The 72,089-nt window shown below is 39.7% G+C and overlaps 2 long non-coding RNA genes and 2 pseudogenes across 2 annotated transcripts; 1 reads left to right on the top strand and 3 right to left on the bottom strand.

The window, feature by feature from the left end:
• Window positions 1–22,266: 22,266 nt before the first annotated feature.
• LOC140504798 (uncharacterized) lies at window positions 22,267–46,941 on the bottom strand. Its single transcript, XR_011967248.1, has 4 exons — window positions 46,840–46,941; window positions 42,395–42,492; window positions 34,652–34,846; window positions 22,267–23,721 (listed from the first exon to the last, which is right to left on the bottom strand). It is a non-coding gene; the product is annotated as an uncharacterized lncRNA (long non-coding RNA).
• LOC140529021 (cyclin-dependent kinase 11B pseudogene) lies at window positions 28,288–29,585 on the bottom strand (annotated as a pseudogene).
• Window positions 29,579–30,472, bottom strand: LOC140504785 (uncharacterized; annotated as a pseudogene).
• Window positions 35,338–45,704, top strand: LOC140504795 (uncharacterized). The gene is made up of 2 exons (XR_011967246.1): window positions 35,338–35,451; window positions 44,254–45,704. It is a non-coding gene; the product is annotated as an uncharacterized lncRNA (long non-coding RNA).
• Window positions 46,942–72,089: the final 25,148 nt, after the last annotated feature.

The raw sequence follows: 72,089 nt of genomic DNA on the forward strand, positions 1-72,089 counted from the left end.
GTCCAGAAGGAATGCTAGATGGAACGGAATACTGCTCTGTCCAGTGCCATTTCATGCTGAATGAGAGTAAGTGAAATTGGAATCTTTATCCAAACCAAGATCCCAAGTCAGTCCAAATGATAGGAAGTTTTCTCCTTCCCCAGGCAAACCCCACAACATGAACTCTGCATCGCATCCTCTCTCTTTTCCAGCAGGTTGCACTGACCCCGCCATAATCCTCACTTTCTCGCTAATCTTTAATCTCTCCCTGTCCGCTGCCTACAAACACACTTACACTTCTTCTTTCCTTTTGGAAACAAAACTACAAACAAAACAAAACGCTCTTCATTTGGTCTGACTGTCCCTGCAAGTTACTGCCTTATATCTCTCCTCACCCTGTTGGTGAAAATATTTGAGAGTGCCTCCACCTTCTGATCTCTTCCACTGAAACTGGCCTCTCAGAACTTACCTCTAATTATCTCTAGGGCCAATTCTCATCCATGATCTCTTTCCAGTATTTGATGCTGTCAATAGCTCTCTTCTTCTGTCTATTCTCTCCAGGATTTTTTTTTACACTGATCTCTCTTGGTTCCAGTGTCTGCCTGACTGCTCCCTTCCTCCTCCATCTCATCCAGGATAATTCCACTGACCTAGGGTATCCCCAAGGGCCTGTCCTGAGTCCTCTTTCTGTTATCCTCAATACTATCTGACTTAGTGATCTCATCAGCTTCAATGGGTTCAATTATCTTTCTGCAGGTGATTCCCAGGTCTATATATACAGCCCTTTTCTCTCCCAAGTTACAGTTTTTGAATCATCAAGTTGCCTTTTGGACATATCAAATAATGTCACATAGGTATCTTAAATTTAACATGTCCAAAACAGAACCCCTTTATCTTTCCTCTCAAACTTTTCCTTTTCCCAGTTCTCCCCTTACAGTTAAGGGTGCCACCATTATCCCAGTGAGCCAAGCTTGCAACCTCAACTTTAGCCATATAGCTGAATTCCACGAATCGTTCAGTTGTTCAATCCCATCTGACTCTTCATGATCTCATTATTGAGTTTTCTCGGCAAAGATACTGGAGTGGTTTGCCATTTTCTTTTCCAGTGGAAGACTCTGGTCTTCCTGACTGGAGGTGTTCTATTCACTGAGCCACGTTAGCTGCCTCCCATTTCCTAATTCCCAAGTATCTTTTAATTATGTACCTTCCTCTCTATTCATATGTAAAATGCCACCCTGGCTTAGTCCTTTTCACTACTACCTGGATTATTGCCACAGTCAGCTTGTTGGTTTCCCTCCTTCAAGTTTCTCTTGCTACAATCTAGCTTTCATTCACCTACAAAAGTGACTCTCTTAAAGCAAAGGGTCCAAGTCACTCCCCAACAAACTCTAGCGGTTCCCTATGACCTCCAAGATCAAATATAAAATCCTTTGTTGGGCCCTTCACAACCTGACACCTTTTTCACCTTTAATGTTCTTCTATCACTTCTATGAAGGCAGCAGCTGGGTGGTAAAGTGGATAGAGCACCAGTGATAGAGTCAGAAGGACCTGAGTTCAAATCTTATTTTAGACACTAACTAGCTGTGCAACCTTGGGCAAGTCACTTAACTTCTATTTGTCTCCAATTCCTCATCTGTAAAATGAACTGGAAAAGGAAATGGCAAACCATTTTGATATCTCTGCCAAGAAAACCCAAATCCCAAATGGGGTCATGGAGAGTCAGTCACAACTGAAACCATTGAGGAACAGCAGTGATGATCCAGTTACTACAAACTACTTGTCTCTCCCACAAGAAGACCCTGTCTTGTGTTTTTGCTTCAGCTGTCTCCTGTGTGGGGAATGCTCTCCTTCCCAAATAAGTCTGACTCCAGGCTTCCTTCAAGTTTAGTTTAGGTTTCTACAAGACCTTTCCCAATCGCTGTTAGTGTCACATATAACTTTTTTTTCCTTTTCTTTGGAAGGGGGAAGGCAAGGCAATTTGGATTAAGTGACTTGACCAAGGTCATACAGCTAATAAGTGTGGCAAGCATCTGAGGCTGGATTTGAGCTTGGGTCCTCCTGACTCTAGGGTCAGTACTCTGTGTCATCATGTTATTTTACATGTTTTCTCTCTCTCATTAGAATGTTCGGGCCCTTGAGGGCAAGGATTATATTTTTCCCTTCTTTGTTTTGTTACCCTTACTCGAAGGTAAGGGTAATAATAACTGTTTGTTGGTTGATTCCATTTAATCTTGACACAGAATTTCTTTAACTATTTCCTCTTACCTCCTACCTCAGGACAAAACTGCTCTCCTCCTTCACAAGACAAGAAATTGCCACAGTTGGAAGACTTGGGTGCTCCAGGGATCCCCTTGCCCCAGAGAGAGCCACAAGATAATTATTGGACTGAATACAAAACTGCCATTTTCCTATTCGCAATGCTAATTGCTACATTTCTTCGATACATTAAAGTACTCATCTGCTTTCACAATAGGCAAAGCCCATTATTGCCTCCGCTTGATTGTATTTCAAAGGGCATTGTGGTTATTGGACTCCTATTTTTATCTTGTAAGTGAATTCCAGCTACACAACACAGATGGCGGACTTGGAGGAATGCAGTCTTTACAATTAGCCCTTACTGTTGCCAATGGGTCCCATTACCCACATGTAAACTTGTTTGTTGATTATTTTAATTTTCTTCAGTATGAATTTTAAACTTTAAAACCGTCAGTTTTAATAAACATGTATTTCTTTAACAGTGTTTTGGACATCTGTTGGTTTTCTCTTTGGGCTTGTTGGGGGGAGGTCAAGGCACAGTAAGAAAGCTTCAGAAATTTAAGCCCTTTTACAATCATAGGATCTTACATCTAGAGCTAAAAGAAACCCAAGGAGCCATCTAATTCAATCCCCTGCATCTTACAAATGGGCAAATTGAGGGCCAGGAAGTTCACTCATCTAATCCTGACCTTGTCCCAGACAAATGATGAGACAGGCTTTGTAAAAGTATACGTTTCCTTGTTTTGTTTTTTTGTTGTTTTTGTTTTTTAGTTATAGCTAGCATTTACTTAGGGCTTTATGGTTTATGAAGTGCATTAAGACATCTCATTTGATTCTCAGGTTACATTTGTCCTTGGTTTTCGAAAAAGACTATGACATCAGGATGATGGCATGACTTGCAGTTGACTGATTTGATTGAGTGAGGGCTGTGCAAGGTCACTAACCTCACTTTCTTTTCCTGAGCCATCTGGGTCCAGTGGCCTGATAGTCATCAGGATGACTGGAGATGGCTCAGGATGCAATGGGAGACCCTGGCCCTTTCAGGCTAAGGTCTTATCACATTCTCACTTTGAGTGAGATACACCCATTCAATGAAGAGGCTTCTTTAAGTTACTCAAAGGATGGCCCCTTTAATTAAAAAAAAAAAAAATCAAACTGGGAGGGGAAGACCCTCAGGGTTCCTGGGTAAAAGAGAAACAATTACTATTTAGTTATTACATTCACTCTGTGTTGGGAGAGTGGGGACTTGTCCAGTCTATGAGCTCCAGAGTGAATTGCGTTTAAGGCTCAATCTTTGAGCTAGAAATGTAGCCAGTAAACCCAAAGGAAATAAAAAGCAGTTTTTGGTCATGGAGTGTATCTTCCCCTACGTGAGGGGAGGGGAAAAGAGAGGAGAGGATCTGCTACTCACTCACAGGTTGTGTTTGTCCTTCGTTCTGGAAGAGGGCCATGACATCAAGATGATGACATGACTTGCAGTTGACTTTGATTTGAGTGAGGGAGGGCTGTGAGGTCACTAACAAACTGGGAGGGGAAGACCTTCAGGGTTCCTGGGTAAAAGAGAAACAATTACTATTATTTGCTCCTCATCCACCTTGTGAAGGAGATATTGTCATCCCCATTTTACAGAAGGGAAAACAGAGGCTGAGAGAGGTCAAGTGACTTCCCTGAGGCCACATGCCTAGTGATTAGATGGCTCAGGTTTCCAAGTGTGGCACTCTAGGCACCCACCTGCATTTTAAGAGTCACTTCCAATGGAACCCACTGGTCTCTCAAAACCTGTTTGCCTTTTGTTACTTGATTACATGTATAACCCAGGTAAATAGAACATGAATTTTTCTCACAAAGCTGTCAACTCTAGTAACAAATGACCAAAGAGTCACAGAGGTTTTGCAACTGCTGTGCACTCCAAAAGTACCAAAGAGCTCACACAGGTTATAAGCAAAAAGCTTTCTTTATTCCATTGGGGGAGGAAAATTAGATACATGTTTTGGGGCCTCCCCTAGTAGGAGACCCAAGGCGGTGGGGCTAAAACTTTGATTCATATATTTGTGGCTAGACAAGGAATCAAACAGTGTGATGTAGGAGAAGTGACGAGGTGTAGCAGCAACAGGGAGGTAAGATAGCCAAGTGACCAAAAGTCTATTCATAGCAGGGTTTCATGTCTGGGCCTGCTGGTGCACCTGAAGCTCAGGGACCATCAGTTCTGTGATTTAGTTGTAGCAGAGTTTATCGAGGGGGTGAACACAAAAGATGGTTGCTACGCCAAAGTCAGGACAATATGTGCTTGCTGAGCCTTAGCTCAGCCTCGGGTGTCTCCTAATTGTAAAAAGAGAGGGGTGATCTGGGTTCCTAACAAAGCTACCTGTTTTATCTATTTTTTTTCCAGGATGTGATATTAAACTGCCATTACCTCAATATCAATGCATTTCCCATTTTCTCTGCATAGCCTCATTTCTCAGAACTTGTACTTGTCCAAGTAACACTTTCCTCACAGTCTTTTTTAAAAAAATAAAGATAATACTACTTACACCCAGTAAGCGGATCTTCTTAGCAGAAATGGACTCCTGGACCAATTTCAAGTTTTCTTTCTGAATGACAGTCTTTAACGTTTGTGATTCAGCCAAAAGTGAACTATTTCTTATTTCACCTTGAACTAACTGCAGCTTCAATGCAAACTGTGACATTCCTAGAAGGCAGAAACTTTTGTAGTCTCCAGTTTGTCCCCAGTACCTCACACAATTCCCAGCCTATTAGCAGGTGCTTCTATCCTAGAGGAGATCGTCTCCAGGAGCTGTGTAAGAATTACACTAGTTATTAAATGGTAAAGAGCGTATTTCTGAAACAATGGCCAGTCTATTGAGATGACTTCATGAAGAGTACTTCTTACGTTCTCCTCCGTATAAAATACCCCTCCATACTACTTCCTAGAAATAATACTAGATGAGATGAACTGCTGGTGTCAGATGGGTGGTAACAATATTGAAATAAATAAGATTCTAATTCATGTTCAAGACAGGAGCCTGGCAATTCAAATAAGGAAAAGTTCATGGTTCTGGAGATAGAAGGGACCTCAGAGGTGCTCTAGTCCAAACCCTTCATTTTTCTTTTCTTTTAAGATTAGTTTGTTGAATTTTATTTGCCATGCAGTTGGGTTTATGCATAGAAAAGTTGGCAACAACATTTAAGAGCCATCTAGTTTCAGTGCAAAGGTGAGAGAGCCCCTGTTGCCTCAGACCCCCTCATTTTATAGATGAGGAAATTGAAGTTCAAGAAAGCTGAGAGCTTGACTGAGGTCACACAGGTGGTGAGCGGCAGAGGTGGGCATTTAACCTTGGGCCTCTGACCACAGAGAGTATTTTCTCCACTGTACCAGCCCTATCTCCGAACCGTATTTACCTTTGTCCCCAGATATCTTTAATATTTTCTTTTGTTCTTCACCCCGGGCAAAAATTCCTCCAAGCTTTAGTAACTCAAAGTACTAACATTGAGGTGGAAGATGCTGCTGATGGCAGGGAGTCACTTTTCCAAGGATTCGCTCTTCTAACAGACATCTCTCTGGGCTATGTGATTCTTTGTTGGACCTGCTTGGTTTTTCTCAGGCCTCTTTATTAAAGTTTTTAGATACCTATTGCTCGCCATTCCAAACATGAACTCCAACTGTAGGAGGCATATCACACACTTTGAGAAATGTATGCCAAGATCTTTAAATTTGGGCTTGTTGGTGCCAAAACTCCATTGAAAAATTCATATTTCAAATTTAACTTTCCAAACAGATCATTGTCAGCATAAGATCAAAGATACAGAGCTAAAAGAGACCTTAGAGAAACTGGGGCACAGGCTGAAAGAAATGTGATTTCCTTCAAGTCCCAGCTAAAATTCCAGCTTCTACAGAAAGCCTCTCCTGATCCCTCTCAATTTGAGTGTCCTTGTTCTGTTGATTATTTCTTATTCTGTATATGGTGTGTTAGTGCATAGTTACTTGCATGTTGTCTCATTCATGAGACTATGAGCTCCCTGAGACCAGGGACTGCCTTTTACTCTTCTTTACTCTTCTTCTTTTACCCAGCATTTTGTATAGTGCCTGGGTCACAGTAGGCACTGTATAAATAATTACTGACTGACTATCAGAATTGTTTCAAAACATGAATAAGATTGGATCTGTATGTATTTCATTTAAAGAGGCAACGTGCTACATCGTGGAAAAAGGACAGGACTTTAATTCAAGAGAGATCAGAGTTGGAAAGCTCCTTTTATGTCATCCACAAGTTCACCTCGCCTTTCTGGGACTTAGTTTCTTCATCTTTAAAATGTGGATAATAGTATAGCCCTCCAAAGTTTTTACCTTGCAGGTTTGTAGTTATTGTGAGGATCTAATGAAGTGTATTGTATGAATAACAGTCTGATAGCCCCACCAAAGTTGAGACCTACCTAACAGACTTGGAAATGTAAAGGGCAAGCCCTTTCAGATATAGAAGAAAAGTTCTACATGAGAAAGAGTTTGAAGCCTGAACATCTCAATGCATATAGAGAGGTCATGAATACTATGAACTTGGCTCTAGGGCACAGATTACATTCATTCCTTTGTCCCAAGTCACACATCAATGTTGAGGAGATCCCAGGAGGGTAACTGGCTGAATTGGGATTGATCACCATAACCAAAAAGGTAGAGAGAGGATCTTACTGAGGAAACTTGATTAGATCCAGGGAGGACTGTCAAACAGGAGTTGTTAGATCTCTTATGCTTCTTGTCTAGAGGTTAGAAACTGAGTACCTAAGGGAGTGAAAAAAAGAGAGAACAGAAGACACCTATCAGACTGACTAATATGACAAAAAAGGAAAAGGATAAATGTTGGAGAGAATGTGGGAAAATTGGTACACTAATGTACTGTTGGTGGAGTTGTGAACTGATCCAACCACTCTGGAGAGCCCAAAGGGCAACCAAACTGTGCATTCCCTTTGATCCAGCAATACCACTATTGGGTTTGTATCCCAAAGAGATAATTAAAAAAAGGGAAAAGGATCGTCTACATGTACAAAAAATATTTATAGTATCCCTTTTCATGGTGACAAAATATTGGAAATTGAGGGGATGTCCATCAATCAGGGAATGGCTGAACAAGTTGTGGTATATGAATGTAATGGAATACTATTGTACAATTAGCAATACTAAGAAAGGATGAGCAGGCAGATTTCAGAAAAACCTGCAAAGACTTGTATGAACTGATGCAAAGTGAAATGATCAGAACCAGGAAAGCATTATACACAGTTATCAGCAACACTGTGTGATGATCACCTGTGATGGGAAATGCTATCCATATCCAGATAAAGAACTGATGGACTCTGAATGCAGAAAAAAAGTATAGTTTTTTCACTTACTTTATCTTTTTGAGTTTTTTTCTTTTGATCTGTTTCTTCTTTCACAACTGTGACTAATATGGAAATATGTTTTGCATAATTGCATGTATATATAACCTATATCATATTGCCTACCATTTTAGGAAGAAGAAAGGGGAGGGAGAAAAATTTGGAACTCAAATTTCATAGAAATGAATGCTAAAAATTGTCTTTATATATAATTTCCCCCAAATACTATCAAAAGTAAAATTAAAAAATAAAATGAATAGAAGAGAACAGAAGGAAGTTCAGAAAGAAACATAGATAAGCACGATAACTTTGAAAGTTTTATAGGCTCCATGTATAGACTAAAAAAAAAACAAAATAAAATACATAGGATTACAATGGAAACCAAATACTGAAATACATTTATCAAGATATATTTTTACAAAACCAAGTTCATGAACTCCAGGTTAATAACCTTGTCCTAGACACTTTCAAATTTTATGAACTATGATCCAAGGTCTATATATTAGGATATAAATTAACCAAAAGACTAATAGGAAATGGGGCAGTCAGCAAAACCAGTACTAGCCCTTTCAAGTAAACCAGCAGCCTTCCCAACAAGAGAATATGGGTCAGACAAATGCAGTCAGCAATGGAAGCAAGAACAGATGCCTCTACTAAAAAAAAAGTCTCAGGAAGGTCAAGGAACCCCCACAGTGAGGAGGACCTTGAAAACCCAAGAGAGCTATTATATAAATTTCTTTTTTTCCCTTTAGTCTTCCCTCCACTCATCATAGAGATGGCTACTATTAGACACAATTATGCATATATATATATACATATGTGTGTATGTATATATGTACATATATACATATGCAACATGTATGTGTATATGTACACACATGTATATAAAAATATTCTATATATACTTCTATTTATCTATTCTTTCTCTGGAGTCAGATAGCATCTTCCTTCATAGGTCCTTTGTAGTTAATCTGGGTATTTATAACAGTCAAAATGACTTATTCACTCAAAGTTATTCTTAAAACAATATTGCTGTCCCTGCATACAATGTTCTCCTGCTTCTGCTCATTTCACCCTTGATTATTTTGTGTCTTTCCATGTTTTTCTAAGTTCATTGAGCTCAACATTTCTTATAGCACAGTAATATTCCATCACAATCAAATACCACAGCTTGTTCAGCCATTTCCCAATTGATGGGCATCCCCACAATTTCTGGTTCTTTGGTATCACAAAAAGAACTGCTATAAATATTTTAGAACATATAGGCTCTTTTCCTTTTCCCCTAATCCCCTAATCTTTGGAAATAGGCCTAGCAGTGGTATTGCTGGGTCACAGGGCATAGGCACTTGACATAATTCTAGACTACTCTCCAAAATTAATTCACAATTCCACCAACAACGAATGTGTCCCAGTTTTTCCACATCCCCTCTAAACATTTGTCATTTTCCCGTTCAGTCATTTTAGCCAGTCTGATAGATGTAAAATGATATCTCATGGTTGTTTTGATTTGCATTTCTCTAGAGCTGCATGGACTCGGAAGGTCCAGAGCTCAGGTCATTTCAACCCAGTTGTCCAGGGGTGATGAGTGCTCTAACACTCTGTCCTGAGAAGCCACAGAGGGCCCTAAAGATCTATGATCTCAAAGATACAAGGAGGGGACTAACCCTGGGAGGTGGAGGTCAACACAAGAATCCAGATAATCCAGGCTCAGACCAGGCAGGCAGGGCCGATCACACCACCTAGAAGTGCAGCAAGGAGTGGGGCCTGGGAGCTGTACAACACCCCTATTCATGAACTACAACTGGATAGATGATGAGTAAGTCAAAGAAAATATTCTCCAGTACCAAAAACTATTCCAAATTTAACTCTATAACAATTGCAAACAGAGACTTAAAGAAAAAAAAAGGAATTTTCCAAAAGGATTATATGAATAACTAGCTTAGAAGAATGAAACAAGTGGGAAAGAAAGGAAAAAAGAAAGGGAAGTAAAGAGAGAAAAAGATAGAAAAATTCTTGAGGAAAGAAATAGGAGAATAAGTAGCTTAGAATTGAAAGTGGTAAATCTTGCCTAGGAAATGAAATACCTAAAAACTAGCTTAGAACTCGGGGATAAAGGCCTTATTTCTAGAATATATAGAGAACTGATCCAAATGTATAATCATACAAGTCATTCCCCAATTGATAAATGGTCAAAGGATATGAACAGGCAATTTTCAGAGGAAGAAATTAAAGCTATCTATAATCATATGAAAAAATGCTCTAAATCACTATTGGTTAGAGAGATGCAAATCAAAACAACTCTGAGGTACCACATCACACCTATAAGATTGGCAAACATGACAGAACAAGAAAATGATAAATGCTGAAGAGGATGTGGGAAAGTTGGAACACTAATTCATTGTTGGTGGAGCTGCGAGCGCATCCAACCATTCTGGAGAGCAATTTGGAACTATGCCCAAAGGGCTACAAAAATGTGCATACCCTTTGACCCAGCAATATCGCTACTAGGACTATATCCCCAAGAGATCATACTCATACTCATAAAAATGGGATCATACTCATACTCATAAAAGTGGGAAAGGGTCCCACATGTACAAAAATATTTATAGCAGCACTCTATGTAGTTGCCAAAAACTGGAAGTCAAGGGGATGTCCATCAATTGGGGAATGGCTGAATAAATTATGGTATATGAATGTAATGGAGTACTATTGTGCCATAAGAAATGATGAACAAGAAGACTTCAGAGAGGCCTGGAAGGACTTATATGACCTGATGCTGAGTGAAAGGAGCAGAACCAGGAGAACTTTATGCACAGCAACAACCACAGTGTGTGAGAGTTTTTTCTGGTAGACTTAGATTTTTGTAATAACACAAGAACTTCTTACCAAAAAAAAAAAAAAAAATCGCAATGGAGGATCTCAAGGCAAAATGCCTGCCACACTCAGAGAGAGAAATATGGAAGTCACTCACACATTGTAGCAGATCATGTTTGTGTATGTGTATGTGTTTGTGTATCATGTTCTGATTTGTTATACGATTTCTTTCATTTATCTTAGTCTGACTACATAGCATGACTATAGTGAAAATATACTCAATAGGAAAGTAAAAAAAAAAAAAAAAACTAGCTTAGAATAGGAATCAGTAACTCCATGAGATAGCAAGATATAAGATATCTGATAACATAAAGAGCTGAATTGGAAAGTAGGTCAAAGAGAGCTATTTAAGGATTATTGGACTTTCTGAAAATGACTTTTTCTTTTTTCTTTTCTTTTCTTTTTTATTAATCTGTTTGTTTTCAGTTCTCAACTGTCAGTTCAACAAGCTTTAAATTTTCTGTCTCTCCCCAGGACGGCATGCAATCTTATATAGATTCTATACATGCATTCTTATTAAACTCATGAAAATGATTTTTAAAAAAGCCTGGAAAAAACAGTTCAAGAAATCACAAACGATCCCAGATTTGCTAGAACTGGAGAGGAGGGCAAAGTGAAGATAGAAATGTATGGGTGTGAGGATCCTGATTATACACACAGTTAGGATCACACAAGACCTGGCAGCTTCTGCTGAAAACGAGGAGAGATATTAGGATACAATATTCCAAAAGGCAAAAGCTATAGGCTCATGTCCAAGAATAACTTACTCTGCAAAGCCAAGCATTATCCAACAGGGGAAAAAAAGTCCTAATGACTTGACTATGAGTATAAGACACAAGAATTAAAGTGACAGTACTTTACCCTCCAATGGTCTTGAGTCCTCAAGTGTGGCAGCAAAATCAAGAAATAATAAAAATAATAGCTAGCATTTATAAAGCTCCTTAAAAACCTGCCAAGTGCTTCCTATGTGTTACTTCATTTGATCTTCACAACTGTGAGGTCAGTGTAATTATCAAGCTCATTTCACAGACAAAAGAAACCTAGGCGGAGCAGGGTGGCTTGCCCAGGGTCACAGAGCTAGTGCTAGAAGACAGCATTCCGAAGCAGGTCTTCTGTCTCTAAATCTAACGCTTCATCCACTGTGCCAGCTAACCAACAAGGCAGTTGGGCAACCACCAAAGCTGGTGAATGAATTTTAATAATCTCTCAGTGGCCTCTCGTCATCTACAGTATTTCTCTCTAAACCTTCCTAACCCTCTGTTATAATGCTATCAATCTATGACTTTGTGGAGATATTTATCATTAGACAAATCTCCAAACAAGTTTTCTGTGGACTTGTTTCTCTGTCTCTGAAATGGAGCTACTTTGAATTATCTGAATTATATTGAATTATCAATGAATTATCCAAAGTGCTATCATGATAGATGGCATTTAAAGGTTTGCAAAGCATTTTATAAATATTATTCCATCATATCCTTAAACAATAACCCTGGGAAGTTGGTGCCATTATTATTTTCATTTTATAGATGAGGAAACAGGGGCTAAGTGAGGTTAAATGACTTGCTCAGGGTCATACAGCTTACTTAGTGAGTGTCTGAGGCAGGATTTGATTTCAGATCTTTCTGATTCCAAGAGCATTGGCCTTCCCTACTCTATCATCCAGTGGCTATGAACTGAGATCAAAAGGGTACAGAAATCACTACGTCCTTCATTTTTTTAAAAGTAAACAGCTGTGTGAGAAAGGCTCAATATATGATTCTAACTTCCACACATTTATTAAGCACCTTCCATTGCAGAACTGGTTGTGTTCATCCTTCGTTTTTGAAGAGGACCATGACATCAGAGAAATGATGACATGACTTGCATTTGACCTTGTTCTGAGTGAGGGAGGGCTGTGCAAGGTCACCAGCCTCACTTTTTCCTCCTGAGCCATTTGAATCCAGTGACCAGATATTCATCAGGATCAGGATACGATGGGAGACCTTGGCCTTTTAGGCTAGATTGCAGAGCAATCTACACAGGGATCTCACAATCTAATGAAGGGATATAATCCATCTATAAATAAATAGAGTAGAAAGTAGATCTATGATGAGTGTCTAGGAGAAGTTCAGAACAGCTGCTAATCAAGAAAGGCATCAAAGATCATTACAGTAGTAGTACAGTAGTTTAACTACTGCTAAGTTTATCTTAGCAGGAGCCTACCTTCATTCAATGCCAGTGCATTTAATGAAAGAGTAGTTAATTAATTGAAAGCCAATGCATGAGTAGCATGAGTTTATGAATATCCTAATTTTATTCATAGGTTCCTTGAGCCAGTCAGTCAATGAAAAGTTAATAAGCCTACATCCTGCTTTTCAGACTTCTTTCATTATTTCTAACTCCTTGTTTTAATTGGGAAAAACTGTAACTTGCTCATGAGCTCCTCTCTGCTCAAGAATTCATGCCATTCCAATTACCTAATCATATTTCTAACGTCAAAGAGAGGCTTTGCAAAGTTTGCAGTTTGCCTTAGGTCGTTGTGGAGGGTTGTTGTGTAAGGCATTTACCTGGTTACACAAAACCTATGTTTTGCTTTTTGCTTCCATGTTGTTCCTGTACCCTAGGTAAGTGATGCTTGAGTCTTTCCATAAAACAAATGCTTTATTTCTCTTAGATTTCTTTAAATTTGTTTTCTTTTTTAGGAAGCTGTTAAAGTGCTAATTTATTTCCATCTCTGTGTGGCTTGGGTGTGAAGTATTTTATTTCTCAGAAGCTATCTGCCTTTTAATTATCAGCATTTTCTTATACAGTTAAAACAAAATTAAACACAAATGGTATTTTTTTTCCTTTCCCACCCCACTCCTTGTGCCAGGTCTATGAGGTACAAAATTGAATAATGGGCAGTTCTTTGTTCTGTCTGAATGACACAACCTCCCCTTACTCTCCCGCCTTTAGTCAAGAGTGTTTCCCTACCTTATCTTAAGCCATTTGACAGAAGTTGCTGCAGCTTCTGTTAGTATACTGTGGCATTTGAAATTCTTAGACAGCACCTACTATGCAAATCCAGGGTTACATTAGCTTGAATACTTGCTGGAGGGAGACTTTAAAAAATTATTAATGTTTTGTTTTCATATTGCCTAAATTTCCCCTGCTTCCTTTCTCTTTCCTCTTCCTGACAGTCATCCTATATAACAGAATTGTTAAAACAGAAACTCCTGGCCCCTCCCCAGCAAAATCAATCTTCTTCAACATTGAAAGAGAAAAGAGACTTGTTCTGCTTTGTCCCAGCCAATCAATATCCACTTATCTAGAGAGCAGCATCTGGAGCAACGGGTAGAGGTGGTAAGGGGGTGCACTTGGGCTTGATGGGTAGGGAAAATTTTTTATCACAGTCTATTCCTATTCTAGATCTTAGATTATATTATAACGTGGCAGTTATCAAAACCATCTGGTATTGGTTTAAAAAAATAGACAAGTAGATCAATGAAACAGACTAGGTGAGGGAGAATAAAAAGCAATGGAACTCATTAACCCAGTGTTCAATAAAAATGGAAAATGTAAATTAGTTTGGAAAGAGTTCTCTATTTGATTTAAAAACAGTTGGGCAAAACTGGAAAGCAGACTGGCAAAAACTAGGTTTAGATCAATACCTTACAACATATTCCAAAATACATTTAAAATGGATAAGTGATATTAATATTAAAGATCACACTATAAAAAATTAGACTGTAATAATAACTAATAATTTTATAATGCTTATTATGTGCCAGGCACTGTTCCAAGCACTTTGCATTTATTATCTCATTGGATCCTCACAACAACTCTGGGAGTTAGGTGCTAGTATTATCACCCCCATTTTACAGATGAGGAAACTGAGGCAAACAGGTTATATGATAAGGGTCATACATCTGGTAAATATCTGAGGTCATATTTGAAATTGGGTCTCCCTGGCTGTAAGCCTGGCACTCTATCCCCTGTACCACCTAGCTGCCCCAGAAACAGGTCATATATTCCTCACAGCTATGGGTGATAGATATGTTTTTAATCAAACAAGGGATAGAGGCAATTAAAAAAGATGAAACGGACAACTGATTATATGAAACTGAAAAGCTTTTATATAGATAAAATTAATGTATCTAGGAATGGAAGGGATGAGGAAAAATCTTTGTATCAAACTCCTCTGATAAGATATTTGTATAGAAGATAGAGAAACAATTCACAAACACATGTACATATGTTTGTGTATACATATGAATGAACAACGCTATTCATAGATAGAGTAGAATGCCTTAGAAGTGGTGAATTTACCAACACTGGAGATCAGCAAGCATAATTTCCTCCAGCATGAAGCTTGAAATGCTAAAACTATCCATTTTAATAAACATTTAGATCTTTATCAACTAACGTCTTCATCTCCTACCAACACACAAGGCTTTCCTTATTGTCTTGTTGTCGTTCAGTCATGTCTGACTCTTCATGACTCCACAGATCATAACACACCAGGCTCTTCTGTCCTCTGTCTCCTTCTATCCTCTATCTCCTTCTATCCTCTATCTCTATGTCCAAGCTCATGCTTGTTGTTTCCATAACACAACCTATCCATTTCATACTCTGCTATCCCCTTTTCCTTTTGCCTGCAATCTTTCCCAACATCAGTGTCTTTTCTAATGAGTCCTGTCTTTTGATTATGCGGCCAAAGTATTTAAGCTTTACCTTCAGTATTTGACCTTCCAGTGAACAGCCTGAATTAATTTCTTTAAGTATTGGCTGATTGGACTTACTTGCTGTCCAAGGGACTCTGAAAAGTCTTTCTATCACCCACAATTCAAAAGTGTTGATTCTGTGCCACTTGGCTTTCCTTTATAGTCCAACCCTCACAGTCATATTTTGCTACTGGAAAAACCAAAACTTTGACTATACTGACCTTTGCAGGCAAGGTGATGTCTGCTTTTTAGTATGCTGTCCAGATTTGCCATAGCTTTCCTTCCAAAAGCAAGTCTTAATTTCACGACTTCAAGTTGCCATCTACAGTGATCTTTGATCCCAAGAATATAAAATTTGATATTGCTTCCATTTCTTCTCTCTATATTTGCAAGGAAGTGATGGGACTGGCTGCCAAGATCTTAGTTTTCTGATGTTACGTTTCAAACTCCCTTTTCCACTCTCCTCTTTCACCCTTATCAAGAGGATTCTTCATTCCTCTTCAGTTTCTCCCATTAGTGTGGTATAATCTGCATATTTGAGATTGCTGATACCTCTCCACAGCAACCTTAATTCCAGCTTTTGATTCCAGATTTTTTGCCTTATTTTTGTTCATTTTAAGGGAAAAAAGTCTTAATCACTAGAGAGTTCCCAAAGTAAAATAAGACAGCAGGAATAGGTCAGGAATTTCCTCTTCCTGGAGCTCTTCAAGAGAAAGCTAGGTGACCATTTGTCGGAGATGGTATTGGAGAGACTCCCTCGCTGGTAGGAGTTATACTACATGACTCAATTCTGACTTCCATCAGAATAAAATGCTGAGGGTAAATAGATCAAACAAAGAATGAGAAAGGAAAGAGAGAGAGTAGAGTGGTGAATACTGTCGTAACAGAACTAAGCAATAAGGGGACAGTCAGGCTTCAAACCCAATGATACTCAGTCCAAATCAGAGCACAGTGCTGCTACTTATTTATTATTGGGGTCATTGTGAGAAACAGAGATTCTATGTGTAAAAAGCCTTTTGTCAGTCTTCAAGTTTGAGCCAGCTATCTATTTAAATGGTCTTTACTTGAGAAGACTGAACTTCCTGTCTTACTGTGTGATGCTTCCAAGATTATAAGAAAGGGTGGGTACAGCCGATAAACTGAGTCCAGGGTCTCCAGTTGTTGGAATAGAAACCTCAAATCAAAGGCTCTTAATCTGGAATCAAAATGGCCTGTGCATAGATTTCAGATTCATAGATTCCATAGATGGAACTTGGGGGGAAAAAGTAATTTTCACTAACCTCTTCATTAACTTTTTGTTAACCTCTAAAATAAGATATACTTTATTTTTGCTAACCTTTAATTGAAATTTAACATTTCCTTCAATTATTTAAAAATATTGGTGAGAAGGGTTCTATAGGCTTCACCAGACTGTCAGAGGGTTCATTACATGCACGGAAAGGTGTAGAACTGGCCCAATCCCTCAAGTGATCACAGCAAAGTCGTGAATGAACAAACCATCTGGGCAATTAGCACGTTTGGTTTATGAAGCTTAGTTATTTACTCTTAGCTGCCTCAGCAGACATCCAAAGAGTTTCTTGGAGTTCCCCCAATCCTGTAACATAGGTAATTCTTTGATTTCCTTGGAGGTATTTATTATATACAAAAATGTTTTTATGGAGTTTTTTTCCTAATCAATTTATCTGTCTTTGAAATAGCAGCACTCACAAAAAGATCTTTTAAAAGCATTATGAACAAAGATTCAAGGCATATAGAGACCACAGTCTCCTTCCATCTTTCATTTTCTAAAAGGAACTGGCAGGTATTGGAGACAAATGTATATAAACTCAGTTTACACTGACATTTATTAATGTTATCATTTTTAATACTTCTTCCATAAGCTGAGCATGTGAAGATACAGAGAATAAATAAGTTATATTCCCTGCCTTCAAGGAAGTCACAGTCTGTTTTGGCTATATGATCCATACACAAATAACAATAATAGAAAGTAATTTATGATAATTGTCTAATAGGGTATAAAACAGAAATTCATCAAGGAATACTATTACATTAGTTTAGTTTAGTTGCACATTTCATGAAAGAGCCAACTCTGGTAATTAGTTGAAAACTAGCCCAAGTAGAAAAGGATTTATTAGTCCCTACTTTTATTTATTGGTTCCTTCAAATCCATCTCCTCTTGTAAAGTTAATAGTCATTTGCTTGTAATTCTTGCTCCTAAAAGAGTTCCTTCCCGGTTTTTAAACAATCACTTAAATAACTGGCTTCACTGGGGAAAATGTTGACATGTTATTACTTGAGATGTGAACTTATTTCCACTTGGGAATTCATGTTCTCCTAATGATCTAACCATAATTCAGACTCCCCTAAAGGATGCATGAAGGGGAAAGGTGTTGTAAGCTTGTAGCTTTCCTTATGTGGTTGTAATAGGTTGCCACAGAAGCCATGGAACACATCTCTTAAAATGATTTACTTTTTATCATCCAATTATCTGTCCAGTTATCAGTTTTCAATTTTTAATTTCTTCTTCAATTTCGTAATTTTTATTTTTATTTCATTAGGATTTTAAACCATAATTTTCTAATTGTTTAATAATAATGATAATAATAATAATCAGCATTTATATAGCATTTTAGAGTTTTCAGAGCTCTTTTCATGTCAACTCATTTAATCCTCACAACAACCCTGTGCAGTTATTGTCCTGATTATACAGATGAGGAAATAGACATAGAAGTTAAGTGATTCAGTAGTTGGCGTCAGAGGCAGGGTTTGAATTCAAGTCTTCCTGACTCCAAATCTGTGTGTGTTCTTGCACTTGACTTTGTTTTGAGTGAGGGAGGTCTGTGCAGGTCACCAGCCTCACTTCTCCTCCAGAGCCATCTGGATCCAGTCACCAAATATTCATTAGGATGACTAGAGAAGACGCAGGATGAGGCAATTGAGGTTAAGTGACTTGCCCAAGGTCACACAGCTAGTGAGTGTCAAGTATCTGAGGTGAGATTTGAACTCAGGTCCTCCTAATTCCTGCAGTGGTGCTCTGTCCACTGTATCACCTAGCTGCCCTCTACTCCAAATCATAGACTCCTCTGTAATACCTTGCTGTCCTATATATAATTGTATGCCCAATTCATCAATTTATTCTTTCTCTTTTGTTGACGAAAGTGTTCAGAGGCATACATTTTTTTCTAAGACCTGGTCTGGCTATATCCCAAATGTTCTGGTATGTTGTCATTATTGTTTTCTTTGATGAAATTATCCATATTTCCTATGATTTGTTCTTTGATCATGGTTAAATTACTTAGTCTCTATTGAAATTCAAAGGTCTTTCATTAATGTCAAGATATGAGGAGAAACCCTGATTTCCAGAGCCAAGGCCCAGAAAGTCAGTAGTGACATGAACCTGGCGCAACAACAGTCCTTTGCACTCACCCTCTGGATGATCTCAGCCACAGCAAAATCACAAATTGTTTCATACAATTATTGTATTGGTTTGACCCCTAATGTATCCATGTTCTAGTCATGAAGCCGTGCTATGAATCATAGTTGCTGTCATCCCTCACTGTCAGGGCTACAGTTTGTTGCACAGCCCTTGGTATAAGGATTGAAATCTGCCTCCACAAAAGTAGACATTAGAAGTGGGCCTCCAATACATTTGTTCTTTCTTGCAAATCTTTTCCCTCACTTTGAAATTAAACTTCTGTTTGGTTCCTGACTCTTTCTTGTCTCTAGTCTCCTCTGTTCAGCTCCAGTCACCCACAGGTCAGAGGCTGGCTCCATCTGGTTGACATTAATTGTATTTTTATTGTACTATGGTCAGCAAAGAAAGTGTTTAGTTGTATCCGGTTTGTTATATTTGTTTGCCATGTTTTTATGACCTAACACATAGTTTTTGTAAGGGTACCACTGAGAAATGTGTGTATTCCTTTCTATTCCTGTTCAGTAATTGCCAGAGATATATCATACTGGACTTTCCTAACATTCTATTCAGATTGTCAAGTTCTTTAACTTTTTGTGAGATATGTCTAAGTCTGATAGTAAGGACATGAAGGTCCCTAACTATTATAGTTTTGCTATTTTTTTCTAACTACATTTAAATTAATTTTTCATCAGGTATTTAGATACTATGACATTTGGTGTACATATATTAAATACTGATACTATTTCGTTATTTGTAGCTCCTTTAAATATAATGTAATTTTACTGCTAATCTGTTTTTAACCATGTTTATTTTTATGATTTTGAGATCATGACTGCTACTCCTGCTTTTAAAACTTTTATCTCAAGCATAGCCCCAGGCCCTGTTTCATGCATGGATCCTGCAAATAACATACTGTATTCTACTTCCTAATTATTTTAATCTCCTCCATTTTATGGGTCAGTTCATCCAGTTTACATTCAAAGTTATGATTATTGTATATTTCCCACTATAATATCCTCTTATACTTTCCCCTTTCTCCTGCCCTCTTTGCACAAAAGAAAGAATTGGAGAAAGAAAAAGAATGTGATTCACATTAGTAATTACAGTTGAAATAGTCTACTCCTCCTCTGCTTCTCTTATCTCTACCAAACTTAGACACCAATCTCCGGTTGTTATGCTTTATTTCTTTTTTATAGTCTCTTTATGACCCACCCTCTGAAAGTGACATTTGTTTTGCCTTCTCCTACTGAATCTGCCTCCCTCTTTTAAAAACTGTAGACTTTAATAATATCTTTTATTTTTATATTGCCTATATTTCTCTCTATATTTCTTAGCCTTTCTCTGAGAGGGAGAATGCCTAATAATAAAGAATTTTTAAACAGAAAAAAATGGGCTTTTTTTATCCAAGAAAGGGGTATCTTCTCATATCTCATCAATGGGGTCAAATTTGTTCTTAATCTTTTGGCAACATTCAGTTTCGTGTTTTTATAATGGTTGTTTTTTCCATTTATATTATTGTGGTCATTGTACATATTACTTTGCATTAGTTCATGTTAAGTGTTTCCATGTTTCTCTGTATTCATTGTGTTCATTATTTTTTACAGCTGTGTAATATTTCTTGATATGTAAGGGAGAACCCTGAACAGTGCAATCACTGGCTCTCCACCTATTTTTATGCCTCCTTTACTAATTTCTCCATGAAGTCACATACTGTCATCTACTTTTACTCTCTTCATCCCATTGATACTGAACCCCAAGCTACCAATGAACAAACTCGCTCCCCAACCCTAGCTGTGCTCTCCCTTATTCCAGTGTACTTCAGCTCTATCACACAAGTTTCCACTCCAGATCTGCCTACCCCCTTCACTATGCCATCTGGAATAAATCTTCCATAATTAATGCATTTCCTTGCATCTCAATATCTTCTCTTCGTGCTTCTTACATTTTTTCTGATATTGACGAGACATGGATACCACCTGAAAGGATTGCTTTCCTGTACTGGATACATTTTTTTTTATACTTCCCACTCCAAAATCATTGGTGGAGGTAGGAGAGTCAGAATCCTCCTTGTTCCCATTGTCAAATCTAGACTCTGCCTTTACCTCCCCTTCAGGGTCATAGTGTCCAAATTTGTCAGCAAGTCAAGCTCCTGGTGGTCATTATCTACTGACCCCCAGGGCTTTCTTCATGATTTCACTGTGTGGCTCATAATCTTTCCACTCTAATTCCTTTATACTAGGGGACTTCCACATAGACCCCTATGCTCCCTTGAATACCCTCACTTCCTAATTCCTCCATCTATTCAATCCTTATGATCACCTCTTCCACTCCTTTTTATCTACACAAACAGATGAGCTTACTCTAAATCTTGCCAGCACTCACAAATATTCCATTTGGATGTTCATAAACTCTAAATTTTATTTCCCTTAATCAATTAATACACATTTATGAAGTGCCTGCTAGGTTCCAGGTACTGTGATAAGTGCTGGAGATTCCAAAAGAGACAAAAGAAAGTCCCTGCTCTCAAGGAGTTCACAATATGATGGGGGAGACAACCAACAAACACATGCAAATATACGCATGCATCATTTGCGTGTGTGTGTGTGTGTGTGTGTGTGTGTGTGTGTGTGTATGATCGGAAATAATAGAGAGGTGAGGCACTACAATTAAGATGGTTTGGGAAAGACTTCCTGTAAAAGATGGGATTTTAGTTGGAACTTAGAGAAAACCAGGAGGTGCAGATGAGGAAGGAGAACATTCTAGTCATGGGGGGCAGCCAGAGGAAATGTCCAAAACTGAGAAATGGAGTTTCTTGTTGGTGCAATGTCAAGGAGGCCAGTGTCACTAGACTGGAAAGGACATTGTGAGGACTATACTCTATAAACTGTGCTCCTGTTTGGCCCTAAAATTTATCATTTTATAAATCTCTCAGAGAAGTTTTTGAATTACAGTGTTTGAAAGGGAAGAAAATTTCAACAGTTTAAAATGCTCTGAACTGAGGTTGAAGTCCTACAGAATCATATCTTTTTGTTATACAGTTAAGTTTCTTAAGCAAATAGCTCTGTAAGGGAGGCTTAATGTATACAGCTTGAATTTCCACCAATTTTTATAAGTACCTTCCAGCAGCAGAGCATTGTAGGTACTGGGAAAGAGAGAAAATGGAAATACAGCACAATCCTTGACCTTAGATAGTTAAGAATACACCAAGGAAATAGGACAAACAAATAAATACACATAACATGGATAGTGGAAAAGATCATGACTAAATGAGAGATAGCAAAATTCAGCAGAGATAATAGGAACAATTTTCATGACATAAAATTAAAAAAAAATTTACACACAAAACAATACAGGTAAAATTGGAAGAGAAGCAGGAAACTGGGGCACGAGAAATCTTAGCAACAAGTTTCTTTGAAAAAAGTCTCATTTCTAAGATCTATAGACAATTGAGTCAAATTTAAAAGACTAAGAGTCATTTCTCAATTGATAGAAGTTCAAAGGATATGAAGAAGCAATTTTCAGAGGAAGAAATCCAAGCTTTCAACAGCCATATGAAAACAATCTCAAATGTAATAATTATAGAAATTCACATTAAAACAACTTTGAGGTAGTACCTAAAACCCATGAGATGGGTTAAGTTGATGAAAAAGAATAAAAAAGAAAAATGACAATTGCTTAAAGGGCTGTGAGGAATAAAATGCATTAATGCACTGTTGGCTCAGCTGTGAACCTATTTAACCATTTGGAGAAGTAATTTGGAACTGTGCCCCAAAATGTTTTAAACTGTGGATCTGCTTTGACTCAGTGATACAGCTACTAGAACTGTACCCCAAAGAGATTAAAGATAGAAAGGACCCAATTATACAGAATTATAGCAGCTTTTTGTGAGGTGGCAAAGAATTGAAAATAGATGGACTGCCTTTTAACTGGGGAATGGCTACACAAGTGACAGTATATGAATATAATAACATAACAGTGTGCTTTAAGAAACGATGAAGGGAATGGTTTCAGAAAAACCTTGGAAGACTCGTATGAATAGATGCAAAATGAAGAGAACAGAATCAGAAGAACAATTTATACAGTGACCACAATACTGTGAAGATAATGACCTTTGGAAGATTTAAGACCAACTCAACGGCCAACCAAAACTTCAAAGATTCATGATGAAGCTTGCCGTCCATCTGCAGATAGAGAAATGGTAGACTCAAAGTCTACTGAAGCTTCCTTCCTCTGCTCTTTCCTTTTTTCCTTCCACAAGATGACTAATGCAGGAATTTACTTTGCATAAATATTTGCAACAGGTGTAGGTTCCTCCCCAGAACTTTCAATGGGTGGAGGAAAAAAGTCAGATTTGAAAATAAAATGAAATTGAATTTTAAAAATAACCACAATAAAAAATGATACATGGTAAATGCCAAAGAGAGATACCATGTAGGTACTAATCTAGGGAATTAAGAAAGACCATTACAATCGTTCTGTTTGGTGTCTTCTTTCTTTCAGTCTTTCCCCCAACATTTAATGGAAGAACACCTTTAGTTCTTAAGTGAAAGCCAATGCTACCGCAAAAGGGGTTTATCAATTTGTCATTTTATATATAAGTTCTTTCACAATCAGTTAGTTGTCAGTTAGAAAATTCACAGGTATTTGCTTATCAATTGCTGTTGAAAAGAGTTCCCTCATCAGTTGCCAGTTGAATAATTAAATCATTGGCTTAATTCAGGAAAATAACCCCTTGTTCTTTCCAGAGATACAAACATAGTTCCACCTGAGAATCCATGATATTCTACTTACCTAATCAGGATTCTACCTCCTATAAATGAAGTTGGAAAATGCAAGACTTTTTAAAGAGAGGAGCTTTCCTTGGGTTGGAGAGGTTGGTTGTTACACAAGACACCTGATTGCTCTCTTAGATCCTTGACTTTTTGTTAGGCAGTCACCTCCAGAAAATAAGCCAGGTAAGTGAACTTGAGATTCTCTCCTAAAGTAGCGCTTTGTTTCATCTACTTTTTCCTGTCCCCTGTCTTCAGACTTGGAAGTCCTCTTATAATGTTGCTGTGTTTAATTTGAACTTACTTGCAGCTTTCTTTGCATATACTGAATGATGCTTGCTTTTCCTCAGAAACTTCATCTCTACTGGCCAACAGTTTCCTGTTGATATTTAAAAAGAAGACAAATTTCAACTTGCTTTGTACTCTTCTTTTCCTCCTCTAGTCCTAATCTTATTGCCTACGCTGTCCTAGGTCTATCTGGCACAAAATGGGTGATGGTACCAATGTCTTGTTTTCTGCCTGAATGAAAATTTCTTCGTTTTTGTAAATGATTCAGATAAAAAGGAATTGCTCCCTAACTCACTTTAGCTGTGAATAGCCACTTTATTTATTTACCCAGTTACATGTAAAAACAATTTTAAAAGTTCATTTTTAAAATTTTGAGTTCCAAATTCTCTCCCTTTCTCCCTCCCTACCCCCATTCCCCTCGTTGAGAAGGAAAGCAGTTTGATATAGGTTATACACGTGTAGTCATGGAAGACATATCCACAATAGTTATGTAGTGAAAGAGAACATGGACAAAAAAACTCAAGAAAAATAAGGAAAGTGGGGGAAAAAAAATAAGTATGCTTCAGTCTGTATTCAGACTCCATCAGTTCTTTTTCTGGGGATGGCTAGCATTTTTCATTGTAAGTCCTTTAGAGTTGTATTGGGTTGTTATATTACTGAGAAGAGCTAAGTCATTCACAGCTGATCATTTTACAATAATGCACTTACCTTTTATACAGTACATTTCATTTTGCATCAGCTCATGCAAGTCTTTCCAGGTTTTTCCTGAGAGCATCAAGTTCATCATTTCTTATGGTACAATAGTATTCCATCATAGATGGTACAGTAGTATTTCATCATAATCACAACCACAACTTGTTCAGCCATTCCCTAACTGACGGCATCCCCTTAATTTCTAATTCTTTGCTCCCAGAAATGAGCAGCTATAAATATTTTTGTATATATAGGTGTCTTCCTTTTTTAAAAATCTGTGCTGGCATATAGACCTACTAGTGATATTGCTAAGTTAAATGATATGCATGATTTTTTAACCCTTCAAGTATGGTTCCAAATTGCTCTATAGAATGGTTGAATACGTTCACAACTGTACCAACAGTGCATTAATGTCTCATTTTTCCAACATCCCCTCCAATATTTATCATTTACCTTTTTTGTCCTATTAGTCAATCTTAGATCCTTTACTTATCTTCAAGATACTATGATGTTAAATTTTTTTTGTAGCAATTAGTAAAATCTTTAGGAAATTATGATCTTAAAAAACTATTTTGTAGCAACTAGAAAAATCAGGAGTCCCTTTAGCAGAATATTTTTCAAAGGGAGAATTATGTTTCCTTTTATGAGTTGGGCCCCAGAAAAAGGGCCACAGTCTCTTCACTCCAGTGTGACAATGTATTCATTGAAGTGCTTGGGTGGTTTGAGATTTAGATGCTTAATTTATTTCTGTCATTGTAACAATCACCTATGGCAATTCACTTAAAGACAGTGAATTTTCTACTTGTAGCTTGGGCTAAAGTTTGGTTTCTCTGAGCAGTGCTAAATCAATTCAACCAACATTAAGCAACTACTGTATGCAAGTCTCTGAGAAGAGAGTGATAAATAAAACAACCACAGTGTTTGGTAGCATGCACAGTAAATGAGGAAAGACATAGACACAACTCCCCCAGAACAGTGGGGAGGAAAAATGCAAAGGAGAGGGTCAGGCGAAATAGTGTCACAAACTTGAGGTATAAGTAACTGACTCAGGGAAAGCTTCTTCAGGGATGTAATAATTAAATTCCCCTTGGAAGAAGGGAAGAGAATTCAATAGAGTGGAGGAGAGAGGAAAATTCATTTCAGGCTTAGGGACAATGAGTCAAGGCACAGAGACAGGTCAAGGTAAGAAGAAAAATGCTCTTCAGATCCAGAGAAAGAGGCATGGAGTCTGAATGCAGACCAAAGCATACTATTATCACTTTGTTTTTGTCTTTCATGGTTTTCCCCTTTTGTTCTGATTCTTTATTCACAATATGACTAATGTAGAAATGTTTAACATGACCATACATGTATTCACTATATGAGATCCCTTGCTTCTTTGGGAGTAATGAGGGGAGGTAGGGAGGCAGAAAAATGTAGAATGCAAAATCTTATAGAAAATGAATGATGAAAATTCTGTACATGTAACTGAAAAATTAAAATACTATTTACTACCCCAAAAAAATAAAAGATGTATTGGTTACAGAAAGTATAGCTGATTTTTAATAACTCCCATGTTTTTGTTCAGTGGCTATTGTCCCCTCCCCCCACCCCCGCCAATCCTTACTCCTTTGCTTCTCAAATTCACAAGACTAGAAACTTGGTTCCAGGACCATTAAATGCTGACTTTGGAGTCTGTTAGAATTCTGGGGTTCAAAGCTTTTTAATTCAGCATTCCAGGACCATTAAATGCGTTGGAACAAATTATTCTCATTTGCCCATTCCACCAGATGAAGTCTTCACATGCTTGGGGTACACCCCCCCATAACTCACCAAAGGGTTTGAGAACGCTTGGTTACCCTCAACCTGGTTTGTCCATCTGCCAAAATGGTTTACCAGGGTGTGGCCACTGCACATACTGCAGCTTCTTGGAGCCACAGGTGAGAGTTAGGCGGAACAGGTGAACGCCAAAGGTGGAGAGAGCCCTAAAAAGGGCGTGGCAACCATCACACCAAAGGTACTGGTCCTCCTTGAACACACCCTATATACATAGTTGGGAGATAATAGACAATAGAGGGCCAGGCTAGGTTAAGAGTAACAGATTTGGGTATGAAAAACCAGATTAAGTGGAAAGATTCAAGGAGGTTCCCAGAATCTGTATCCCATCATTTTCCCCTCAGACAAATGGCACCCAGATTCTTTTGGGGTAAGGAGTGAAGGTCTCAGTTTCTGAAACTGCTCCCTGATGGTAAGGAGTGTAGAGCTAGGTCCCAGCCTCAATGGGTCTGTTCAAGGGAAAGGATTCTTTTGTAAGCATAACTCCAGAGCATCCCTTAGGGAAAATGTTAAAATCCTGGAAGACTACACTAGAGACCAAAGCACAGAAAGTTAGCTCTAAAAAAGCTCTAAGCCCTTTGAGATAGAGCAGACTAAGGAGGGCACATCCATTCAAGGTACACATAGCCTGGGGAGTCATCTGGAAGTTGATGACTTGCACCCTGGAAAAGACAAACTTGGCAAGGAGGTTAAGCAAACATGAACTGAACAGGCACTTTTATTTTTAGTATAGTATAAAGAAAAGACAATTTTCATGGCATAAAATGCTTTCCTTCTCTCTCAGTCAAAGAAGGATGACCAGGCATTAAAATTGACTGAACACCTAATGGATGGTTATATTTTATAATTATATTAATTAAGATAGGAGGATCAAATCCTCCCTTCTCTTCCAACTGTATTAGTATATACTAATTAAATAGTCACCATATTTATTAAAAAACCCAACTTACTGAGAATCATTTTACTGCAAGTAGTTCTAAAAAAATTAGTTTAAAAAAAAAAAAAGTACAGTGGGAGGGTAAATTAGTGAAGTAGGTATTCATCAGTGTGCAACTTCCTGTCTGTTCTTACTGCCAAGATCCGCATATAAACTCTGAAAATTATCTCAGTGCCACAGTTCAGAAAAAATTTCAAATGGGATGTAACAGTCTGCCTAACTACAGTGATGTTGGATGAAGTAAAATCAAATGTATTACCACAAAAAGCATGATTACCAATTATAGGAAAATTCTCCTCTAGTCCTAGGAAAAAAAAAGTTGTGACTTCTTGAACTTTCTTCCCCCAGGTATAAAAGGTCCAAAGGAAGATATGGAAATCAGTGATGCCCTACTGATCCCTTCTCCACACAGATCACAAGAAGAAACTTTCTGGACCAAATGCAAAACACCCCTCTTCGTTATCTCAGTGGGAGGAATTGTGTTTTTAACTGGATTCCTTTTTTCAGTATTTGTTGCCATTGGCTACTTTCCTAATGAGTTCATGTTGGGATCACCTTGCATTTGCTTTGGCATCTCTAGTATAGCTATTGGAGTTATACTGATGATTGTCTTAGATGAAATGAAGTCATTAAAAGCTCTAAGAGTTGTTGGGCAAACTACAACCCAAGGCACTATCATGATGCAGAATAGAGCCTGAAACTCTGCCTGAAGGCAGAATACAACCCAAGTCCCTGAGGCATAATAGAACCCAAGCTACTAGTACAGTCCAGAATACAACCCAAGATACTCCTGAGGTTTAAACTTCCTTATATTTTAAAATTTGTAATCATCTACCTATACAAAATCTTCAGTGGCCAAGTTTCGAGAAATATTGAATGTTGTATGCAGAATTTGAATCAAACCAAAGGTCTTTCTCCTGCTCCCAGGGAGTGGGTCTAGTTGGTCATTTAGAAAAGTAAGGCTCGAGAGAACATAAAACATGAAGAGGATGCCTGATGATGCCTAGCCTGGGGCAACAGATAGGGACCACACTACCAAAGGTGCTGCCCTGAAGAGAGGGAGGTGGGGAAACAAACAGAATTGATAAGAGGTTGGAAACTGCAACTCCAACCCCTCCACACCCAAGTGTCCACATGTGTTCATAGTCATTGTTGGGCTGTCAGGGTTTGCTCTGTTTTGTGCTCTGGTGTGGAGTTTAAAATGTGTGAGTATTACCTTGGGCCAGCCCTAGATGCTCCTTTATTGGTAGTGGTGAGATGGAAATGTGTACCTCTGAGATCATCTTCCCTTAGTTGTATGTAACCAAGTCTTCCTTTTGGAATGAGAGGCTGGAGGGGGAGTTGGTGTTGGTGCTGCTTATGCTTGGTTCAACATATGGAAAACATGGAAGGGATAAAGGGAAGAGGGGTTTCTCAGAAGTACTCAGCTTCAGGCCATCTTCTGTGTTGCTCAGGAAGAACATCAAGAAGTTTTCGTCAAGTTGAAGCCCTGGTCAGAGAGGAGGGCCCCAAATCTTTTCTGTAAGTTCTCATGGAGATAGTCTGTAAAACTCAATTTCATCATTACTGGAATGTCATTGTGACCATGCTGATTCTTTCTTGTTGGAGTTCCCAGGTCCTCACAAACATTTGCTGATCTAGTCATTTTCCAATTTGCCTGGAAACAGGGTCTCCTAAGCTAACAGCTCTGCAAATATATAGCCCACTAACTGCATGTCTGCTGAAGAGGAATATTCCTTAGCTACTAGTAACTGCTTTGGGAGCCGACACCACATGATCACCACCAGCACCATGTAAGCTTTTAATGAGGAGTTGTATGTTCTGGTCAACCTCAAATCATCAACTTTGAAAATGCCCACTGAGGAGTAGGTTGGAGGTCTTCAGGTCCTGGAGAAGGATCCAGTTGTCATGAAGATGCTTCACCTTTCACAGAAGTTGAATCATCAGTGTCTTCACTTCCCCTGGCACAAAGGGCTGCTTCATTGTCTCCATGAGGCTCCTGAGGTCATGTTCCACATAACTCATGATGGAGATCTTGGCCATGTTGTTGATCAGCAGGATCTCCCACACAGTGACAATGTTTGGGTGCTGAGCTTTTCAGGATGGTATGGATTTCCCAAAGAGAGATAATCAGGAAGGCTTCTTTCTCCTTTTTCATTTCCAACCATTTCAGACACAATTTCATCAGGCTTTATATGCTTTGGTCTGCAAACCACAGCCTATGTGCCTTCCTCATCGCTGTTCAGACTTTCCTGCTTCAGCTCAGTGGGAGATAAGGCTGGAGAGTTGGGATGCAATCTCCTTTCCCCATGGTGCTGGGTTGCACCATCCCCTCTCCCATTTCTTCCCTCTCTCAAATCTCAATTGAATTTGACTCTGTAACAAGTAAGATATCATTTCCATTCTCTCTCTCTCTCTCTTTTTTTTTTTTTTATGGGCTGTGGGGAGGACCTTGCGTAAGTGTGTCTTTCTAGTCTGCCATCTTGGCTCCACCTCCCCCTCATTTCCATTCTCTTGCTCTTCCTCTTCACTCTTCTTCAGCAGATGGATTAGATCCTTTCTCACAATTACTGCCTTTATCCTCCTCTTCTGGTTCCTCTCTGCTGCTTTCTTCTTCCTCCTGAGCTCAATGCTGACTCTGCTGATGAGGACTCAGCTGAGCTGGGCTTCTTCTTGCTGCTATCTTGTCAATCAGAGCATGGATCCTCCCTCTCCTCCAGTTTCTCTCTTTTGATTGACTGCATGCCATGCCCCTCAACAGTCTTCTTGTAATGTTCTGTGATGAGCAGAAACTTCTCTTCTGACCTTTACTCTCTGTGCCTCTCCTCAGAGTCTCTCCCATTCCTTCTGTTCCCTTCCTCCTCCTCCCTCATCTTTCTTTCTCATTCTCTCCTTAGCTCCAGCTGCTCAAGATGATCTCTGTTCCTCCTGGAATGTTCTCAAGCCATCTCCTCCTCTTCTGCCTTTCCCATTCCCACCAAGCTTTATCCTGCTCCTCCCAATGCCTTTTTCACAGCTCAGGTTCTTACTCCTTTCACCCTGGCATGCTTCATTGTGCCAAATGGCTGTGATGCCTGCCTTTCTCTTTCCTTTCCCCATCAATCCTGTGATGAGCTTTTTCCCTTATGTGGCATTTTCTGGGATGATCTGATGGTCAGGGAGTCACATTCTTCACCTGTATCTCCCATAGAATCTGCCTTCCTATAATGTGAATTCCTGATTGTTATCTCCATGGGGTGACCTCTCAGCTTCCCCTCTTCAAGGAAATGCCACTTGGAATTCTCATCAGAATTTTTAATGTGTTTCACCTCTGCCTTTTCTTCTTGAACCTTCCCTTCTTTTCCTGAAGCATTTCATCTAAATTTTTTACTTTCCAAGGATCCTTTTCGTTGCTCATTTGAATTGAGACACACATGGCACCCCCTACTGCTAACACCACCAGCTGCTGCCTGCCCAGAGACTGAGGAGAAGCATCACTGAGTGAAGGAGAGGTGGGCATTTCCCATTTGGCATGACCTGGTGATGCTATATTTGAGCTTTTCATTTCAGTTTTCAAAAAAACTTTAACATGAAGTTTGGCTATTAAAATTATTCATCTTTAATAAATATTATAATCTTTAGCATCTGTGGTGTTTTTCTTCTACTTAAACATGATTTCCCCAAATTCCACATTTTTGTTGTGTGGGTGTGGTATTTCCCAGCTAGGGCTGAGAAGAACTTCAGGAGTCTTCAGCCTCCCAAATGAACAGTTTTCAATTGTTAGCTAATATTCCTTACAAGAAGCTTAGATCTGTCTCTTTGAAGCTTCCTCTCCTTGCTCCATTTTGTGCTTTCTAGCCCAAGCTGAACACATTTAATACTTTTTTGTACTGGGAATCTTATGGCAAAGTGCCATCTCTCTGTGGCAAAAAGAAGTCTCAGTAAAATAACTAAGGCAACCTGCTAACCCAGGGGAAAATGCTTGGCCTGGAATCAAGAAGACCAGAGTTCAAATGCAGCCTCAGACTCCTGTCTTGTGTGTGGTGACAAAACCTCTGCCTTATGTTTCCTTGTACTTCACTGGAAATGACAATATCACCCCCCAGGGTCATGGTGAGGATGAAATGAGAATGTGAAGTGGTCTTCTCAATGCTAGCTGCTACTAGTGCTCATTTTCCATTTAATAAACATTAAGTGCCTACTCTGTGCTAGGCAGTAAACTAAGTACTAGGGCTAAAAGTATAAACAACAAGAAAGATAATCCCTGAAATACAGGGGAAAACAACCCAAAGTGCAGCTAAAAAGTGGGAAAGGGGACTTGAGAGAACTGTGCCACTCAGAGGCATGGTTTTGAAGTCAGACAGCCAGGAATCCCTATTCGGGGGGGGGGGGGGGGGGGGGAGATGAGGAGTATAATGAATAGGAGTAAATTTTATTAAGAAAAAAAGAAAAGATTAGTGTCAAAATTTCCGGGTTGGCTCCAACAGCCAGGCTGCTGTTTTTTAGAAAAAAGAACTCTGATGTCACTTTTGTGGTGATTCCAAAAGGAAGCAGAGACACTACCATCCCCCACCTGCCCCTCAAAGATTCTACTGGTAGTAACCCAGGTCATTCAAGGATCTGGTAGCTTGCTGTCATAATTCCACTACTTTTCCCTTACAGAATCCAGTTTCTAGCAGCCCCCATTCTGACTAACCCCCAACCCCTGTGCCAGATCCTCTTGTCTCCTGATCTGGCTCCCAAACTCCCTGTGTCATACCCCTTCCTGCCCTTTTCTCTTGTAAGTTGGCTTTCTGTGACCTCACCTCCTGGCACAACTTTGAGACTTAAAGGAGTAACTTGAACTTGAAAGGAGTACAATCACCTGCCTCCTTTAATAGACTTCTCTCCATCTTCTGTTATGCTCCTATACTCATTTTACAATGAGTCACATAATGCCAATTCTTTTACTTTCCTCATCCCCTTGATATTGAATCCCTAGCTACCAATGAACAAATCCCGCTCCCCAAACCTTGTTGTCCTCTCCCTTATTCCAGTGCACTTCAGTTCTCCCACACAAGCTTCTATTCCAGATATGCCTACACCTTTCACTGTACCCTCTGAAATGCCTCTTCCATAATAAATGCATTTCCTTGCATCTCAATATCTTCTCTTAGTGCTTCTTACATTGTTTCTGATATTGACGAGACATGGATACCACCTGAAAGGATTGCTTCCCTAAAAGAATTGCTTTCCTGTATTGGGTACGTTTTTTTTTTTATACTTCCCAGTCCAAAATCAGTGGTGGAGGTAGGAGAGTCAGAATCCTCCTTGTTCTCATTGTCAAATCTAGACTCTGCCTTTACTTCTCCTTCAGGGTCATAACGTCCAAATTTGTTAGCAAGTCAAGCTTCTGGTGGTCATTATCTACTGACTCCCAGGGCTTTCTTTATGATTTCACTATGTGGCTCATAGTCTTTCCATTCTCATTCCTTTATGCTACGGGACTTCCACATAGACCCCTATGCTCCCTTGAATACCCTCACTTCCTAATTCCTCCATCTATTCAATCCTTATGATCACCTCTTCCACTCCTTTTTATCTACACAAACAGATGAGCTTACTCTAAATCTTGCCAACACTCACAAATGTTCCACTTGGATGTTCATAAACTCTAAATTTTATTTCCCTTAATCAATTAATACACATTTATGAAGCGTCTGCTAGGTTCCAGGCACTGTGATAAGTGCTGGAGATTCCAAAAGAGACAAAAGAAAGTCCCTGCACTCAAGGAGCTCACAATATGCTGGGGGAGACAACCAACAAATATATGCAAATACCATATATATATTATATATATGTATTTATCCTATATATCTCTATATATTTATCCTATATGTATCCTGTAAATACACACATACATATATATATGTATAGTGTGTTGTTGTGTTTGTCCTTCATGTTTGAAGAAGACCATGCCATCAGAGAAATGATGACATGACTTGCACTTGACTTTGTTTTGAGTGAGGGAGGGCTCACTCAAAACACACACACATATATATGTATTATATATATATATTAAATATATATATATACATATGATAAATAGGAAATAATTGAAAGGTAAGGTACTGGAATTAAGATGGGTTGGGAAAGGCTTCCTGTAGAAGATAGGATTTTAGGTGGAAATTAGAGAAAGCCAGGGAAGCCAGGAGATGCAGTTAAGGAGGGAGAACATTCCAGTCATGGGGGATAGCCAGAGAAAATGTCCAAAGCTGAGAAATGGAGTTTCTTGTTGGTGTCATGTCAAGGAGGCCAGTGTCACTAGACTGGAGAGTACATTGTGAGGACTATACTCTATAAACTGCTTTCCTGTTTGACCCTAAGTTTTATCATTTTACAAATCTTTCAGAACAGATTTTGAATTAGTTCCTCAGTGTTTGAAATGGAAAAAAAATCCACAGATAGTCTAAAATGCTGTGAACTGAGGTTGAAGTCCTACAGAAATCATATGTTCTTACAAGTTTCTTAAGCAAACAGCTCTGTGAGGGAGGCTTTTGGAACCTCCACCAAATTTTCTAGGCACTTTCCAGCTGCAGAGCATTGTAGGTACTTGGAAAGAGAGAAAATGGAAATACAGCCAAGTCCTTGACCTCAGAGAGCTAAGAATATACCAAGGAAAGAGGACAAACACATAAATAAACATAACATGGATAGTGGAAAAGATCATGACAGAATGAGAGATAGAGAAGTTCAGCAGAGATCATATGAACAATTTTGATGACATAAAATTTTTTAAAAATTTTACACACAAAACAATACAGACAAGCAGGAAATTGGGGCATGGGGAATCTTTGCAACAAGTTTCTTTGACAAAAGTCTCATTTCTAAGATCTATAGGGAAGTGAATCAAATTTATAAGAATAAGAACCACTTCCCAATTGATAGATGGTCAAAGGATATGAATAGGCAATTTTCAGGGGAAGAAATCCAAGCTTTCAATAGCCATATGAAAAAAAAATCTTAAATGTAATAATTATAGAAATTCACATTAAAACAACTTTGAGGTAGTACCTAAAACCCATAAGATTGGTTAAAATGACAAAAAAAGAAAAGAAAAGAAAAATGACAAATCCTGGAAAGGTTGTGAGAAAACAAGTATATTAATGAACTGTTGGCACAACTGTGAACTGATTTAACCATTCTGGAAAGTAATTTGGATCTGTGCCTCAAAAGATTTTAGACTGTGGATATGCTTTGACTCAGTGATACAGCTACTAGATCTGTACCTAAAGAGATCAAGGAAAGATAAAAAGGACCAAAATGTACAAAATTATAGCAGCTCTTTTTGAGGTGGCAAAGAATTGAACTGGTGAATGGCTAAACAAGTTATAATATATGAACGTGCTGAAATAGCAGTGTGCTTTAAGAAATGATGAAGGGAATGGTTTCAGAAAAACCTTGGAAGATTCATATGAATAGATGCAAAGTGAAGTGAGCAGAACCAGAAGAACAATTTATACAGTAACCACAATATTGTGAAGATAATGACCTTTGGAAGACTTAAGACCAACTCAATGGCCAACCAAAATTTCAAAAGACCCATGATGAAGCTTACCATTCATCTGCACAGAGAGAAATGATGGACTTGAAGTGCACACTGAAGCTTTCTTCCTTCACTTTCTTCCTTTCATCTTTCCTTCCTCCCTTCCTTCTTTGAGATGACTAATGCAGGAAATTATTTTGGATAAATATAAATATTTGCACAGGTTTAGGTTCTTCCCCAGCACTTTCAGTGGATGGAGGAGGGAATCTGGAATTGAAAATAAAATGAAATTGAATTTTAAAAATAACCACAATAAAAAATGATGCATGGTAAACGCCAAAGACAGGTACCATGTAGGTACTAATCTAGGGAATTATGAAAGGCCATTACAGTCATTCTATCTGCTGTCTTCTTTCTTTCAGTCTTGTCCCCAACATTTAATGGAAGAACACCTTTAGTTCTTAAGTGAAAGCTAATGCCACTGCAAAAGGGTTTTATCAATTTGTCACTTTATCATAAGTTCTTTCACAGTTAGTTGTCAGTTGTGAAATTCACAGGTATTTGCTTATAAGTTGCTGTTGAAAAGAGTTCCCTCATTAGTTGCCAGCTGAATAATTAAATCATTGGCTTAATTCAGGAAAATATCCCCTTGTTCTTTCCAGAGATACAAACATAGTTTCCACCTGAGAATCCATGATATTCTACTTACCTAATCAGGATTCTACCTCCTATAAATGAAGTTGGAAAATGCAAGACTTTTTAAAGAGAGGAGCTTTCCTTGGGTTGGAATGGCTAGTTGTTACACAAGACACCTGATTGCTCTCTAAGATCCTGACTTTTTGTCAGCCAGTCACCTCCAAAAAATAAGCCAGGTAAGTGAACTTGAGATTCTCTCCTAAATTAACACCTTCTTTCATCTACTTTTTCCTGTCCTCTCTCTCCAGACTCAGAAGCCCTCCTAAAATACTGATACTTTTAATTTGAAGTTAACTTGCAACTTTCTTTGCATATACTGAATGATGGTGCTTGCTTTTCCTCAGTGTCCAGCAGTTTCCTGCTGATATTTAAAAAGAAGACAAGTTTCAACCTGTTTTGTTCTCTCTTCCTCCTCCCCTAGTCCTTATCTTATTGCCTACCCTGTCCTAGGTCTATCTGCCACAAAATGGGTTAATGGTACCAATGTCTTGTTTTCTGCTTGAATGAGACTTTCTCCATTTTTGTAAATGATTCAGACAAAAAGGAATTGCTCCCTAACTCATTTTAACTGAGAATAGTTGCTTTATTTATTCACCCAGTTACATGTAAAAACAATTTTTAACATTCATTTTCAAAACTTTGAGTTCCAAATTCTCTCCCTTCCTGCCTCCCTACCCTTCCATTGTTGAGAAGGCAAGCAATTTGATATAGGTTTTACACATGTGTAGTCATGCAAGACATATCTATAATAGTCATGTAGTGAAAGAAAACATATAACAAAAAAACTCAAGAAAAATCAGGAAAATAAAAAAAATAAGTATGCTTCAATCTGTATTCAGACACCATCAGTTCTTTTTCTGGGGACGGCTAGCATTTTTCATCATAAGTCCTTCAGAGTTGTGTTGGATTGTTATATTGCTGAGAATAGCTATGTCATTGATCATCTTACAATAATGCAGTTACTTTTTACACAATACATTTCACTTTGCATCAGTTCATGCAAATCTTCCCAGGTTTTCCCTGAGAGCCTCATGTTCGTCATTTCTTATGGTACAATGCCCACACATACCAAAACTTGTTCAGCCATTCCCTAATTGATGGACATCCTCTTAATTTCTAATTCTTTGCCCCCAGAAATGAGCAGCTATAAATATTTTTGTACATATAGGTCTTTTCCCTTTTTAAAATCTCCTTTAGGATACAGACCTTGTAGTGGTATTGTTAAGTTAAATGGTATACATGGTTTTGAGCATAGTTCCAAATTGCTCTACACAATGGTTGAATCAGTTCACAACTGTACCAACAGTGTATTAATGTCTCATTTTTCCCACATCCCCTCCAATATTTGTCATTTATCACTTTTTTTCCTATTAGCCAATTTTAGTTCCTTTACTTATCTTCAAGATACTATGATGTTAAAAAGCTTTTTGCAGCAATGAGTAAAAGCTTTAGGATACTATGATCTTAAAAACTTATTTTGTAGCAACTAGCAAAATCAGGTGTTCCTTTAGCATGAGTGTTTTCCAAAGGGAGAATTCGGTTTCCTTCTCTGAGCTGGGACCCAAGTCAGGGGCCACAGTCTTTTTTTTTTTTTTTTTTCCCCACTACTGTAAGACTGTGTTCATTCAAGTACTTGGGTGGTTTAAGATTCAGATGCTTAATTTATTTCTATCATTATAACCACCACCTATAAATAGTACTTAAAGACAAAGTGAATTTTCTTCTTGTAGCTCAGGATTCAATTTGACTTCTCTGAGCAGTGCTGAATCAATTCAACCAGCGTTAAGCACCTACTGTATGCAAGTCCCTGGGAAGAGAGTGATAAAATAACCATGGTCTTTGGTGGCATACACAGTAAAGGGAAAGGACGTACAACTCTCTCAGATAGAAGGGTGGGGAAGAAAAATGCAAAGAAGGTCGGGCAAAACAGTATGACTGACAAGTACTTTGATTCAGAGAAAGCTTCTTTAAGAATGTAATAACTAAATTCAGAAGGGAAGAGACTTCAATAGAGTGGGGGAGAGAGCAGAATCCCTTCCAGGCTTGATGACAATGAGCCAAGGCATAGGGACAGGTCAAGGTAGGATACATTAGCTAGAACATAGAATACTCAAAAGAGGATGAGAAAAGCATATTGTGGAGGAATATGAGGAGGTAGATTGTGGAAGGCCTTGAGTGCCAGGATCACAAATTAGCCAGCCAGTAAAAGAAAGCAGAAGAGAAAGTCTCTTGTGGTTTCTGAGTGGAGGAATGCCATGATTAGAGCAGTGCAATGTATATATAACTTGGGTAGTGGTTTGAAGAAAGGATGGGAGGGCAGAGATAGAGTGACAGTGGCATGGCCATTTAGGCATCATTACAATTGTCTTTAGAACATTGTCTCCAGTGTGGTCTGAATAACACTGAAATGCAATGAAGTCAATGTGTATTCCCCATCCCAGGAATCCTTATTTATGGTTTAATGCCCTATTTCAGTTTGAGTTTGATTCCACTGGTCTAGAGTAGAAGAGAAATGGGGTAGGGAGTTGTAGAAGTAGAGAACAGGTAATGGTTAAGAGACTCTAAAGAGGTAGGTAGTTCAATCAGTTACTGAGAGAGAAGATAAGGTAATTTGGAGATCATGAGCCTGTTTGACTGGTGGTAGTGCCACTAACAGAAACAGCCAACTTAAAGGGTGTGTGAGGGGTAGATGTGAATATGACACCATTTTTTTTTTTTTGGTCATGTCCTATAAGAGGTGTGACACTGGGGTGGAGGCCCTGTAATAGGATGAACCTAGGAAGAGGCTGAAGGAATACTAGAACTTTAGAGAATGAAAGTTCCTGAGTGTCATCTAGTCCAACCCATGAACAGAAGGAGTCTGCACTTTATCTTTCCCTCCCGCAAGCACTCATATAGCCTTTGTTTGAAAATCTACAGCTTAGGCTGGCAGAGAAACTGGGCAGGAATCTACTGCCTCCCAAGGCAGTCTAAACTTCTGGCCAACTCTAAAAGTTTGCTGCTTGGAAGAATATATTGATACTTTGGGAATGGATAAAGCATTATGAAAACATGATTCTCCCTGTCTATGGCAGTCACTTTTTATTTGTCATGATATCTGGACATAATGTTAAAAGTTTATTTCTTATAATGCAGGTGTGCCAGCTGTTGGTGTGAAAGGACATTAATTATTCTTTAAAAAACAAAGTCCTTAGAGACGAAACAAGTCCAGTGGTCTATGAAAACTGTAAATATAATGGTTGGCACATATATTGTAACTGAAAACTTGCAAGGCACTCTACACATTATCTCATGTATTTACAGGCAGCTAGGTGGCACAGTAGAGCGGTTCAGAGGAGTCAGGAAGACAATCTTCCTTAGTTCAAATCTGCCCTCAGACATTGCCTAGCTGTGTTACCCTGGGCAAGTCATTTAACCTTCTTTGCCTCAGTATCATCATATGCAAAATGAGGTAGAGAAGAAAATGGCAAACCACTCCAGTAATTTTGCTAAGAGACTTCCATATAGGGTCACAAACAGTAAAACATGACCGAAAAATGGATAAACATGTATATATGAAGCAACTGTAGGAGGTCGATGGTATTGTCTTCATTTTATTGATTAAGAAGCTGAGGCAGATAGATTACGTGACAGACCTAAGGCTACAGAAGAACCTAAGTTTTCTGATTCCAGGACCAGGGCTCTTTGTACTGAGAGCTACCTAGGGGCCTCAAATCAAGCCTGACATAAGGCTTTGTTTTACAGTTCTACTTTGGCCTGGGAGGTACTCTGGGTTGAAGTGCCAGAAAATGTGAATGTGTCAAACTGAAATCAAAATAGATTCTCAAAAGGTTTAGAAACTTCTAAAAAAAATCTAGCATATTATCGCCTTTCCTACTTCTTTATTGTCTCTGTCTTATGGAAGATTAGAAGGAGGAAAGAACTAGGTTAGAATGTTAGAAGGAACTAGAGCAGTCCGTAGAACTCTTGGTTACACTTTTGATCCAGCAATATCAGTGCTAGGTCTGCATCCCAAAGATATAATAAAAACCGGCAAAGGATCTACATGTACTAAAATATTTATAACTGCTCTTTTTGTGGTGGCAAAGAACTGGAAATTGAGGGAATGCCCATCAATTGGGGAAATGGCTGAACAAATTATGAATATATGAATATAATATATTCACACATATAATATATGAATATAATGGAATACTATTGTACTGTAAGAAATGATGAGCGGGAAGATTTCCAAAAAAACCTAAGCCTTACATGAAGTGATGCTAAGTGAAGGAGCAGAACCAGGAGAACATTGTAGGCAATAACTGGAACACTGTGCAGTGATCAGCTATGACTGACTTAGCTCTTCTCAGAAATACAGTGACGCAAGGTAATTGCAAAAGACAAGAGATGGAAAATGCCATCCCCATCCAGAGAAATAACTGGAGCATGAATGAAGACCAACGCATACTATTTCCACTTTTTTCTTTTTTGTCTTTCATGGTTTTCCTCTTTCATTCTGATTCTTCTTTTACAATATGACCAATATGGAAATACTGGCTTTTTTTGGTTCTGTTTTCCAAACACAACCCTATTAGCAAATCTGCCTCAGTTTCCTCAACTGTAAAATGGGAATAATAATAGGGTTGTTGTGAAGATCAGAGGAGATCGTATTTATAACGTGCTTAGCACAGTGCCTGGTCATAGTAGGTGCTAAGGAAAGGTCTATTTCCTTCCTTTCCCACCTCCTGCCCTGGCCATGATTGGAAGCTTTTTTCTCCTGAGCCTCGCTGAGGCCTGGAGGGGCCCTGAGGCCTCAGGTAGGAAGGAACTTCGCTCCAGGCTGTGTCTGTGGCCCAGTGACTAGCCTTGCTGAGGTCAGATCTGCGCATCCTGGGCCAACATGGTGGGTAGATGCCTTTGATGGCAGCCTCCTAGCTGTGTTCAGGGTCTCAGGAAGGCATTTCTGGGTTTTCAGAGCCTCTTCCAGCAGAATATGCCAGGGCCTGGTGAACCAGAGAGGCTTGGAGCACAGGTCAACTTGTATGTGTTGTCCAAGTTGGGGGCAGGGGGACTGAATTTGGAGCCATCTGGCCCTTATACCACAGCATTTAGATTCTGACTAGTACCCCCAGAGGGCCCTGATCTGGGACAGCAGAAAGAGTGCCCACCTCAGGGAAATCAGTCCTTGAAGTAAGGCATCCGGCATGACAATAAAGTCATACCCAGAGTCAGACTGGGGAGTGCTGGGGGCCTTTCCAGGGTGGAAAGCTTCAGGGTCCTTGGGACCCCGGCCAGCCACCAGAAAATGAGTCCATTTTCAGAGGAGTGTCTGATAGCTCTGTTTAGCAGTAGCAGAAGATTAAGGAGCTGGAGGTTCACACCCAGAACTCTTTTGCCTGAGATTGATGGGAAAGGGAAGGCTCCAGTTTGGAGGCCACATGGAGCATTGTCACTGCTGCCTTGGAGGAATCTCCATCCTCTGGGATGTGTGCACAGGAATGTGGGCTGGGGAAAGAGAGATGGGGAGGAGAGTGGTGCCAGTCTCAAGGGCCCTGGCCTTGAGTGGGAGGGGACCCCAAGTGGAGGGGCTAGAGCAGCTGGAGGTTAGGGGGGTGGGTCAGAGAAAACCTGGCCCCAGGAGACAGCTAATGAAAGTCATGTTTACAACCTGACTGTCCCAGGCCTGGGCTTAAGTCCACTGGGCTTATTTGTTAGGTGTCCCTGACCTCCTTGCCCCACCCCTTCCCAATACCAGGTAAAGCCTAGATTTCAAACAGAAAGGGAACCATGGAGCCCCACCCCCTCCCTCTCATTTTACGGAAGCAGAACGGAGGCTATCGGGGATGAAGTGACTTGCCTAGGGTCACAAACGTCTGGGGTTGGATTTGAAGCCAGATGTCATGATTCTGATTCCAGGTTCTGCCGGGCTGCCTCTTCAGAACCTTCCTCCAGAAGTGGGGCTGCTCCTGAGGAGCGTCCCCCACCCCGGGCGGATTGAGTTTGGCCAGGTCTAGGCCAGCTCTGTTTTGGGCTTAGATAGAAATCCTTTGTAGCTGCAGTAACAATCCAAGGCTATTAGTGCTTCCTTGAGTTTCCTTCCTTAAGCAGAATAAACAGTCCCCCTGCCCTGCTATGTGTGTCATGCACTGGCTGGACTGAAGCCCAAATGCTGCCAGGTGGGCCCTGGCTTCCTGGAAGATAAGAGCTGTGTTAGGTTCTTCATTCCTCCCTAGCATACTGGGGAAATCAGACAGGTTAGGGAGGGTCAGGGGGCTTAGGGATGTTCATCCCTGGGGGCACAGACGTCTCTTGGGAGGCCTGGACCAAGGGCATTCTTCACTCTCACCAAACCCCTCTCCCCTTTTTCCATAATTCTCTCCTCCCAGTCTGCATTTGGGTAAAATCTGGTTACTAAGACCTCTGCCCAGTGCTGGGGGATGCTTTAGGGGCCAGATGACCACTTTCTACTGTGAGGATTAGGGACTTGGAGCCAGAAGGGACAGAGGAGGTGATCCCACATTCTACAAAAGGAGAAGCTGAGGCCCTCATTTGTCCAGGGCTATACCCTGTTGGAGGCTCCTATGGCCTCCTCCCTGGCCCCCAAGCATCAAGTCCCTGGGTCTGTGATGATCTCTGGGGATACAGAGGAAAGACAAAGGGACAGGAGGCTTGTGACTCCCATGGGTGGGAAGGACAGATTCAGTGCCTGAAGAAGCTATGAGAAGCCAGGCCATTAGCAAAGAAGGGTAATGGCCCTGCCTAGCAGAGACCAGGGGAGACCGAGGAAAGGGAGAGCCAGGAGGAGTCAAAGCACTTGGGAGACATTGATCAAGAGGGGGAAGTTACAAGCTGGCTGAGGCCTCAAGTCCTGCTGAATCCTTGCTCAGGCTAAGCCAAGGACCAGGGGGTAGAGGTGGAATTGGAGCCAATCTGTGCCCGTTGAAAAACCCATAACTGCCCTCTCAGGGATTCAGTCTCAGCTTGTGTGGGCAGGCAAGTGGGCAGGACTGTGAGTAGATGGGCAGGCAGATAGGTGAGCAAGTGGGCACACAGATGGGCAGGCAGGCAGGTGAGCAGGCGATCTTTCTGCTTGATCTGGGGGTGGAAATACGTTTAACGTGACTGCAAATGTATTACCTTTATCAGATTGCTTGTTTCTTATGAAGGAGTGAGGTGAGGAGCTCTGGAACTCAAAATCTTGTAGAAAATGAATGTTGAAAACTCTGTAAATGTAACTGAAAAATTAAAATACTATTAACCACACACACAAAAAAGATGTGTTGGTTACAGAAAATACAGCTGATTTTGAATAACTCCCAAGTTTTTGTTTTGTGACTTTTCTCCGGCCAGTCTTCATCCCATTGCTTCTCAAATCTGGTTTAGGATTCTGGGGTTCCTTACTGCTGATTCCAGGGACATACTTTTAATAGATCTTTAGGACTGATTAGCTTGTGAATGGTTTGGGTTGGAGAACAGATGGCTTCATCATCATTTTTGCTGCAACCAAGGTTTTGGTTTTAGGTCAGGAAGTTTAAAGTCTTGACTTTAGAAGATTTCAAGATACAGTAGGCAGTGGAAAATCTAAAGTTTCCTTCCTAGTGGCCAAAAATGGTTTTTGTATGTTCACTTTCATACTTCTGGGATAAGCTGAGAGCAGCTCTGTGCCAGGTAAGTAGAAAGCAAACTTCAGGGTATTGAAAGCAATCTTTTTTTCTCCACCAATGCTCAAGGTGAGGGAGAAGTGTTTGAGTTTCTTCCTGCCTAGCTGGCCTCTAACTCCTAATTCATTTCCCAGATGCTAGTTTTGTTTTTTCAGGTTTCCTACCAGTTGTTCTGTCTTTAATTTGTTTGCTAATCATACTATACCTTCCTTTAAGTGCATTTCCATCACGATTACAGATTTACAAACTTAGGAATCCTTTGAGTACAGGGAGCCTTAGCTATGGTTCTGGGATAGCATCACCACCGGTTTCAGCAGAACCTGACCCTATGGAGACCATCAACTGGGTAGAGAATATAGATTTCCTAGCCGCTCCCACCCACCCCTTTCTGTTAGGGTTAGCTGTCTAATTCCCAAGATGTTAAATAGTTAAGCTAACTTCTGACAAACTTCAGAAATTAGCTGTAATAGAAGAAACTATTGACTGGTTAGACACTGTCCACAAATTTATCTACACACCATTTATACTATCTTGGCCCAAAAGTCAAGAAGTAACATATATTACTCATAAAAATCCCTGGACTTAAAAAATAGATGGGATTGATGAAGATGTGTTAAACAGTAAAAAAATTAATAATATGCAACCATGCCAAGTGACCACCTTAGGAGGTGAGATTTTAAGCCATTTGAGAGAATTGGAGCACTTAACTCGTCAAGAAGGGACCCTACCTTGAAGTAAAATCCAGTTCCTGGGGAGACTGAACTGAGTCTTTTAAGTGTCATTCTGGGAATACAGTCAATCATTTCTCTGGCCAATGATGGTGCTTTCTTTCTCCCTCAGCCAGAAAGGTTCATATTTAAAAGGATGACCAGGCATTAAAATAGACTGAACACCTAATCTATGGTTATATTTTATAATTACATTAATTAAGATAGGAGGATCAAATCCTCCCCTCTCTTCCAACTGTATTAATATACACTAATTAAATGGTCACCATGATTATAAAAATTCCCAACTTTCACAGAATGATTTTGTGAGTAGTTTAAAAAATTAGTTTAAAATTAGTTTAAATTAGTGAGGTGTAGGTATTCATCAGTTTGCAATTTCCTGTCTGTTCTTACTGCCAACATCCCCTTATAAACTCTGAAAACAATCTCTCTCTTCCACAATTCAGAAAAAATCTAAGGATGTAACAGTCTGACTAATGACATTCACATTGGATGGTACTGAAACCAAACGTGTTCCAGTAAAGGCATAACAATTATTAATTATAAGAAAATTCTCCTCTAGTCCTAGAGAAAAAAGGTCATGACTTCTTGAATTTTCTTCCCCCAGGTACAAAATTCATTTTGTCCTTAGGAAGACAAGAGCCAAAGGAAGATATGGAAATCAGTGATGCCCTACTGGTCTCTTCTCCACACAGATCACAAGGAGAAACTTTCTGGACCAAATACAAAAATCCCCTCTTAATTATCTCAGTGGGAGGAATAATGTTTTTAATTGGATTCCTTATTTCAGCTTTTATTGCCACTGGCTACATTCATAATGAGTTCACATTGGCATCACCTTGTATTTGCATTGGCATTTCTTCTATAACTATTGGAAATATATTGATGATTGTCATAGATGAAATAAATTCATTAAAACCTTTAAGAGATACTGAGCAAAATATAACCCAAGGCACTATTGTGACACAGAATAGAGCCCAAACCTCTACCATGAACTTCCCCCAGGAGCTTGAACTTCTATCACGAACCTCTACCAGAGCCTGGAATCTCTACCATCCTCTACCAAGAGCTGGAACCTCTACCAGGAGCTAGAACTTCAACCAGGGGCCTGAACCTCTACCAGGAGCTGGAACCTCTACCAACCTCTACCAGAAGCCCAGATTTCTATGAGGAACCTCCAGGAACTCAAACCTCTACAAGGTACCTCTACCAGCAGCCAGAATCTCGACCAGAAATACAGCCCAGGTACCTATTATAATGCATAACAGAACCCAATCGACTACCACAATCCCGAATGCAACCCAAGATTCTACTGTGGTTTAAACTTCTTTACATTTTAAAATTCCTAATCCTCTAAATATATCAAAACATCACTGTGGCTAAGTTTCCAGGATTTTCAAACACCATATGCAGAATCTGAATCAAACTAAAGGTCTTTCCCCTACTCCCAGGGAGTAGGTCTAGTTAGTCACTTAGAAAAGCAAGATTTGAGAGAATGTAAAACATGAAGAGGACACCTGATGATGCCTAGCCTGGGGCAACAGATAGGGACCACACTACCAAAGGTGCTGCCCTGATAAGAGGGAGGTGGGGAGACAAAGAAAGAATTGATAAGAGGTTGGGAGCCCCAATAGATATTACATGCACTGTTATCCCCTCCAGCCCCTCCAAACTCAATTCTTGGGCTGTCAGTGTTTGCTCTGCTTTGTGCCCTTGTGTGTTTAAAACCTGAGGATAGATCTTGGGTCAGATGCTCCTTCCCTGGAGGTGGTGACATGGAAGTGTGTACTCTGAGATCAATTTCCCCTAGCTGTTGGTAACTAAGTCTTCCTTTCAGAAAGTTGAATGGGCGGCACCCCCTACTGCCAATACCACAGCTGCTGCCCACCCAGAGACTGAGGAGAAGCAGCATTGAGTGCAGGAGAGGTGGGCATTTCCCATTTGGCATGACCTGGCGATCCCACATTTGAGCTTTTCACCTAAGTTTTTTTAAAAAAACTTTCATATGAAGTTTTGAACATTAGAATTGTCCATTTTTAATAAATGTTGCAACCTTTAGCATCTGTGGTGTTTTCCTTCTACTTAAACATGTTTTTCCTAAATTCTACATTTTGCAGGAGAATTTCAGGGCTCGAATGTCTAAGCTCTACAATTTTTGCTCATCTTCTCTCAGAGTTAGAACAGGTAAAATAGAGAGGTGAACCCAGATTGTGTGGGGGTGGTAATTCCCAGCTAGGGCTGAGAAGAACTTCTGGAATCAGATAGCTCTTCAGCCTCCCAAAGGAACAGTTTTCAATTGTTAGCTAATATTCCTTACAAGAAGCTTAGATCTGTCTCTTTGAAGCTTTCCCAATATTTTTTACTGAACCCAAGGGCTTTCTTTCTCCTTCTTCCATGAGTTCAATGTCTGACTCATAGTCTTTCCATCCTAATTCCTTTATGCTAGGGGACTTCCACATAGATGTTTCAGTTCCCTTGAATACCCTAATTCTTCAATCTGTTCAGTTCCCATGACCACCTCTTCCACTTCTTTTTAGTTATACAGAGAGAGAAATCTACTCTTAATCTTGCCGACACTCAGAAATATTCTACTTGGACATTCATAAATTCTAAAATTTATTTCTCTTAATAAACATTTATGAAGTGATGAGTGTTGGAGAAAGTCCCTGAACTCAAGGAGTTCATAATATGATGACAGAGACAACCAGCAAACAGATACATACAAATAAGCTTTATGCAGCATAAATAGGAAACACTCGAGAAGGAAAGGTACTAGAATTAAGAAATGTTAGGAAAGGCTTCCTGTAGAAGACAGGCTTTTAATTGGAACTTAGAGAAAGCCAGGGAAGCCAGGTGCCGATGAGGAGAGAGCGCCTTCCAGGCATTGGAGATAATCAGAGAAAATGTCCAGAACTGAGAAATGGAGTTTCTTGTTCGTGCAATATGAAGGAGGCCAGAGCCACTAAATCAAGCAGTACATGGCAAAGGACTACCATTGTATAAACTGTTCTCCCAGTTCTGCCCTAAAATTTACCACTTTACAAGTCTAGTAGAAAAGAGTGTGAGTTACTTCCTCATGATAGAAAATGGGAAAAAATTTTTAACAGATTGTTTAAAATTTTGTGGACATTGAAGATTTACAGAAACCCTATGATCTGACTAAATACATGACTTTCTAAACATACAAACATACCTGAGTTTCTCAAGTAAAAAGATCTGTGAAGGAGGCTTACTGTAGGCAGTTTCATCTCACACCATACTTCATAAACATCTTCTAGCTGCAGAGCACTGTAGTAGGCACTGGCAAAGATAGAAAATGGAAATAAGATAAAGTCCTTGGGCTAAGAGTATGTTAATGGAATAGGACATAGACATAATAAACATAATATAATATTGGAAGAGGATCATTAAACAACAGATAGAAAAGGTCACAGAAGGTAAAATGTGCAACTTTAATGATATAGAATGAAAAGGTTTTTGCAAAACAAAAACAATGCAGTTAAAATTAGAAGAGGAGGAGAAAATTAGGGGAAAATGTTTGAAAATTTCTTTGCTAAAAGTCTCATTTCCATAATATACAGAGAATTGAGTCAAATTTATAAGAATAAGAGCCATTTCTCAACTGATAAGCAGTCAAAGGGTGACTAGGCAGTTTTCAGAGGAAGAAATCCAAGCTTGCAATAGACATGTGAAAAAATGCTCTAATCTAATAATCACAGAAATTTAAATTAAAACAACTTTGAGGTAGCTTCTCAAATCCTTAAGATTGGCTAAATTGATAAAAGAAGAAAAATGATAAATACTTACTGGACTGTGAGAAAACATATTAATGGGAGTGTTGGGAATTCTAAAAATCAACTTGGAATTATTCCCCAAAAGTATTTAAACTGTGAATATCCTTTGACCCATTGATACTGTTACTAAATCTGTATCTCAAAGAGATCAAAGAAAGAGGGAAAGGACCCAAATGTACAAAAATATAGCAATTCCTTTAGAGGTGGCAAAGAATTGGAAATGGATGGGCTGCTGATCAACTAGGGGAGTGGCTGAACAAGTTGAGCTATACAAATGTAATAGCACTGTGCTTTAAAAAATGATGAAAGGAACAATTTCCGAAAAACTGGGTAGATTTCTATGAACTGATACAAAGTGAAGTGGGCAGAACCAAAAGACCAATTTATACACAGCCCTGTGAAGATAATGAACTTTGAAGACTAAAGAACTCTGAGCAACACAATGACAAAACACAGTTCCAAAAGACTCGTGATGCAGCATGCTCTCCACCTGCAGATAGAGAAATGATGGATTCAAAGTGCACATTGAACCTTTTCTCTTTCTCCTTTTTGGTTCTTCTTTCCTTCCTTCCATCCTTCTTAGCATTCTTCCATCCTCCCTTTATTTCTTTCGTTCTATTTTCCTTCCTTCCTTCTTTTGTTTCTTGCTTTCCTTCTTTCTGGATGTAGCCAGTGCAGGAATTCGTTTTGCTTAAATACACATATTTGTCAAAGGGTTAGCCCTGCCTCGCTCTACAATGGGTGGGGGAGAGAATTCAGAATTGAAAATAAAATGAAATTGAATTAAAAAAAAAACACAATAGATAGTGATGCATGATAATTGCCAAAGAGATATACCATACTGGTGCTAATCTAGGAAGTTAGGAAAGACAGTTCTATTTAGCAGCTTCTTTTTTTCAGTCCTGCCCCCTACATTTAATGGAGGAACTCCTTCAGTTGTAAGCTGAAAGCCAATGCAACTACAATTTGTCATTTTATGCGTAAGTTCTTTCACAATCAGTGGCCAGCTAGAAAGTTGACAGACGTTTGCTTGTAACTGCTCTTGAGAAGAGATCCTTCATCAACTGCCAGTTGAAGAATTAAATCATTGCCTTAATTAAGGAAAATATTCCCTTGATCTTTCCAGAGAGTCACCTGAGGATCCAGGATATTCTAATGATCTAATCAGGATTCTGCCTCTTATAAATGAAGTTGAAAAATGCAAAAGAGATGAGACTTCCTTGGGTCAGAGTGGCTGGTTGCTTTACAAGACATCTGGATGCTTTCTCTGATCTTTCACTTTTTGTCACCCAGTCACCTCCAGAAAATAAACCAGTAAGTAAAGTAAGTGAAATGAGATTCTTTCATAAACGAACACCTTGCTTATTCTACTTTTTTTCTGCAACAACCTCCACTCTTTCCCTGGAAGCACACATAAAATGTTGCTGTTTTGCATTTAAAAAAAAAATTTGCAAATTGCTTTGCATATCCTGAATGATGCTGCTCACTGTTCCTCAGAAACTACACTTCTCTTGGCCAGCAGTTTCCTGCTGATATTTAAAAAGAAATCAAGTTCCTACCTGTTCTGTTCTTTTCACCTCTGCCTAGCCTTCACTTTCTTTCCCACCCTCCCCTACGTCTAATTTGGCACAAAATGGTTTGGATATCAATGTCTTATTTTCTGCCTGGATGAGAATTTCTTTAATTTGTAAATGATTTAGACAAAAATGAATTGCTCCTTAATTCACTTTAAAGTAACTGGGAATAGCTGCTTTAGTAATCTTCAGGATACTGTGATGTAAAAAATCTTTTGTAGCAAGTAGCAAATTTGGGAGTCCATTGAACACGAACGCTTTCCAAAGGGAGCACTCTGTTTCCTTCTAGGAGCTGGGCCCCAGATCCGAGTCCACAGTCCTTTCAATAATGGATGCAGGGTATTCATTCATATTTGTGTGGTTTAAGACTCAGATGCCTCATAACCACAACCTATAAATGATACTTAAAGGTAAAGGGAATTTTCTTCAAGTAACTTGCTTGGGCTTCCTTTTGGCTTCTCTGAGCAGAGTGGAATCAATTCAACAAACATTAAGCACCTACTATATGCAAGTTCAGGGGAAGAAAATAATAAATAACCTAACTTTTGTCTTTGGTAGCCTGCACGGTAATGTAGGAAAGACATAGATAAAGCTCCCTCAGAGAGAAGGGTAGAAAGGAAAAATGCGAAGGAGTGAATCAGGCAAAACAGCACGACAAACTTGAGATGTAAGTGCTTTGACTAAGGAGAGCTTCTTCAAGGAAGTCATATTAACTGAGTATCCCTTGGAAGAAGGGAAGAGACCTCAATAGAGTGAGGGAGAGAGCAGAATCCATTCCAGGCTTGGGGGAAAAAGAGCCAAGGCCTAGAGACAGGTCAAAAGAAGGCTGAGAAAGGTAGATTGCAGAGGAATATGAGGAGACAGATTGTGGATGGCTTTGAGTGCCAGGATCACAAATTAGCCACCCAGTAAAAGAAAATGGAAGAGGAAGCCTCTTGTGGTTTCTGAGTGGAGGAATGCCATGATTAGAGCAGGGCAATGGATGTATAACTTGGGCAGTGGTTGGAAGAAAGGATGGGAGGGCAGAGATAGACTGACAGTGGGATGGCCATTTAGGCAGCATTGCAATTATCATTAGGACATAGATCTCCAATATGGTCTGAATCAGATTGCAATGTAATGAATTCAATGTGTGTCTCCCATCCCAGGGATCCTTATATATGGTTTAATGCCCTGTTTTAGTTTGAGTTCAACCCCACTGGTCTAGACTAGGGGTGGGGAGTCGTAGAAGTAGAGAACAGGTAATGGTTAAGAGATTTTATAGAGGTACTTTAATCAGTTACTGAAAGAGAAGATAATTTGGATATCATGAATCTGGTTGACTGGTAGTGGTAGTGCCACTAATAGAAATAGCCAAGTTAAAAGGTGGGTGAGTGGTGGGTGTGAATATAAGCAAAATTTTGTCAGGTCCTATATGAGGTTGGACACTGGGGTAGAAATCCTGGAATAAGACTGATCCTAGGAAGAGTGAAGCAATAACAGAACTTCAGAGATGGAAACTATCCTGAAGGCCATCTAGTCTAACTGATACACAGAAGGAATCTGCACTTTAACTTTCCCTCCCACCAACAGTCATCAGGCCTCTGAAGATCTACACAGTGCAGGCTGACAGAGAAATGGGGCAGGAGCCTGCTGCTTCCCAAGGCAGTCTCTAGTAAACTCTAAAAAGTGTCCTGCATAGAAGGAAATGCTGATTCTATGGAGATGGATAAAAGTGAGATGGAAACATGATTCTCCTTGTCTATGGTAGTGACTTCTTATTTGTCAAGATATCTGGAAATAATGTTACAGGTCATTTATGATAATACAGACATAGTCTGTTTGGTGTGAAGGAAGGACTTAATTGATCTTTAAAAAACAAAGACCTTAAAAATCAAACAAGTCCACTAATCTATGAAAACCCAAAATATAATAATTGGCACATATATTGCCACTGGAATTTTGCAAGGCACTTTACACATTATTTCATGTATTTACAGGTGGCACAGTGGATAGAGTGCCCAGATTGGAGTCAGGAAGACTCAAGTCCCTGACCTCAAATCTGGCCTCAGACATTTTCTATCTGTGTGATCATGGGCAAGTCACTTAGTGCTGATTGACTCAGTTTCTTCATCTCTAAGATGAACCTGGAGAAGAAAATGGCCAACCACTCTAGTGACTTTACCAAAAAAAAAAAAAATCACATTGATTCACAAAGAGTTAGACACAACTGAAAAGTGACTCAAAAATTTGTATATTCACAACAGTTGTTTTGTTTTGTGTTCGTCCTTCATTTCTGAAGAAGACCGTGATATCAGAGAAATGATGACATGACTTGCACTTAACTTTGATTTAAGTGAAAGAGGACTGCACAAGGTCACCAGCCTCACTTTCTCCTCCTGAGCCATCTTGATCCAGTGAACAGATATTTATCAGGATGACTGGAGATGGCCCAGGATGTCATGGGAGACCTTGGCCTTTGTTGGCTAAGCCCTATTCAGGTACTCACTTAGATGAAGGATTTGAGGCAGAGAGGTTATGTGATAGACCTAAGGCCACATCTAAATTTAGATCGATCTCAAGATTCCAGGACCAGGGCTCTACAAGCTGAGTCCCCTAGAGTCCTAAGCAGAGTCTGACATAGGATTTTCTCTTACAAGAATACTTTGGATTGAAAGGTACTCTGGGTTGAGGTACTAGAAAAACCTAATGTGTCAAACAAAAATCAAAATGAATTCTCAGATGGTTGAGAAATGTCTAAAAAAAAAAAGAAAGAAAGAGAGAAAAGAAAAGATAGAATGATAGCGCCTTTCCTGTTTCTTTACTGGGTCTTTGGAAGATTAGAAGGAGGAAGGAAGCAGGGCTGCTCTAGTCTTTGGAACTGTTGGTTTCAGAAAGTAAAACTGCTTTTGAATAACTCCCAGGTTTTTGTTCTGTGACTTTTCTCCCCTTCACCTCCACCCTCCCTTCTCAAGTTCACAAAGCTGGAAACCTGGTTGCAGGACTATAGTACTTTGTCCCTTGGAGTCTGTTAGAATTTGGGGGTTCAAAGTATCCTTTACTGACTCCAGGGGCACACTACGAATAGATCTTTGGGATAGATAAGCCTGTGAACTGTTTTAGTTTGGAAAACAGATTGCTTCATCATCACTAAAGGAAACTATTTGATCACCTCTGCTGGCAATGAAGGTATCTCTGATAGCTACTCCCCAGTCCTGATTTTGATGGTGTAGTTTAAAGTCCTGACTTTTAGGGAATTTCAAGATATAGAAAGGCAGTGAAAATCTACTAAGAAAATCTAGCTAAGACTGTTTTTGTCTGTTATTTTTGTACTTCTGTGATAAGTTGAGGCCAGCTTTATCCCAAGTAAATAGAAAACCAACTTCAGGGTATTAAAAGTAATCTTCCCCATTCCCATGATGCTCAGATTGAGGGAGGAGAGTTTGGGCTTCTTTCCTACCTAGCCTACTTTCACCTCCTAAATAATTTCCTACTGCCTATTTTTGTTTTTCAACATTGCCACCAATTGTTCTGTCTCTATTTTGTTTCCCTTATTCATTCTGTTCAACTAAAATAATTCACTACTTATCCCTTCAAATGCATTTGCATCATATTGGAGATTGATGAACTTAGTAACTCTTTGGGTGCAGAAAGCCTTAGCTTTGGTTCTGGAATAGGACCAGCAGTGGTGTTAGCAGAACCTGACCCTACGGAGACCATCAACTGGAGAGGTAGCACAAGATTTCCCTCTGCCTTCCACCCCCCATATCACCTCTTTTCTTTGTGCTAAGCTGCCTGTTCTGAAGATGTTAAATAGTTAAGCTGACTTCTGACAAACTTCAGAAAAGAACTGCAATAAAGGAAACTGTTGAGTCATCCAGGGGTGGGAACCTGGGGTCTCACAGCCTCATATGACCCTCTAGATACTCAGGTGTGGCCTTTGGCTGAATCCAGATTTGTTCTGTGAAGTTTGGATTCAGTCAAAGGGGTACATTTGAGGACCGACAGGGTGACACCGGGCCCCGAGGTTGCAGGTTCCCCACCGCTCGATTAAGTTATACACTGTCCACAGATTTACCTAAACATGATTCATACTATCTTGGCCCAAAAGCCATGAAGTGCCATTTATTGATCCTAAAGGGATTTGAAATTCCTAGACTTAAAACATAGTTGGGATTGATGAGGATATATTTAGCTGTAGAAAAGAAAAAATGCAGCCTTGCCAAGGCATCATTTTATGATGTGAGATTTTAAGCTCCTTCAGGGAAATAGAAAGAGCAGTTTAATTAGTCAAGAAAGGATCCTCACTTGAACCAGATCCTGAGGAGACGGACTGGACGGGGTGTTTGAAGGGTCGTTTTGGGACACAGTCAGTCATTTTTTCTGCCCAATGAGGTTGTTTTCTTTCTCTCTCAGCCAGAGTGTCGTATTTAAAAGGATGCCTAGGTGTTAAAGTCTACTTAGTACCTAATGTGTGGTTATTTTTTATAACTACATGAATTAAGATAGAGGGATAAAATCTTCCAGTCTCTTACAACTATATTAATATATAATAATTAAAGGGCCACCATGTTTATCAAAGCCCTCAAATTTCTGAGAATGACTTTGAGAGTATTTTTTAAAAATTACTTTAAAAGAAAGAGGTACATTGGAAGGTTAAATTTGTGAAGTAAGTATGCGTCAGTGTGCACCTTCCTGTGTATTATTACTGCCAACATCCCCATAGAAACTCTGAAAACAATCTCTCAGTGCCACAGTTCAGAGAAAATCTAAAGATGTAACAGTCTGACTAATTACATTCACATTGAATCATAGTGAAATCTAATGTGTTCAAGGTGAAAGTAGAATGATTACCAATTATAGGAAAATTCTCCTCCAGTCCAAGAGAAAAAGTCATGACTTCTGGAACTTTTTTCCTCCAGGCATAAGGTTCATCCTTTCCTTGGGAAGACAAGGTCCAAAGGAAGACATGGAAATCAGTGATGCTCCACTGGACCCTTTACAACAGAGATTACAAGAAGAAACTTTCCGGGCCAAATACAAAACCTCTATTGTCATAATCTTAATGGGAGGAGTACTGTTTTTAATTGGATTGCTTATTTCAGCAATAGCTTCTTCTGGCTACATTCCTCAATACTTTGTCTTAGGAACAGCTTGCCTTTCCATTGGCCTCTCTGCTGTATCTATTGGAATTATGCTGATGAGTCTCGTAAATGAAATGGAGCTGTTGAGTTCTTTTACACTTGTGGATCTAAACATAACCGAATCCCCTACCATGTTACGAAGACAACGACCTACCTCTAGCAGGTGAAATACAACAAAGCCACTATAATGATGTCCAGTAGAACCCAAACTACTACCACAGTCCAGGAAACAACTGAAGACCCTACCGAGAATTAAATTACTTTATATTTAAAAATTCATGACAATCTCAATCTACAAAAACTCCACTGTAGCTAAATTTGTAGGAAAGTCCAAATTTGTACAGAATTTGAATCAAACCAAAGCTTTTCATCTTGCTCCCAGAAGTGGGTTTAGTTGATTGCTTAGAAAACCAAGGCTTGAAAGAACATAAAACATGAAGAGGATTCCTGATGATGTCTAGGCAATAGATGGCGACAACACTAGAGAAGGTGCTACCCTGGAGAGGGGAAAGTGGAGAAACAAATATGCAGCTGAAGAGAAATTGGAAGCCCCAATATTTATTACATGCACTTTTATGTCCTCTAGACCCTCCAAACCCAAGTGTCCACACATGTTCACAGTCATGGCTGGGTTCCACTTTGGCGTGACCTGGTGATGTCACATTTAAGCTTTTCATCTAAGTTTTTAATAACTTTGTCTCATATGAAGTTTTGAATATTAAAATTCTCCATTTTTAATGACTATTATAATCTTTAGCATCTATAGTGTTTTCCTTCTACCTAAACAGAATTTCCCTAAATTCTACATTTTTGGGCTATTGTGGAGAACTTTTAGGGCTTGAATGTCTGTCTAAGCTCTAAAATATCTGCTTGTGTTCTGTTGTTAGATCCCAGAGCATTTGTCCCAATGTTACACATGGCAGAATTCTGGTGAACTCCAGTTGTGTGGGTGGAGAATTTTGTACCTAGGACTGGGAAGAACTTCAGAAGTCAGCTTCCCAAAGAAACAGTTTTAAATTGTTATCTACTTCGAAGCTTAGATGTGTCCCTCTGAAACTTCCAGCCATGGCTCCTTTCATACTTTCTTTTGTAAAAATGAAAACCCTCGTGAACTGTTAAAATGTAAGAAAACTGAGGTCCAAAAGGGGAACCTGAGAGGAACCAGGGTCTGATCACAGTGTACAGAGATTATAGCTGCACTTTTTTGCCTGAGAAGGAGTTTGCAAGCTGGAGCGGTGAGATAAGGTTCATACCTGCTAAGAGGGGAGTTATAAAGGGTGAGGGGGTTATACATATTTGAAGTGTTTAGAATATATGGCCAAGTCAAGATTGACAGAGAAAAACAATGAAGTAGGAAGTGGGAGAAGATATCTTTAAATAAAATAATCAGAAAGGAGAATGTTTGCTGTTCTTTAGATAAGTCAGGAACCAACCAAGATCTTTACTTTCCTCTGAGCTGGTGTAGACTGACTCCAGCAGTCCCAGGCATCTCTGAGTTCAGCTAAAGTGTACTTCCCCAAAGATCACTGTGATGTCATTTAGCTCTGGGCATCAGAAGTCCTCCTGATGGGCCAGTTATTGGGTTACTCCATTTTCTGGTTCCCTTGTGAAAAAGGGAAGCTGTATCATATTTGGTCAGTTACTACAAGAATTACAGAGCTCATGTCCAAAGCTGAACAAATCTGATCCTTTGGTAGTGGCAAACTTGAGGGAAAGTGCCATGTCCATGAGACAAAATGAGGTCTGAGTAAAATAACTGTGGCAACTGGTTGGTGAAGTGGTTAATGCTGGGCCTGGAGTCAGGAAGGCCTGAGTTCAAATGCAGCCTCAGACTCCTAGCACCTGTGTGGTGTCAACCATTATAGGTTAGTTCTTTTTTTTTTAACTTTTAACATTTATTTTCACACAATTTTGGGTTACAAATTTTCTCCCCTTTTATCCCCTCCCCCCCCCCAGACCCAAGCCTTCTAATTGCCCCTGTGACCTATCTGCTCTCTCCTTTATCCTCCCTCCCTGCCCTTGTCTCCGTCTTCTCTTTTGTCCTGTAGGGCCAGATAGCTTTCTTGACCCCTTAACCTGTATTTCTTGTTACCCAGTGGTAAGAACATTACATTTGGTCCTAACACTTTGAGTTCCAACTTCTTTAGCTCCCTCCCTCTCCACCCCTTCCCCTTGGAAGACAGGCAATTCAATATAGGCCATATCTGTTTAGTTTTGCAAATGATTTCCATACTAGTGTTGTATAGGACTAACTATATTTCCCTCCATCCTATCCTGTCCCCCATTACTTCTATTTTCTTATGGTCCTTTCCCTCCCCATGAGTGTCGACCTCATATTACATTCTCCTCCCCTCCCCTCCCCTCTATCCTCCCCCCCAACCTGCTTGTGCCCCTGTTCCCCACTCTCCTGTATTATGAGATAGGTTTTCCTATCAAAATGAGGAATATTCTTTCCTTTAGTGGAATGTGATGAGAGTAGACCTCATGTTTTTCTCTTGCCTCCCCTCTTTATCCAACCACTAATAAGTCTTTTGCTTGTCTCTTTTATGAGAGATAATTTGCCCCATATAACTTCTCCCTTTCTCCTCCCAATATTTCTCTCTCACTGCTTGATTTCATTTTTTTTTTTTAAGATATGATCCCATCCTCTTCAATTCACTCTGTGCACTCTGTCTCTATGTATGTGTGCGTGTGTGCATGTGTGTGTGTGTGTGTACTCCCACCCAGTACCCAGATACTGAAATGTTTCAAGAGTTACAAATATTGTCTTTCCATGTAGGAATGTAAACAGTTCAACTTTAGTAAGTCCCTTATGACTTCTCTTTGTTGTTCACCTTTTCATGGTTCTCTTCATTCTTGTGTTAGAAAGTCAAATTTTCTTTCCAGCTCTGGTCTTTTCATCAGGAAAATTTGAAAGTCCTCTATTTCATTGAAAGACCATTTTTTCTCCTGAAGTATTATACTCAGTTTTGCTGGGTAGGTGATTCTTGGCTTCAGTCCTAGTTCCTTTGACTTCTGGAATATCCTATTCCATTCCCTTCTATCCCTCAATGTAGAGGGTGCCAGATCTTGTGCTATCCTGATTGTATTTCCACAATACTTGAATTGTTTCTTTCTAGCTGCTTGCAATATTTTCTCTTTCACCTGGGAATTCTGGAATTTGGCCACAATGCTCCTAGGAGTTTCTCTTTTTGGATCTCTTTCATGCGGTGTTCTGCGGATTCCTTGAATATTTATTTTGCCTTCTGGTTCTAGAATCTCAGGGCAGTTTTCCTTGATAATTTCATGGAAGATGATGTCTAGGCTCTTCTTTTGATCATGGTTTTCAGGTAGTCCCAGAATTTTTACATTGTCTCTCCTGATTCTATTTTCCAGGTCAGTTGTTTTTCCAATAAGATATTTCACATTATCTTCCATTTTTCGAATCTGCGCGGTATGTTCTGAGATATCTGTCTTTCTCATAAAGTCCTTAGCGTCCATCTGTACCATTCCAGTTTTGAAAGATCTGTTTTCTTCAGTGAGCTTTTGAATCTCCTTTTCCATTTGGTTAATTCTGCTTTTGAAAGCATTCTTCTCCTCATTGGCCCCTTGCACCTCCCTTGCCAACTGAGTTAGGCTAGTTCTCAAGGTGCCAATTTCTTCAAGATTTTTTTGGTTCTCCTTTAGCAGGGAGCTGATCTGCTTTTCATGCTTCTCCCTCATCCCTCTCATTTCCCTTTCCAGTCTTTCCTCCACCTCTCTAACTTGATTTTCAAAATTCCTCTTGAGCTCTTCCATGGCCCGAGCCCATTGGGTGGGCTGGGGCACAGAATTCTCGATTTCTGTGTCTTTGCCTGATGGCAAGCATTGTTCCTCCCCATCAGAAAGGAAGGGAGGAAGTGTCTTTTCTCCGAGAAAATACCCTTCAATAGTTTTATTTCTTTTGCCTTTTCTGGGCATTCTCCCCAACCAGTGACCTGACCTCTGAATGTTCTCCTCACACCCACCTTGCCTCCTGGTCCTCCCAGCCAGCGTTTGGGGACTGAGATTCAAATGCTGCTTCCAGCCTTAGGGTTTTTTGCAGGGGCAGGGCTGCTATTCAGTGTGAGAATTAAGTTCAGGTGGTCAGGGGCAGGGCCGCCTCTCTGGCTCAGTTCCCTCAGGGGGTTTATGCACAGACCTTCCACAATGGATCCAGGCTCCCGCCTGTTTGGGGAGCCCCTGTCTGTAGCCACCTCTCAGCTTCTATCTCCTGGGGGGGTCCAAGCCATGGGGGTACCCCACTCCCCTCTCAACCCGCCGAAGAGACTCTCTCACCTACCCCCGTCAGTCACCTGTTGGTAGGGGGTCTTGTGCCGCCGCTGGAGATCCCGTCTCTGGAGCCTTCTCAGATCTGTGCCTCTCGGAGCTGCGGCCGCCGCAGGTCCGGGCTGGGCTCCGTGTCTGCAGCGCGACAGACCTTTTGCGAGAGGTTTGCAGGTCCCTCTGTGGGTGGGGGGACCCGCGTGGCCGCTGGAGATCCCATCCCCGTAGCCCTCTCGGATCTTTTCCTCACGGTGTTGTGGCCGTGGCAGGGCTGCCCTCTGCTCCCCGTCCCGGAGCCCAGTCCACGGCGCGAAGGACCCCCCGCGAGAGGTTTGCAGGTCTCTCCGGAACAGAAATCTCCCTCGCTCCAATATTCCGTGGTCTCTGGGTGCAGAATTCGCCCTGGGTTGGTCCCCTCTGCCGTTCTGTGTTTTGTGGGTTCAGAGCTATGTGTATGTGTGTCTTTCTACTTCGCCATCTTGGCTCCGCCCCCTTTAGGTTAGTTCTAAAAGACAAACAAAATTTGGCTGCATGTGCATGTTTGTTTCTCTCAAAGCTGGTGGATCATCCGTACAGAGATATGCATGGGAGTTCATTGTGAAAATGAGCCCAAGGAAGGAAAGACAAAAGGGGCCTCATTTTTTTAGAGCAATTCCCCTTCCTTCCTGATTCAGGATGCCTGTGGCAGCCAAAATTATAGTCTCTCTATGTGTTAACCATCACATGAGAAAATAATTTGTTAAATAGGATAGGTTGTAAATGCAATGAGATCAATATCAACATGTCAACTGAGATTACAGTTCCAAGATGTCTGTGTTTCTTCTATCGTTAACATGCCATAATATAGCACAATGTGTCCATAAAATACCAAGATAAGAAAAATGCCATTATTCAGGGGGCCTTGTCCTTGGAGGTCCTAAACAGAAGCAGGCTCCAGGTCAGCTTCATCTGGTCTTGTAGTTGGTGACACAGGAAGGGTGTTTTGGGTTCATTCAGAGAGCAAAGCATATCTGTTATGCTAGAGACTGCAAAGCATTATGGTAGGGTAAGCACAGAGTGGGCCAAAATATCTCTCTCCTGATTGGTCCATCCAGGTTTTTGGCTTTTCTCAGGTCTTGGAGGACTCATAATGATCTCAAAGGATCCTCAGTGACCCACAAAACCTCTGCCTCTATCAGTTTCCTAGTACTTCCCTGAAAATAGCAATACCACTTCCCAGGATTATGGTGAGGATAAAATGAGAATGTAAAGTGGTCTCACAATTACTAGCTGATATCATTATTTATTTTCAATTTAATAAACTTTATTAAGTGCCTACTGTGTGCCAGACACTGACCTAAGTAATGGCGATAAAAATATAAGAAACTAGAAAGACAACCCCTGACATCAAGAAGATTAAATACTCAAGGGAAAGATAACACAAAGAGGAGCTAAAAAGAGAAGAGCTGTGCCACTCAATCAGAGGCTTAGACTTGAAGTCTGAAAGCCAGGATCCAGGAGGAGTGAAATAAAATAACGAATACAAGTAACTTTTATTTAAAAAGATTAGTCAAAATTTCAAGTTTGTCTGTAACTGCCAGGCCACTGTGTTCTAGAAAAAGACCTGATGTATTTGTGGTGATTCCAACAGGAAGCACAGACACTACCATCTCCCACCTGCCCCACAAAGAGCTCTTCTGGCGGTAACCCAGGCCAATCAAGCACCCGGTAGCTTCCTGTCATAATTCCACTACTTTCCACCTACAGAATACAGTTCCTAGGAGCTCCCCATTCTAACTAACCTTCAACTCCTGTGCCAGATCCTCCTGCCTCCTGATCTGGTTCCCAAACTCCCATCCTGCCCTTGTGTCTTGTGAGTCTGGTTTCTGTGACCTCCCAGGATACACTATCACCCTAGACCACAGCTTTGAGACATACAGGAGGAACTTGAACATGCAGTCTCCTGCCTCCCTGATTACACTTCTCTCCATCTTCTGCTATGCCTCCTATACTCTGGTCTTTTTCCTCTACTCATCCCCTTGATGCTGAATCCCTGGCTACAAATAAGCAAACCCCACTCCCCAGTCTTCGTTGTCCTCTCCCTTATTCCAGTCCACTTCAGCTCTACCACACAAGGTTCCCCTCCAGACCTGCCTGCCCCTTTCACAGGGTCCTCTGGAATGCCTGCAACATAATGAACACATTTCCTTGCATCTTAAACTTTTTTATTTTTTGCTCCTATTTTTTCTGATACTGAAAGAGATACGGCTGTCTCCTGAAGGTTTCTAGTACTTCTTCCATTTTCTCTGTACCCTTTGCTCTCCAAACTGTAGTGGAGTTGGGGGAATCAGAATCCAGGTTCTGCCTATACTTCTCCTTCAGCATCATACTATCCAAATTTATCACCAAGTCAATCTCCTGGTGGTCATGATATACTGACCCCCAGGACTATCTTCCTCCTTCTTCAATGAGTTTAATGCCTGGCTCATAGTCTTTCCACCCTAATTCCTTTATACTAGGGGACTTCCACATAGATACCCATGTTCCCTTGAATACACTAACTTCCTAATTCCTCAATCCATTCAGTTCCCATGACCACCTCCTCAACTCTTTTTATCCTCACACAGAGATAAGCCTATGCTTAATCTTGCCGGCATTCACAAATATTCTACTTGGATGTTCATAAATTCTAAAATTTATTTCTCTTAATCAATAAACATTTTTGAAGCCTGCTATGCTCCAGGCACTATGATAAATGCTAGAGATTCCAAAAGAGGCAAAAGAAAGTCCCTGAACTCAAGAAGTTCACATTATGATGGGGGAGACAATCAGGAAACACATATATGCAAATAAGCTATATACAGCACAAATAGGAAATAACTGAGAAGTGAGACACTAGAGTTAAGAAATGTTAGGAAAGGCTTCCTGTAGAAGATGAGATTTTACTTGGAACTTAGAGAAAACCAGGGAAACTAGAAGGGAGAGCCTTCCAGGCACTGGAGACAACCAGAGAAAATGTCGACATGAGAAATGAATGTCTTATACAGTGGTGCAACATGAAGGAGGCCAGAGTCACTAAATCAAGCAGTACATAGTAAGGGCTATCATTGTATAAACTGTTCTCCTAATTCTTCCCTAAAATTTACTACTTTACAAGTCTAGTAGAAAAGTTTGTGAATTACTTCCTCAAGGTAGGAAATGGGGAAAAAAAATTACAAAAGATAGTTTAAAATTCTGTGAACTTGAGGTTGAATATTTACAGAAACCATATGACCATTCTAAACACGCATATATACCTGAGTTTCTTAAGAAAAAAGCTTTGTGAAGGAGGCTTAATGGAGGTAGTTTCATCTCACACCATACTTCATAAGCACCTTCCAGGTGCAGACCATTGTAGCAGACACTGGGAAAGATAGGAAATGGAAATAAAACAAAGTCCTCAGTCTCAGATATCTAAGAGTATTATTAAGGGAATAGGATCTATACATGAATAAATATAATATTGGTGTTGGAAAGTTTCATGATTATACAAGTGATAAGTTCACAGGAGAAAAAAATGTAGAAATTTGGTGATATAAAATGAAAGGTTTTGCACAAAGAAAAGCAGTGCAGCTAACATTAGAAGAGAGGCAGGAAACTAGGAAAATCTTTGCAAAAATTTCTTTGTTATAAGTCTCATTTCTACAATATATAGAGAACTGAGTCAAATTTATAAGAATAAGAGCTATTTCCCAACTGATAAGTGGTCAAAGGATATTAGGCATTTTTCAGAGGAAGAAATCCAAGCTTACAATAGCCATAGAAAAAATGCTCAAATCTGATAATTACATAAATTTAAATTAAAACAACATTGAACTAGCTTCTCAGACCCTTCAGATTGTCTAAGTAAAAAAAAAGGAAAATGACAAATACTAGAGGGACTTTGATAAAACAGGCACATTAATGTACTTTTGGCAGTGTTGTGAATTCTGAAAATCACCTTGGAACTAGGCCCCAAAGGGATTTAAACTGTTGATATCCTTTGATCCATTGATATTTTACTAGATCTGTATCCCAAAGACATCAAAGAAAGAGGAAAAGGACTCAAATGTACAAAAATACAGTGGTTTGTTTAGAGGTAGCAAAAAATTGGAAATGGATGGGCTGCTGATCAACTGGGGGAGGGGCTGAAGAAGTTAAGGTATGTAAATGTGATGGAATAGCATTGTGCTTTGTTGTTGTTGGGTTCATCCTTTGTTTTCTAAGAGGATCATGACATCAGAGAAATGATGACATGACTTGCACTGGACTTTGTTTGGAGGGAGGGAGGGCTGTGCAAGGTCACCAACCTCACTTCTCCTCCAGAGCCATCTGAATCCAGAGACCAGATATTCATCAGGATGACAGGAGATGACCCAGGATGCAATGGGAGACCTTGGCCTCTTTGGCCTTGGGCCTATTCAGGTACTCAGGGGCAGCTAGGTGGTCCAGTGGATAGAGCACTAGTGCAGGAGTCAGGAGGACCTGAGTTCAAATCTCACCTCAGACACTCACTAGCTGTGTGACCTTGGGCAAGTCACTTAACTCCAGTTGCCTCATCCTGGGTCATCTCCAGAAGTAGTCAGAGATTGGCCCCTTTAATGAGCAAAAGAAAAATAACTAAATCAAGCTGGAAGGGAAGGGAAACAGTTACAACTGATATTCACTCTTTAGCTAGGAGGGGCCCAGGAAACAACCCTTAAATGGAGTTTGGGTAGTGAGCCAGTGTCTGGGCTTCAGAGTGAAGTAGGTTTGAGGTTTAAGGTCAGGAGGGGAAAGGATAGGAGAACAAAGCAAAACAAAGTCACCTTGCACTTTGAGAAAGCATGATAGGAATGGTTTCAGAAAAACTGGAATTTCTATGAAATTATACAAGGTGAAATGAGTAGAACCAGGAGAACAACTTATACAGTAAACACAATATTATAAACATAAGGAACCTTGGAAGAATTAAGAACTCTGACCAAGACAAAGATCAACCATGATAACTAAAGACTCGTGATGAAGCATGCTATCCACCTGCAGACAGAGAAATATCAGACTCAAAGGGAACACTGAAGCTTTCTTTTTTCTCTTTTTCGTTTCCTCCTTCCTTGCTTCATCATTTCTACCATTCTCTCATCATTCCTTCCTGCATTCCTTTTATCCTTCATTTCTTTTTTCTTTCCTTCCTATTCTCTTTCCTACCTTCCTTCTTTTATTTCTTACTTTCCTTCTTTCTTAATGGGGCTAGTGCAGGAATTTTGTTTGGCATACATGTATGTATTTGCAAAATATTTAGCTCCCACCCATGGGAGGAAGAGAGAATTTAGAATTGAAAATAAAATGAAATTGAATTTCAAAAATAACCACAATAGAAAGTGATACATAATTAGTGCCAAAGAGATATACCACCTAGGTGCTAATCCAGATAATTAGGAAAGATATTTATAGTAGTTTTGTTTCGTAGCTTCTTTTTCTCAGTTCTGCCCCCAATATTTAATAGAGGAACTCTTTCAGTTGTTAACTGAAAGCCAATGCAAATACAAAAGGGGTTTATCAATTTGTCATTTTATGCATAAGTTCTTTCACAGTCAGTTGCCAGTACAAAGGTGATAGGCATTTGCTCATAAATACTCGAGAGAAGAGATCCTTCATGGATTGCTATTTGAAGAATTAAATCATTGGCTTAATTCAAGAAAATGTCCTAGATCTTTCCAGATCAAATGAGCCACCTGAGGATCCAGGATATTCTAATTTCCTAATCAGGCTTCTGCCTCCTATAAATAAAGTTTGAAAATGTAAAATCTGCTAAAGAAAGGAGCTGATTGTTTCATAAGACACCTGGCTGTTCTCTCAGATCCTGGACTTTTTGTCACCCGGTCACCTCCAGAAAATAAGCAAGTAAGTGAAACTTGAGATTCTTTCATAAATGAACACCTGGTTTCTTCTATTTTTCTGCAATACCTCACCCCCAAAAGCACTCATAAAATGTTGCTGCTTTTGATTTGAAAATAATTGCAAATTTCTTTGCATTTCCTCAGTGATGATGCTTGCTTTTCCTCAGAAACTACCCTTCTAGTGGCCGGCAGTTTCCTGCTGATATTTAAAAAGAAGTCAAATTCCAACCTGTTTTATTCTCTTTACATCCCCCTAGATCTCACCTTCTTCCCTAGATCTATTTGGCACAAAATGGGTTCTGACATCAATGTCTTATTTTCTCCCTGAATGAGAATTTCTCTATTTTTGTAAATGATTCAGACAAAAATCAATTGCTCCCTAACTCATTTTAAATTAATTGAGAATAGTTGCCTTAGTTATCTTCAAGATTTTATGATGTTAAAAATCTTTTGTAGCAAAGTCAGGAGTCCCTTGAACACGAACGCTTTCCAAAGGGAGCACTCTGTTTCCTTCTAGGAGCTGGGCCCCAGATCGGGGATCACAGACTTTTCAATAACGGATGCAGGGTATTCATTCAAGTATTTGTGTGGTTTAAGACTCAGGTACCTGACTTATTTTAATTATCATAGCCACAACCTACAAATGAAAATGAAAGGCAAAGGGAATTTTCTTCTTGTAGCTGACTTGGGCTTCAGTTTGGCTTCTGAGGAGTGCTGAATCAATTCAACAAATATTAAGCACCTGCTGTGAGCAAATCCCTGGGAAGAGAACGGTAAATGACATAACCCTTGTCCTTGGTAGCTTGCACAGTGAAGAAGGAAAGACATAGACAGAAGGGTGGAGAAGAAAACTGCAAAGGAGACGGTCAGGCAAAGAGTAGGAGGAACTTGAGCTATAAGTTCTTTGACTCAGAGAAAGCTTCTTCAAGAAAGTAATAATTAAGCTCTCCTTGGAAGAAGGGAAGAGACTTCAATAGAGTGGGGGAGAGAGCAGAAACCATTCAAGGCTTGGAGAAAAGGCACAAGTCAAGGTAAGATACATCAGCTAAAATGTAGAATACCCAAAAAAAGGATGATAAGAGTGTAATGTGGAGGAATATGAGAAGGCAGATTGTGGAAGGCCTTGAGGGCCAGGATCACAAATTAGCCAGCCAGTAAAAGAAAGTAGAAGAGGAAGCCTCTTGTGATTTCTGAGTGGAGGAATGCCATGATTAGAGCAGTGGAATGGGCATATAACTTGGGAAGTGGTTTGAAGAAAGGATGGGAGGGCAGAGATAGACTGACCATGGGATGGCTATTTTGACAGCAGTACAATTTTCTTTAGGACAGAGATCTCCAATTTGATCTTGTGTGGGATGGCTCAGGTCCCTACATAAATCAATTACTCAGAGGCCTCTCAAAGTGATGACAGAAAAGTGATTTATTCGATTCTCGAGAAGCGGGGCTCACCTGTAGGAGTAGGAAAACCAAAGACAAAGAACAGGACAGTGATTTATATAGACCCTAACGCAAGTCCCTCCTCCCCCCACTGACCATTATCCTCATTAGCTGAGAATATGGTCTTACATCCTAGACACGAAATCTAACCAATCCCTTTTGAAATGAAGACATCGAGGAATTATGTAAGTTTTGTCCAATCATTGAGACCCTAATACACTACACAGTTTTATATCCTTATATGGAACTATTCTATTCTAAAAATATTGTAACCTTGAGCCTTTAGGCTCACCCCTGGGAGAAAAATTACAATCTGAGGAGTCTTCACTAACTCTATTCCACTCAGTCTGAATTAGATTGCAAAGCAATGAAGTCAATATGTGTCCTCCATCCCAGCGATCCTTACGTATGGTTTTATGCCCTATTTCAGTTTGAGATCAACTTCATTGATCTAGAATAGAAGAGAAATGGGGTGGGGTGTTGTAGAAGTAGAGAACAAGCAATGGTTAAGAGATTCTATAGAGGTAGGTAGTTCAGTCAGTTGCTGAGAAAGGAGATAAGCTAAGATATTTGGATATCATGAGCCTGGTTGACTGGTGGTGGTAGTGCCACTAAAAGAAAGAGCCAAGTTAAAGGATGGGTGTGAGTGTGAGCCCCATTTATGTCATGTGCTATTTCATGTAGGAACCTCAGTTGGAGACATGGGAATATGACTGATCCTAGGAAGAGGGTGAAGGAATAACAGAACTGCAGAGATGGAAATCATCCTGAGGGCCTCCTAGTCCAGCCAAGGCACAAAAGGAATCTGCATTCTAACTTTCCCTCCCACATGCAGTCATCAAGTCTCTCCTTGATCATCTACAGTGTAGGCTGGCAGAGAGATGGAGCAGGAGCCTACTGCCTCTTAAGGCAGTCCAGAAGTCTGGCCAGCTCTAAAAAGTGTCCTACATAGAAGGAAACACTGATGCCATGGGAATGGATAAAAGTGAGATGGAAACATGATTCTCCTTGTCTATGGCAGTCACTTCTTATTTGTCATGATATCTGGAAATAATGTTCCAAGACATTTATGATAATGCAGATATAGTCCATGTTTGATGTGAAGAAAAGACTAACTGGTCTTTAAAAAAACAAAGTCCTAAAGGTCTAAGAAGATCCCAAATATAATAGTTGGCACATATATTACAACTGAAATTTTGCAAGGCATTTTACACGTTATCTTACGTATATACAGTCAGCTAGGTAGCAGAGTAGCTAGAGTACCCCAGCTATAGTCAGAAAGACTCGTTCCTGAGTTCAAATCTGGCCTCAGACATTTTCTATCTTTGTGACCATGAGCAATTCACTTAACCCTGTTTGCCTCTGTTTTCTCATCACTAAAATGAGCTGGAGAATAAAATAACCAACCACTCTAGTAATTTTACCAAGAAACCAAAGAGTCAGATATGACTGAAAAATGACTCAAAAACTTGTACATTCACAAGAGTGGTAAGAGGTAAGTGCTATTACTGTTCTCATTTCAGAGTTGATGGATTTGAAGCAGATAGTGGTAAAGTGACAAGCCTAATGCCATCTAAACTTTGGTCTTGTGATTCCAGGACCAGGGTTCTATGGACAGAGCCCCCTAGGGACCGAAGTAGAGAGTCTGACATAGGGCTTTCTCTTACAAGACTACTTTGGATTGGGAGATACTATGGGTTGAAGTACTAGGAAAAGCTATTGTGTCAAATTCAAGGCAAAATGAATTCTCAGAAAGTGGCAAAATATGCCCCCCCAAAAGATAGAAGGCTAGTGCCTTCCTTATTTCTGTACTTTGTCTTGTGGAAGATTAGAAGGAGGAAGGAAGCAGGGTTGCTCTGGTCTTTAGAACTGTTGGTAAGAAAAAATACAGCTGCTTTTGAATAACTTCCAAAATTTTGTTCTGTGAATTTTCTCCCCCTCACTCCCAACTTCCCTTCTCAAATTCACCAAACTGGAAACCTGGTTGCAGGACTATTACACTTCAACCTTGGAGTCTGTTAGAATTCAAAGTATCCTTCACTGCTGACTCCAGGGACATACCACTAATAGGTCTTTGGGATAGATAAGCTCTTGAACTGTTTTAGTTTAGAGAGCAGATTGCTTCATCACCCCTAAGGAAACTATTTGATCACCTGTGCTGGCAATGAAGGTATCTTTGATATCTACTCCCCAGTCCTGATTTTGGTGGAATAATTTAAAGTTCTGACTTTAAGAGGACTTCAAGATATGGAAAGGCAGTAGAAAGTCTCAAGCTTCCTTCCTTCTTAGTAGCTAAGACTGTTTTTGTCTGTTCATTTTTGTACTTCTGTGATAAATTGAGGTCAGCTCTGTCCCAGGTAAATAGAAAGCCATCTTCAGGGTATTAAAGGCAATCTTTTCACCGCCCACCCCTCCCCAAACCCTTACTCCTACTCCCCTGGGGGGCCTAATGCTCAAATTGAGGGAGGAGTGTTTGGGTTTCTTTCCTGCCTAGCCTACCTTCACCTCTTAATTAATTTCCTAGATTCTATTTTAGAGTTTTTCAGCTTTGCCACCAATTATTCTGTCTTTATTTTGTTTCTGATCTTCATTTTGTTCAACTAGAATAATTTACTACACTTTCTTTTGAAAACATTTCCATCATTAGTGGAGATTTATTAACAGTAACTCTTTGGGTGCAGAGAGCCTTAGCTTTGGTCCTGGAGTAGGACCAACAATGGTGTTAGCAGAACCTGACCTTATGGAGACCATCAACTGGAGAGGTAGTACAAGATTTCCTTCTGACCCCTACCCTCCGCCTCACCCATTTTCTTTGGGCTGAGCTGTCTAATTACCAAGACATTGAATAGTTAAGCTGACTTCTGACAAACTTCAGAAAAGAACTGTAATAGAAGAAACTGTTGAGTAATTCAGGGGTGGGAACCTGGGGTCTTGAGGCCTCATGTGACCCTCTAGGTCAAGTGGGGCCCAGATTTGTTCTATGAAATTTGGATTCAGTCGAAGGGGTACATTCAGGACCTAGAAGGTGACATGGAACCTCGAGGTTGCAGGTTCCCCACCACTGGATTAGGTTATACACTGTCCACAATTTACCTAAACATGATTCATACTATCTTGGCCCAAAAGCCATGAAGTGCCATTTATTGATCACAAAGGAATTTGAAATCCCTGGACTTAAAACATAGATGGGATTGATGAGGACATATTTAACCGTAGAAAAGAAAAAATGCAGCCTTGCCAAGTGATCATCTTATGATGCGAGATTTTAAGCTCCTTTAGAAAATTAGAAAGAGCAGTTCAATTAGTCAAGAAGGGACCCTCACTTGAAGAAGAAGCCAGCTCCTGAGGAGATTGACTGGATAATGTCTTTTGAGGGTCATTCTGGGAGTATAGTCAATCGTTTTTCTGTCCAATGAGGTTGCTTTCCTTCCCTCTCAGTCAGAAAGTGTCATATTTAAAAGGATACCTAGGTGTTAAAATCTACTTAGCACCTAATCTGAGGTTATTTTTTTACAACTATGTTAATTACGATACTAGGCTCAAATCCTCTTATCTCTTACAACTGTATTAATATGTAATAATTAAAGCATTTATCTAAGCCCCCAAGTTTCTGAGAATGATTTTGAGAGTAGTTCCACAAAATATTAGCTTTTTAAAAAAAAAGTACAGTTGAAGGGTAAGTTAGTGAAGTAAGTATGCATTAGTGTGCAACTTCCTGTCTATTGTTACTGCCAACATCTCCATATAAACTCTGAAAACAATCCCTCAGTGCCACATTTCAGAAAAAATACCAGAAGAGATGTAACAGACTGACTAATTACATTCACATTGGATGATAGTGAAATCAAACATGTTCCAGTAAAAATTACCAATTATAGGAAAATTCTCTTCTAGTCCTAGAGAAAAAGACATGACTTGTGGAACTCTTTTTCCCCAGGCATAAAGTTCATTCCATTCTTAGGAAGACAAGGTCCAAAGGAAGACATGGAAATCAGCGATGCTCCACTGGACCCTTTTCAACGGAGACCCCAAGAAGAAACTTTCTGGACCAAATACAAAATCCCCCTTAGCCTCATCTTAGTGGGAGGAATATTGTTTTTAAATGGATTCCTCATTTCAACAATTGCTTCCTATCGATACTTTGTTGTGGGAACAACTTCCCTTTCTATTGGCCTATCTACTCTATCTGTTGGAATTATGCTGATGAGTTTCATAGATGTAATGGATTTGCTGAGATCTTCAACAGCTGTTGAACAATCCAGTCCCCTATAATGTTGTGAAGTAGACACCAAAACTCTACCAGAAACTGGAATACAACCCAAGCCCCTATCATGATGTCCAAGCTACTACTACAATCCAGGAAACAACTGAAGATACTACCATGGTTTAAGCTTTTTTATATCTTAAAATTCATGATAATCTCAATCTACAAAAACTTCACTGTAGCTGAGTTTGCAGGAAAGTCCAAATTTGTACAGAATCTGAATCAAATCAAAGCTCTTTGCTCTGATCGCAGGAAGTGCCTCTAGTTGTCCACTTAGAAAACCAAGGCTTGAGAGAACATAAAACAAGAGGATTCCTGATGACGTTTAGGCAATAGATGGGAACAACATTACAGATGGTACTGCCCTGGGGAGAAGAAGGTGAGGAAACATAGAACTAAGGAAAAATTTGAAGCCCCTATAGATATTACATATACTTTATGTCCTCCAGCCCCTCCAAATCCAAGTGTTCACACATGTTACAGTTATGGCTGGGCTGCAGCTCAATTTAGTGTGACCTAATGATGTCACATTTAAGCTTTTCATGTACATTTTAATAACTTTCTCTCATATGAAGTTTTCAACATTAAAATTCTCCATTTTTAATAAATATTATTGTTTTTAACATCTAAAGTGTTTTCCTTCTACTTAAACAGAATTTCCCTAAATTTTACATTTTTGGGGTGTTAGGGAGAACTTTTAGGACTTGCATATCTGTCAAAACTCTAAGATATCTGCTTGTGTTCTGTTGTTGTCAGATCCTGGAGCATTTGTCCAAGTGTTACATATGGCAGAAGAGAGAAGAATTCCAGGTGTGTGGGGGGGGCATTTTGTACCTAGGGCTAGGAAGAACATCCAAAGTCAGGTAGATATTCAGCCTCCCAAAGGAACAGTATTAAATTGTTCTCTAAACTTTTCTTACAAGAAGTGTAGATCTGTCCCTTCAAAACTTCCAGCCATTACTTCTTTTTATACTTTCTTGTGTTAAAATGAAAACCCCTGTGAACTGTTAAAATGGAAGAAAACTGAGGTTCAAAAGGGGGACCTGGGAGGAACCAGGGTCTGATCACAGTTTACAAATATCATACCTGCATTCTTTGCCTGAGAAGGAGCTTGCAAGCTGGAGCAGTGAGACAAGAAGGAAGTTATAAAAAAAGAATATGCATATTTGATATGTACATATTTTATGAAGACCTAGAGACCCTTGTCATCAAATGTGCCAAAAGAGGACAAGTTTATAATTCTGGGTGACTTTAATGCTAGAGTAGGCTCAGACTAACAGACTTAGCAGGGAGTCCTAGGGAGGAATGGAGTTGGAAACAGCAGCAGCAATGGTCATTTACTGCTGAAGACATGTGCATTGCATGAAGTTTTCATCACCAACACTGTTTTATGTTTATCTAAACACAATAAAACTTCATGGATGCACCCTTGCAGCAAACATTGGCATCTAACACACTATGTGATTGTAAGGAGAAGAGACAGACAATATGTGAGAGTGACAAAGGCAATGTTTGGTTCAGAGTGCTGGACTGATCATAGACTTGTCCTTTCCAAGCTATATATTTGTATTTATCAAAAGCATTGCCCCCAAGGCAAAATGACTACTAGAAGAATTAATGTCAGCAAATTAGAGCTTTTCTCTGAGTGTGAACAGTTTGTTGCTAACTTGAAGGTGAAGTTGAGCCAACATACAGTTGGCTACAGTGGAATAGAAAAGGAATGGGCAGCTTTCAGGGATTTGGTGTACAGCACTGCATTTGCTCATCTGGTCAGAACACTCACAAACAACAAGACTGATTTAATGAAAATGATGGGGAAATTCAGAAGCTGATAAACAAAAAAAGAGAACTCCACAGGCTTTACCAGCAGGATAGTTCATCCATCTCTAAGAGGGCAGCATTTAATTTCATAAAAAGTAAAGTTCAAGCAAAGTTTAGAGAGATGCAGGATTCCTGACTCAGTAAAAAGGCAGATGAAATTTAGTTTTATGATGATAGTAACAATCCAAAGCACTTTTATGATTCCCTGAAAGCTATTTATGGACCAAAAACCTATGGTGCATCACAACTATGCAGTGCTGATGGAGCCAC

This window comes from Notamacropus eugenii, chromosome 1, assembly GCF_028372415.1.
Source record: "Notamacropus eugenii isolate mMacEug1 chromosome 1, mMacEug1.pri_v2, whole genome shotgun sequence".
NCBI classification, from domain to species: domain Eukaryota; kingdom Metazoa; phylum Chordata; class Mammalia; order Diprotodontia; family Macropodidae; genus Notamacropus; species Notamacropus eugenii.